The 65,421-nt window shown below is 39.7% G+C and overlaps 1 protein-coding gene across 3 annotated transcripts; it reads right to left on the reverse strand.

Moving 5' to 3' along the window:
• Nucleotides 1–506: 506 nt before the first annotated feature.
• On the reverse strand, nucleotides 507–46,696 carry VAChT (Vesicular acetylcholine transporter). 3 transcript variants are annotated; one of them, XM_090389633.1, is made up of 2 exons: nucleotides 46,588–46,696; nucleotides 507–2,980 (listed from the first exon to the last, which is right to left on the reverse strand). In XM_090389633.1, the coding sequence occupies exon 2, from the start codon at nucleotides 2,674–2,676 to the stop codon at nucleotides 847–849; it is 1,830 nt and encodes a 609-aa protein (XP_090245759.1). In that variant the 5' UTR covers nucleotides 2,677–2,980; nucleotides 46,588–46,696; the 3' UTR covers nucleotides 507–846. The 3 variants fall into 3 exon arrangements, with proteins under 3 accessions (XP_090245759.1, XP_090245761.1, XP_090245760.1); XM_090389635.1 differs by lacking the exon at nucleotides 46,588–46,696 and adding an exon at nucleotides 21,836–21,867; XM_090389634.1 differs by lacking the exon at nucleotides 46,588–46,696 and adding an exon at nucleotides 20,589–21,275.
• Between the last annotated feature and the right edge of the window lie 18,725 nt (nucleotides 46,697–65,421).

Consider the following 65,421-nt stretch of genomic DNA (forward strand, 5'->3'; position numbering starts at 1 on the left):
TTAATATCCCGGCATTCTTTGCGTGTTGTGTAGTTTTAATTTCCTAAAAAGAAGTTGTGTGTGTGATTTAAATGACTATATAAGAATGAGTCGGGAGATTGACAGACCAAAGAAAAGAATATATTTCAGTAAGAACTGAGATGCTTCATTTACACAACCAAATCCATGAATATGCATCTAATTTTCTGAGGAACATTTTGATAATTTCTAAGTAGAAGAAAAATGCTATTTTTATACACAGCACGAGAGTCCAGCGGTGAGGTTGGTTCTAAAATCAGCCTGCTCGGGTAGAGATCATTAATGTACAACATGTACATTGATATGTATTGAATTCCGTAAAGACACCAATAACAGGTCTTCTACGCACCACAAATAGAGATGTATTATTGCACGAGAGATTACGTCACGCATCTTCGGCGTGGTGTTTTATCCGAAGGGCAGAAAATAAAACAAAACAAAACAAAACTAAAAAAAATCCATCCTTCACATTTTTCTTCAGTGTGCAGTTCGCATCAAAAACACTTTTTTATTTTTTATTATTATTTTTTGATTAGTTCAGGTTCATCCGCCATTTTCCAAATAACAAGCGTACGGTTATTTTGAGCGAACGACATGTCCTTCGTGCTTCGAAGCCATCCACGATGCCGTTGCCAATATACAAGAGGTATTTTACAGTTACGTACTCATCCACAAACACTGTCTGCGCATAAATGCACCGACTCTAAACACAGATTGTCCTCAGCTACAAATAAAGAAACACCCATTTTTATACACATCTACAATATTATTGCATGGCGGGGAACTCTTTCTTCTCCCCTCTGAGAAAGTCCCTAAGTAGCCGCCAGGTTACTCCATTTCGTCTTCTGAACTGGTGATGATTCGCTCCATATCGGATGACTTGTAACCTTTTCCTCGGATATGTTTCCGCGTCACAGTCCTCTGACCTTTACCCGATGAGGGAGCCGGTACTGATATTGCGGGGGGAGGAAGAGGAGCGGGATTTTGCTGGGGTGGTCGTTGCGGCTGCTGCTGCTGCTGTTGCTGTTGCGGTACTCCGGGCGTCTGCGCGCGAAAAGGATTGGTTTCGTGAAATTTCCCATCTTTGGGGTTGCTGGGGGAAGTCTGCTGGGTCTGCGGGTTCTCGATGAAGGTCGTTTGCTGTTGGGCCCCTTCCGCCGTCGTGTAGTTCGTCTGCTGCATTTCGATGCTCGTCGCCACCCCGTCTTGCATTACGTACGTCTGATACTGCTTCGGTGGAGGATCATCCATGAGGACGTTCGCCTCGTTCTCGAACGGCTTGTAGTCGTAAATATTTCGGAGAAAGTACAAGACAGGGACGTAAGCGAGGTTGGTCAAGGCGATGAGGATGTTCAGTGCCAGGAACCCAATCGACTCCACTATCCCGCCCGCTATGATGGGACCAATGGCGTAAGCGAGAGAGTAAGAGATGTCGGCGATGGCGTAGATCGACCCGTACACGGACACGTAACGGACGTCCACCAGATATCCGAGCATGGGGAGCAGCGAAGTGTCTACCTGGGCGATGCCGAAACAGATTCCGGACAGAGGCAGGATCAGGAACCAGAAGGAACGGGCGAACGGGACGAAGAAGCTGCTTAACCCTTCGAGTGCCAATCCGGTTGCGGCAATGAGCCACTGGTAGTGAGGATACGTCTTGCACAGGCGGACAGTCGTGTACACGCCGATCACGTGAGGAAAGAAAGCTGGCAGCCAAATAAGTCCCATCTGCCACTCGTCCACGTCCATCGTGTTCTTCATCCAGAGGGAGATGGTCGGCTCCAGGAACGCCAGTGACACATTCGCCATCACCAACGTCCCGGCACACACCGCTATGTAAGGGTCAATGAACAAACGCCAGATCGGAGTGGCATTTGGCCTCTCAACTCCCGCCTCCTTCATCGCCTGCTTCACCGGCCTCATCACGAATAACAGAAAGATGCCGTCCAGCAGCGATACCAGCGACAAGATGATGAAGGGGACTTCCTTTCCCGCGAACTCGTACAGAAGACCACCGAAAGGGGGTGCCACGAGGCTGCCGAACGAGATGAACGCCTGTGCTATCCCTATAGCCTTACTCCTTTCGGACTCCTCCGTAAAGCGATCGGCGATCATAGCTAGCCCGCCCGTATCCGCAAACGCCGAACCGACGCCCTGCAGACTCCGAGCGAAGAACAGCACCCCGTAGCTCTGACCGCAGGCAAACATCGCCGTCGAGAAGAACATGATCGTGAGACCGATCATCATCGGAATGTCGTAGCCGATCCTATCGATGACAGCACCTGAGAAAGGGTTGATCATGAGCTGGATGATGGCTTTCGAGGCGAACAGCAACCCTACCGCCGACTCCTCACCCTCGTAAACCACGTGCGGGGGTAGCCGCTTCCAGAACGATACGTTCGCCGCGGTGTTATTTCCAACGGAGGTGTTGTAGGGCACCTGACCTCCGTCTTCCATGTGGGTCTTCCAAGCACCGATATAGCGCAGGTAGTCGGGGATGATGGGCACGATGACCATGTACAGCATGTTGTCCAGCAGCAGGGCCACGCACACGATCACCAGAATCAGCTTCCGCTGACTTTTCGGCTCCTCCAGCTTGTCGTTGATGCGACGCCATATTTGCGACGTGTCCAGGTTCACGATGGGAATAACGGGCATCCTGTTTAACGGTCGTCACAATCGGCTTTCAAGGCTCATTGCCGTTGCTGTCGTTCGTTCGGCGACGAGTCGGAAGTGGGGGGAAGAGAAGAGTTGGGGTTTTAGCGTCCGTTGTTCCGTGGCGATGCTCCTACGGAAAAATCACAAAGACATAACGTCGAGTTGTCTCCGCTTACACGGTGTCGGGCCTGAGAAGATTAGAGGGGAAGAGAGGATGCCTTAGCTGGTTCCCCTCGCTCCTTCGAGTCCACGGCTGGTGAAGTGAAGTGGCAGCAGACCTCCCATCAGCCCCTGCGACCTGGCCCTTGAAAACAGAAAAAAAAATTGGTTACCGACTGACTTTGAGAGCTTTTTTTTGTGTTCAGTATTAAATCAACAGAAAAAATTGTTAATGAAGCCAGTTACATGACCTCTAAGTTATAATACCGCGACGGCAAGGGCGCAGGGGTCGGAGAAAGAATGCCACAAACATCTGAAACAGAAGGTCTCAAAATACCACTTTAAATGGTCTTCAGCAGAAATAAAACTTTACTTGTAGAGGGCAGTACAGTTAGTAACATAAAAAGCGCATCACACTTACCGAAAGTAGCCTGAAAGAAAACAGAATGACGTAATAATTGATACTCTCCATCTCAGTGAGCACCAAGGAACAACAGGCGCATTCATATTCTATTCTATTGAGCAAATGAACGAGTTTTACAAAGGTAGCCTTTTTTTGCCTCTGTGTGTACACTTCCATATCGCAGTCCAGATGGACAAATTCTTCATTTATTTCCGTTATCTATTAGTAGTTTGCATAAAACCCATGAGCGCCCGATACATATGGTTCTTACAAGAAAGTCTTGGGTCTTTCCATATTTTGGGGTCGATGATTTATTGAAACTCCATCGATAATTAACTCTTGCGAAAATCAATCTTAGTGTTTAAGTCTTAAATTTTTTCAGGATAAAAAAAATCTGAAAAAAACGCGAATACTTATTAATCAATACGCCAATACTCGCTAATTTCGACAATTGGTAGACAGTTGATGGCCGAATTAAGCGGCATACCATGGTGGAAAATCTAATGTCATCTGTAACAATTTTGGACTCTTCCCACGAATAAAATCTATTTCAATGCTCGATCTCTCTCTCTTAGTTAACCTGACTGAGCAGAATAAATAATGCACAGTTACATTGACGTATTTAGGAGGAGGAATTACAAGCTAAATTATCTCAATGGAATCTTAGTGATTTGACTGCTTCCTTTATTTGAACCCATAATGAAGGATTTCTTATTAACTTTTTACCGTTTATAGTCCTTCGAATATTCAGTCTCCTTAAATTATGTTAAAACCTCTCTTTAATAATTTCTAGATACACGGCCATGTCTAAACGATTTGATCCAAAGAGAGAAACCCAATTCCATTTAGCAGCACTTTGCAGACAACTTATTTACAAAAGAAGCTGTTAAGGTTTTAGTATTTTTATTAAATACGTCACGTGATGGCCTTTATTGGCATGTAGGCCAAAAGGGTTCGTGTAATTCGACATACCTCCAATTTGTTAGTTTAACTCGATATGATTCTGCAACTCCATATCTTTGAAATGAATATCGATCCACAGCTTAAGACTGTCAGCGTGATATATACTCCTTTGTCTTATTGACCACACGGTCCGATTATCAGGAAAGATAAAATGCGCGATATGTAGTGTGTATACGTACGTTTCAGGTGAATAATAAACCTTACTATTCAGCCTATAACGAGTAGCATGTTAGATAAGTGGTGGGGGTGCCAAAAACCAACTGTCCGCGTTCTACACATCTCGACAAAATTAACAGAACACGTAGAAAATGTGGTGTAACCAGAGCAGCTTGCGTTGAAGCCTTACAAAAAAATTGGTATGGTATACTGTAGAATAACGATGAAATGAGGAGACGGCGAAAAACTTCGGACAGCTATAAGGGACATTTTAGGGGTTGTACAAGAATTACCAAAAAAGGACACATTACAGAAGTCGATACAAGTTGCTCAAAAATATGATCACATGACATTAGTATGGCATATGATCTCTTCTAACGGTTAAACAGGCCTGACAGCAGTGAACTATGCTCGATAATAACGGTGTCTATAAGATTCTGTGCCAACAAATCCCATTCTTTCACCAGTGCGTATCTTAGCTCACAAAGTCACAGAGGAGCTGGCTGTCGGCGTGCAAGGCAACACCCAAAGCAACGTCCCACACACGTTCGATCAGATTTAAGTCCAGTGATCGACAGTCGTTGGATATCTTCGTTTTCAAGATATTCCTCCACCACTCTTGAGCTCTTTGTGTAGTGGCATTGTCATGCATGAAAGAAAATCCGGGCCAATCGCACCCCTAAAAAAGTCGAACATAGGGTTCGAGGACCTGTTCTCGGTGTCTCTGAGCAGTTACGGTACCCCTATCAAAAACATGAAGAGGGATGCGGCCGTTGATCATTATTCCGCCTCACACGAGGACACCGCCTCCACTGTAAGTGTCCTTTTCTCTGATGTTGGAGGAATGGTACCGCATTTCTCGTTGTCTCCAGATGAAATAATCTCTAGAATCCGTTTGTAGGCTAAAATGGGACTCATCAGAGAACAGAACTGTATCCCATTTTTCAGGCTCCGTTCATGGCACCAGTTTCGACGGCTCTGCGGTGGTTTGGGGGTTAATGAAATACAAAACACTGGCTTCCCTGCGTAGAGCTCACTTGAATTCAGCCTTCTTAACACATTCCGACTGGAAATGTTCTCATCTGTGTCCGCAGCAGCCTCAAGAAGACAGTCGATAACAGGACTCATAGGGTGCCGTCTTGCTGTTAGAGCCAGATAGTGGTCTGTTCTGGTTGACATAGCCCTCGAGTGACCTTGGCCAGCTCCTCTTGTAATGGTTCCTGTCTCCTGGAAATGCTTCGACGACACTACGTGACACATTAAGCCAACGTGCCACCTCTGCCTGCGACTGCCCGGCTTCAAGTCGTCCACTCCCCCCCCCCCCATCTCATCTAAAGCCGTCATGTAAACGGCGATTTGTCATCCTGAGTACTGTAGATGTGGCTATCCCACTGAGCAAGCCAAAAAAACGGGAATGAAGTGATGGGATTGCAAACTGTGTTTTTATTGGCATGAATAATTGGCATAATGTGCGGCTGTGTAAGGTGGTAGATCGTTTTCTATTGGATAATTGGAATTCGCATGCCAGGATGCCTATTATATCAAATATTCGCCTTCGGCAACACTGTTCACAATAAAATATTCATGAAAAGCATTTTCTTCTGATAATGTTTTCGAGCAGTGTAGTTAAATTCCAGATTCATGATAACAAAATACAAAAATATATTAATCTTCAAGCACGATGACCTGATTATTTCGCCCTCTCTGTGTTGCAGATTCTGGCAAAAAGAAAAGAAACTTTTCCAGTTCGATGGAATTTTGAAGAGGGGACCTTTGCACCCTTGCCAAAAACCCTTCCTTTGCTTAAGTATATTTTGACTGCATGTTTGTCGTGTTACTTAAAAGTTACGCAAGGTCACAAAATACATGATAGGGTGAACTCTGGTATGCGCTTGTTCCTTAGAATAAATAGGTTTGCTCCAAAAATGTCTTTAGAAACGGTTTAAGAATCTCATCGGGTTTAAGAACTTTATACCTGTCTTCTGATCCACCTCCGCTGGTATTGCCTCATACGAGCAGTTTAGTCGGGTCATTAATGTTTTATTTTGCAATGTGTTCCTTCCAAGACTGACGTTTTATCTTATTTAAGAAAGCGGATGTGTTTTTACGGGTGCAATGTAGCCACTGGACTCTTCACACTTCTCTGGTGAAGAACAGATTTCCTTGGTGCTATGATGCTGAGTTAATAAAAGCTCAATTGAATGGTTGTGGAAAGCGCATTCGTTACTAATTGGTTTGTCTTTGCTACTATCAAAATATTTAGAATAAGAAGGGGGAGAAATAGCAGAACTAGAAGTGCACGTGATCCCATTTGTTGTTGTATAGTTTTAGACGTATCAGCGACTTAGACTATAGAATATAATGTCTTTAGAAGTATGTGCTCACGCGCAGAATTACATCTTGTGTGAGCTAAGATCGGCAACTACAGCCACAATTGAAACGGACTTTCCAGGTCCCGCCGGTCATATGTGGGAATTGAATCCAGACCTCACCAAAGAGTAACAAGTGGCGAATTCGCTATACTGTCACGGAGGATACATGATTCCATAGCAACATCGGTTTAATAAGGAATCCAGAAACATAGCCTTGTTGATCTGGCACAAAGGCCTAATTCCACAGAATTTCAGAGAGTAGATATCACATAATAATTGTCCAAAATGTCAATAAATGACATGGTATACTGAGGATTTTCGGTGCTAAGACCAACGATCCCGGTCCAGGAACCATGAAAAGGAGCCTCAGTACCAGCGACCTCAATGCATCTTTCTTCTAACTTCATTCTTAGTTCGGTCTTCATTGCACAAATAGCATTTCGTAAGCATTCTTCAAGTCTATACTCGACCACCAGACCTGAGCATTTTGCAGAGCTATTTGTCCTTCCGCAGGACCTCCTTATATTGTTCCAAAATCAATCCACGAACATTGAGCAATGCATCATTTCAAATGACAATTGATGTCCGTTGATGTTTGAAGTAGCAATTATGCCAGCGTGTTTAGCAGCAGAATATAACAACCACTTGAAGACAGTAGTCGATCTAATGATTAGAACAAGGGAATGTGCATTTCTTAAAAAATGAAGTAAGATTTGCACCTGTCAGAGTAGCTTTACACGAGTAGAAGAATTATGCTGACACGGTTGTTTTGTTGCATAATCCTCTGAAGAATGAAGGTCTTCTATTTGGTAAAATCGTCCTTCATTGGGATTACGCCCCTACGCGAAAATAATTGTAAAAATATGTTTTTAGAAAATATTTACAAAATGCAGGTAAAACAAATGTTACAGTTGCTTTAAAAGTACATCTACAATCACAAGAGAACCCTTTCTTGTCCGTAAATCTCTCCATTATTTCATTAAAAATAGTTTCGTTATAGCAATAAAGCAAAATATGTTACTGACCCCCAGTCTGCCCTATTCTAGATTGACAACGGTCAATTGAAATCAAATGGTTGCGCATGAATTTTTACATTTTCTCACAAATGTAAAAAGTATTTGTATACATTTTATTATATATACTGTATTCGGGAGAAATATTATCCTAGAATTAGAACTCTTTTGATGTTCATCGTCGATTATCCATTCGCTGAAAGTTATTTGGTTGAATTTAAACAACATAATTTCACCAAATACCCAGTCGTAGTGGGCACTCCTAAATCCTCCCATAGTCGACAGGACTCGAACTCAGATCTTTTCAACCCGGTGTGAGGTGGACGGCGATCCTGCCAACTGTACTACCCATGAGGGCTTTGATTTCTTTACTTTTAGTAGACAATCCATTTATTGGATAAATAACGGATATAACACCAACAAACACTAATGGAGCATGATGGATGGACTGGAGAATTATAAACATCATATTTTTGAGACAACCCATTGCGAATTTGAAAGGCAAAATAATTGAATAATACCTAATTGCAAATACCTTCATGTGTGCATGAATAATAGAAACAGTATATACTAATGATGTGGCAGGCATTTAACAATAAATAGTCGTAAAACTGCTTTATTTATACGCCATATTCAGATTATTTGACTTTTGGCATCATCCTTACAAGAAAACCGCTTCTATCTTGTATCTATGCTTTTTCACCACAAGCATGAGGCATACAACGAATTATTATAGAAAACCGCAGGACGCGAATAACAATATCTATTGTGGAATCTACTAATCAAGAGGTAGAAATTTGAAATAAATTTTGTCTTTTCTTGTAACATCTTACTGGAAAACCCCTTTTTGATTCCTGTCAAGCAGATCAGGTAGAAGGATACGTTCTGAAATCACTTCTTCGGTCATTTTCAGAATACATAACAGCCAAGGATACCGAATAAATACCGCTTGCCCTTTCAGTACTGGAAGGAACCTTTGGATAATAGGATGCCGGACAATTTGGGTTCTTTTATTTTTAGAAAAATATGCTCTTTATGATCCTAAATTAAGGTAAAGAATGTGTATTGAATGGTTATTGAACAAGTTTAAAGAGTAAGTGTATTTATTAAGGTCTCCAACAAAGAAATAATGCTTTGTGTGGAATATGTAAAAATCAAAATATGGATGTAATTTTGTCATCCAACAGTATAAGGACATTAAAAGTGGCGATGCATCTTTTAGTCTGTATTGTATAGACATTAACTGCGTGTGTTAATGGGATGTGCATAAAACAAATACAGGATGATTTTTTATTCATCCGAAGAACATAAAATATTGTTTAGAAACAGAAATTAACCTTTGAGCCATATTTCGCAGTGTTGAGAAATTCATGCCACGACATGTTGCGAAGAACATGCTCCAACGATTCCTCCAACATAGAAAAAATTATCTTCACCGCCTTATTCAGCTTAGGAATAGTTCGTGGATTATTCCGAAACACTCCATTTTTGAGATAACTCTAGAGATAAAAAATTACACGAGTTTAAATCATTGGAGGCCACGCAAGTTCTTTGCCATACACTTCAGGAGAGTGGTTTGAAACCAACTTGCTATTAAAATTCCATCCAGGAACTCCAGGACTGATTAGATGAAAAGATTAGATTTTTGGAAAGCTGTTGCGGGTTTCCAGTTGTCTGTGTGCCCATAGAGTCCAGTTGTCATGCAACGAGGAAAATTGTTCATTATGTGACCCGCTGCAACTGAGGCTTGCTTTTCGATCATCCTGGAAGCAAGCCTTTTATTACAGAACGCCAAACGTCCCCATTTATTTTAAAGTGCGCGTTCCAAAGTGAGGCCTTTTTTCGGATTTCTGGGTCTGTGAAGTTTTGTTGGTACAAAGTAATCATCGAATGATCATTGCAGAAGGAAGTTTTGTTGTCCAATTTTGCGTAGGTGTTTCTACTTTCTGATGAATGTTTCAATAAGTTTATATGCTAAAAGTCATTAGAAGAAGGTTTTCTTTAAAGAATGTATTTTTAAACGCAATGATCATGTTTCCTCTTCTTTGTTACTGCCCTTAGCAAGAATAAATAAATAATATTCCTAGTTCAGGTTTTATGCAAAGTGCTCACGTCTCCACGTCACACCAAGATCCACAACCCAATTCAAACTGGCTACATATTTTATTAAACGTATAAATACTAAATATTTGCATATTATAGGGACTCTCTCACCACACGTCTCACTTTTACATATGATGCACACGTTTCTGCGCACACTCTTACAAGTATCACAAAATTTTATGGTTATTAATATCCGGTGGAGGGTGCTTGGTAGCGGACGATAATTTAACTACGTTCCATTCTTAATTTTTTATATGGATTTATTTGCAATAAAAGAGTTGTTTGCATTTTCTATCAGCTTATTCTTTCTGTTTCCTGCTTTGTATATACAGCTTCCGCATCGATTGCGAACAACAAGGGTTCTGGAAATGAAGCATTGACAACATTTTGCACCGGTTAATTCAAAAAAATCCTAAGTTTTCACCAAATTTATTACGTTAGTGAGAGTAGGAGACTCATCTCGTGAGTATCACAGCTGGTATAATCACCCATCTTCCTACACAGGGTACGAAAGAGCTCAGTTCGAATCCCCTCAATGACACCGTGAATTTTTTTATGGATCTTTTTCACAACTTGGCTGAGTTAGTTGATCTCAGACGAAGATAGCGTGGTTTTTTATCCCAGAAACTTGGATTTTTCGCCCAGCATATCGACCACAGAACACACGAAATGTACAGACATATTATATATTGTGCAATATGGTTTAAAATTGCTGAGCTCCTTAACCAAACAACAAAGATAGGCTTTTTAAATTTTCGTGGCCAGACTATAAAAGGGTAGCGATACAGTTTTAAAAAAGTCTGTACTAAATATATAGTACTTCAAATAGTAACCCACCAAATTTCATGCAGTTTCAATAAAGTCTTTTTTTAATTACAAGTCCTGAAGTTAACAATAAGGAAATATGACAAAAATCAGTCACCGTGCAGTTCATCCAATAATTGAGGAAAAGGACTAGCGCCAAAAGCAATTCATGAGCATATGATTGCAACATTAGGGAAGGATGCCTCTTCCTATTCCATGGTTAAGGAGTGGGCAGTAAAATTTAAACGAGATAGAGAGGGAAATCCTAGAAGATGACCCATGCTGTGAAAGACCTGCAATGTCCATCACTCAGACAGTGTGCATGATCTCATGATGAGCGATCGAGGAGAACCCGTTCGTTACATTGACAGCGTCCTGGGTACCTCATCTGAACGTGTGTTCCACATGAAAAGAGCAGTTTCCGCTTTGAAAAAAAGTGTCAGCACGATGGGTCCCAAATTTCTTGACAGTACAGCGAAATTGAACAAGAGCTATAAAGTCAGGTGAACATTTGTATCGTTTTCAAGCAGATCCAGAAAATTTCCTTGCAAGGTTTATGGCCATAAAGGAGACGTGGGCCATCTTGCATCACTTTCAGGCAGAAGAATAGTCCTTCGTTCTTGGGTACACGAAGATGTATCAACCTGATGCATCAGTATAGACCGAGTCTCTTTATAAATACTTTGGTAGAAGTTTAATGCTGTCTGTAATTCTGTCGCAATCTTCTAATAATTGAGCAAACGTACAGTATTCGATCACAGAAGAAGAGATGATGGAGATGACATATTACGATTTAATTATTTGTCATCATAGTGCAAATGCATATAGTGTATTGAACAACGGTCTTAAGGTCTTTTACACTTAAATACTGTATCAGGTATAATCAAAACCAAACACAGGTAGTTCCTTCCCCCTTGGAAATATTTGTTTCTTTATCTTAGGCTCTTAGTAATTCAAAAGACGCATGCTTGTAGGTTGACATGTCGGTAATTTATCGGTGCGTTCTACAGGAGACTAAGAGAACCTTCTGAAAACAGTGGTGGATGTTGTTAATAGCAATTGATGATACAACAGTTAATCCATGACTCCATTGGTCAAGAAAATGGTAGATAGGGCTCAGCTAACCATTTTATATTAAGAAAATAAAACGTGGTGCAATCAAATAATGATTTTTGAAAATTAAAACAATATTATATCACATTGAAAGGATAATTGCAAAGTATAACCAGGAATCCTGAAAGGGGTGCCAACTGCCATCTGCATACAGGCAAATATTTAAATGAAAAAAATTGAAATTTTTTATTTTCATTTTACAGAAATAAATAAATCAGCAAGCAGAAGCCCACGCTCACCCAGAGAAGCAGAGCGGCTCAGTCTCCTCTTCAAGACACCTACTAAAGAAGGGGAGGGGTGAACAGTTTAGGGGAACTGCAGTGACTATTTCTGCAACAGGCATCGGTCCTGTTGAAATTTCCAGAACATTCGCATGCTAGTCATGGCTTGCTTACCTCCAAAGACGTCGCGGGGCGTCTTACATCTAAACTGAAAGCTAAAATATTGCCGACTGCTCAATCGACATGCAATTTAAATTTTAGCTTTTAGTATGCTTGTTTTCTAGTTATTGGGATAACCATAATTAAGATGTATCTTTTGATGAAAGCGTCATCGCTTTCATTGGGAAGTCCATGGCTATTTTGCTGTTAGTAAGCCATGTTAGAAATGCGAGTGTTTGGAAATTTCCTTTCTTTCTTTTTAGTTTTTTTTTTCTTCTTCTTTAGTGGGTGTCTGCATTTGATTGTGTTCATCCCATATTCTTTGCGTGAACTTTCTACCTCTAATCTTTACCGAATCTGCTTAAGTAGCTGCTTGGAAATTGTTATTTATCTGTTGTTATTAAAGTCCTTTTGATTTCTACAAGGTTCTCTTTTAAGCCCATTTTGTTTATACTACTCGGCTTTTGTCCATGTTCCAGTCTGCTAACAACGAGCAGCAGTCGGTCTTTGTAGAATTTTAGGCGCATCAGCAACTTAGGAGACATTGCGCCGTATATAACAAGTACGTAAATTTCATGGGTTCTTTGGTCGATTTGCTGTTTGCTGGACTAAAAACCCGGATTTCTGGGAGAAAAAACATTTAACCCTCGCCTGAGACTGACTCAGTCGCTTGTGAAAAAGACCCCAAAATTCCTTGCCTCATTCACGGGATTCGAATTCAGATCTTTTCCACCCAGTGTTGGGAGGATGGTGATTATACCAACCCACAATTTTAACCGATGGCCTGAAGCTTTACAAAGTTAGTCATTCGTTTTCTGACAACGCAGAATCTTCTTTCTCTCGGTAATGAAAACAAGATATTTTCCAGTCCTTCAAAGTTCTCTCTCAAATTAATAAAAGAACCAGTAGACTATAACACAAACGTATAGTTAACCGTAATGTTGCATTTTCCACTTGAAATCCTACAACCGTTTCCATGACGCCATTACTGGTAAAATACACATGATAAAACCAACTAAAATTGATAAGTATTAAAATAGGAATAAATTCAACTTGTTTTAATGAAATGGCAACATAATAGACCTTTATTTGTAGTATAGCAATAACGAGAAAAAAAGTTGACTAATTTGCATTACATTTCAGGCGCCTTCGATTTTTTCTTAAATTAATTAAAATTTCTTTTTCTTTTTCTCTGATCAACAGAAGTGAAAAGTAAATATAGTTATCTTCTTATCAATTAATTACTAAGATTACTTTACAGAACACTTAAAACTCTACAGTTTTTATGTTCTCCAAACTTATTGGTCCAATTTAATTAAAACTATTATATTTATTACTCTCCTCCCCTCCCGTATACTCAAAGCATTAATATGCGTAAGTTTTAATGTATTCTGCACTAAAACTAGATTTAATCTTTGAATTCCTTTTTTCTATACAAACTGTATGGAAAAAAGAAATAATAATTACCGGATTTCTATTTGTCTGATTTCAATGAAATTTGAGCTAAAAAAAATACTTTTAATAAATACAAAATTTCATAAAAATCCGTCCACTGGGAGTTCCTCTATTACATGCAGATGGGGCGCCTCCGTAGCCAGGCGTGCAGGAGCAGCAGTGCGTAGCACATACTTCTTGATTAGACTGGGGTTCGAGCCCCTGACCACCAAATACGGAGGATGCAGAAAGGTCAGGGAATGACCACCACATATCCCCGGAGCAATGTGGCCTTAGTTGCTCAGTGCTCCTAAAAACCAAATAACTACAACAACAACAACAACATGCAGATGGACAGACATCGTGAAGGCAACAGGCGCTTTCATTATATACACTGAGTGATCACTGAATTACGACCACCTACCTAATACTTCGTAGGATAGCTGCTGTACTGAGTACAGCAGCTATCCAACGTGGCATTGATTCAACAAGATCTCGGAAGCGTTCGGGATGTATGGCCAACCAAGCTGTGTGTAATTCGGTCAGCAATGCAGGTATGGAGGCGATTGGTATATCCAGACGCCTGATATGCCCTTCCATAGTGTCCCACAAGTGCTCTATGGGATTGATATCGCGTGAGTTCGGAGGCCAATGGATATGCTGGAAGTCAGAACTGTGTTCCTCAAATCATTTCTGCACAATAAGTGTCCGATGGTTCGGCGCATTGTCATCTTGGAAGACACCATCGCCATTCGGGAAAAAGTGTAACATAGCGGAGTGTACACAGTCAACAAGCAGTTGAGGATTGATACGTTGTTCCACATGCACCAGGGGTCCAAATTCCTGCCAGTGAAACATGCCCCACACCACCGGCCGGCAGATTTGATACCATGCATGATGGATCAAGAGCCTGGTATGGAGTAAATAACGTGACTCATTCGACCAGCACACCTTTTTCCAGTCTTCTAACGTCCAACTTGCATGCTTTTTGCACCAAGCGAGTCTTTTACGCCAATGAACCTTGGTTAGGTGAGGATGCCGTAGGGGTCGTCTGCTGGTATAGCCCACACGTGCGACGCATGGTCATGCTGCATATTGTTCCGGGTTGGCCCATGTTGTATTGGGTAGTCAACTCTTCAACAGTGCTGGGCCTGTTCACCCGTACGAGTCGTTGGACCCGGCGCTCACCTCTATCATTAACCTTTCGCTGACCTTTGCAGTTTTGTCGTCGGGTCGTTGTTTGACCATTTTGACGCCAGTCCTTGTACACTTTAACTACGGCGGCTCTCGCACACCCAACCAGTTCAGCCGTTTGGGAAATCGAGGCACCAGCTCGTCGAGCACCCATAATCTGTCCTTTATCAAAGTCCGATAAATCTTTCATTTTACCCATCACGCTCGCAATTTTACTACCTACTGAACCACTGACACCTTATCTATGCTTACGTAGTCGACTAACTCGGCACTCTCGTACCTCACGTGGTCAACGGATCGCATTCAGTTTTTATAGGGGTGGTCATAATTCAGTGATCACTCAATGTATATGCGAACGCGTCTAAAAACAAAATTTTACTTTTATTAAGTCCATATTGCGGGATACTAAATCTACAGCACACAAAATTTGAAATTGTGAGCAAAATTCTTTCGTCCCATAGTTCACTTCATTATCGCGCATTGGTCAGACATCAGATATAATAACAAGAGAAGGCGAGAAATTTTAAGCATTACAATTGACCTCAGTCTTCCCTGCTATCTCCGGTCCTAGTATTAAGAATCAAACAAACCAGGAATCCAGTGTCTTCCACTAATAATTGTATTTTGGCTATATACGTACGAGTTATCGATTATATATACAATGGGATAAGGAAACCATATTAAGGGTTGTTTAAAAAAATTTCGAGTCACTTAACTGAAAAAAAATTTGAATTAACTGTAGTCTCACCTATCAACTGTGATCACTTTCATGAACTACTGCAGTGCTCAAAGTGGCTCCACTGAGAGAGGTAAGTCCAAATGGGTCAGGTCTGATGAACATGCGAGTCACATTATTTTTCCCAGATTAAATACAACGTTGCTGAATTGAATCTGCGGTGGTCGTGACATCTGCTTACCTATAGATCAAAGTGTGGGCACGTCCCATCATATGTAGGAGTATGGCTATCGGGACATTTTTCAGAAACTTAAGCAGGTGTCGCTTATCTGTAAAGGACGCAGCACGTAAAGCTCGATCAGATGATCATCAGGAGCCAATACATTCGTGGATAATTACTATTCTTGAAGGATTTTCCTCTTCAGTGCAGGATTCCAATTCTTTGAAACATGTTTCGTCCAGGTTCATGCAGATCATAGAAGAAGGGATGAGTGCCAAACACAAAGCAGCAACTGGCAGGAAACTTGCCAAAGGAGATTGTCAGTTGGCAACAATTCCTGTTCTTTGCACATGTCAGGCATACATGCAAGATCGGCCATACACAGGTAGTAGCGTCCACACCCAAGTTGGGCACTATTACTTGGCACGCGCTTCTGGTTGAATCGTTGTGTATTCCGTTTGGGATCCGCTCTGAAGCCGTGTGCTGAATTCTCAATTCATTCGCACTGAAAAATGTGAGTAAATTAAGTGCACGTCCAGTGGAATCCTGCTATGCCAGCTGCCGGACAGTTTCGACCGTACTGAGTAACACTGAAGAAAGACAATAAGTACGTTAACATACTTTCACGACCTGCTGTGCTACTCTTCAAGATCTACTGCAAGATCTATTTTCCAATGTTTTGTATTTCCTTTGAATCGGAGTTAATTTTTTAATTTCATTATTTCTTTACCATCAGTTTATCGTTTAAAAATGGTGTAAGTTGATTACGCCAATGATATCAGTACGTATAATTACAGCCTTTCTAGTAAGTACGCAAATAAAATTCTGTCCACCTAATAATAATCAATCTTAAACACTTTACCATCGACAAATGCGCTCCACTCCGGTTTTAAAAGCTCGAGACTAATCTTAACGGTTAAAAAGAGTGCGGTATTTACCTTCTAAATTTCACAGATCCAATTACACCGGAAGAATTTTCTTAACTAAGAGATGTTTGGACTTTGATGAAGTGTCCGTCAACATGAAGCCTTTTAATTACGGATTTCCTCACTACAAAATGATTGGCAATCCAAACCAACCACTTTTAAAAAAGCTTATTAATGGAAAAGAAGGACAGAGTAGAAGGGAGAGTAATGGAAGATTTTTCAGAGTCAATAGTTGGTGTAGAGGATCGTAAGAATTATTAACTGGCTCTCCTGAAACGATCTGCTCTGCAATGAGTTTTCCTCATTTGTTTGTACATCCACAGCAATATGTGGTTACACGACTTGCTTATAATTATAGTGAACAGAACTTACTAACTGATTTTATTATTTCACGAAGGAGATCTTAATTTGTTTTATTTTATTTAATTCTTCTGTCATAGAGCAAGACCTGTAGCATCTTATATAAAAGAAGTACGTTAAATTATATAAACATCTTAAAAATAATCATAATACAACGAATATCTTAAAACTTTCAGTGATAAGAAGATTAATGTTTATCTTTGCAGCAATGAATTTATCCATCTGAAAATCTGTGAAGTGCATTTTTAAATTATTTTTATTTATTGTAAATTATTGGTATTATATTTTTGAATGCGAAACCAAACTGGAGATGATAGTCCAAGCACGACAGAACCAGTCGCACAAATAGTTTTAAATAATGAAGACCAAAAGAGTAATGCAGGCTTCTGGAGAACGCCATAAGTGACATTTTCATGATGGATAACTACACTGCTCGACAGAATTAACAGAACAAAATGTTTCTTTCATAAATATTTTATTGTGAACAGTCTCGCCGATGGCGAATATTTCATTTAATAAGCATCCTGGCATGTAAATTCCGAGTATCCAATAGAAATCGATCCACCACCTTACAGCGCCGCACATTATGCAAATTAATGATGCCTATAAAAACACGGATTGCAACCAAATCACGTCATACCTTTTTTTTTCGCTTTCTCAGTGGGAGACAGTCACACCTCCAGTAGTCAGGATGGCAAATCATCGTCGTTTTGATGATTCTTTGAAATGGTGGTCCATTGGACGATCTGAAGCCAGATCGTCTCAGCCAGAGGTGGCGTTTTGGCTTAATGTGTCACGCAGTATCGTCTCGGCACTATGGAAGCATTTTCAAGAGATAGGAACCATTACAAGAAGAGCTGGCCAAGGTCGCCCGAGGGCTACATCAACCAGAACAGACCGCTATCCAACAGTAAGACAAACCCTACAAGTCCTGTCATCGACTTTCTCTTGAGATTGTTGCAGCCACAGGTGAAAATCTTTCCAACTGGACTGTGTTCAGAAGGCTGAATTCAAGTGGATTCTACACAATGAAGCCATTGGATTGTATCCCATTAACGCCAAACCACGGTAGAGCTCGTCGAAACTGGTGCCATAAATATGTGACTTAGAGTTCTGACAAATGGGGTATCGTTCTGTTCTCTGATGAGTCCGTTTGCCTACAACTGGGATGGTGAGCCTACAAATATAATAGACGTTAGTTTAACTGGAGACAACGAGGAATGCGGTACCATCCCTCCAACATCAGAGAAAGGGACACTTACGGTTGGGGAGGTGCTCTCGTGTGGGACGGAATAATGATCAACGGCCGAATCCCTCTTCATGTTTTTGATAGGGGTACCATAACTGCGCAGCGGTATCGAGAACAGATCCTCAAACCCTATGTGCGACTTTTTAGGGGTGCCGTTGTCCCAGATTTTCTCCTCATGCACGACAACGCCACTGTACATAGAGCTCAAGTGGTCGAGGAATATCTTGAAAATGAAGATATGATCGAACATATACTTGTTCGATCGTATGGGACGCCCTTGCGCATTGTATTGCGCGCCGAAAGCCAACTCCTCGGTCACTTGTTGAGCTAAGGTCTGCGCTGGTGGAAGAATGGGATTTGTTGCCACAAGATCTGGCACCCTTATATCGAGCATGTTTCACCGCTTTCAGGCCTGTTTAGCCGTTGGAAGGAATCATGCGCCATACTGATGTCACGTGACCATATTTTTGAGCACCTTGTATTGACTTCTGTAATGTGACCTTTTTGGTAATTCTTATACAACCCCTAAAATGTCTCTTATAACTGTCCAAAGTTTCTTGCTGTCTCCTCATTTTATCGTTACGCTGTGATACACCACCATACCAAATTTTGTTCCGCTTCATCTCAAGCTGCACGAGTTACACCACGTTTTCTACGTGTTCTGTTAATTTTGTTGGGCAGTGTGGATCTATTTTAAGCATTGAAAATTGGACCAAAATCTTTGAAAAATACTCTAGACAAAAAAAGCAAACGATTTAATTAATTCTTTGATATCAAAGAATGGTAAAAAATAAGTGTGCCGAATTTAAAAGTATAAGCGTATACCATTAAAATTATTTCTGTTGAAAACATCGGACAAGTTTTTAAGATAAAAAATGAAGGACCTAGGGACCCTTACCTCAAAACTTGCTGTAAAATCATGAGAGGTAAGCCAAATACTAGAATTCAATTTGTTTCAGCTGGAGATAGCTACGTACACAAGGCAGCGACGGATTGCGAGGAGACTAATCGAATACCTTGACCATAAGCGAATATGTAAGCAAATACCTTTAGCAAATCGAATTCATAAGCGAAACGCATAAAGAGCACAATCGAAAACTGACCTACGGTCGCGAAAGTCATGCTGTTCAGGCATTAATAAATATATATATAAATGATCTATATGACTTCCTCATATTTTATATTCCCTATATTTTATAGTGTAATGAGTTAAAAGTAATTGGCTTCCTCATATTATAGTTTTATATCGTCAATGGGTTATGAGGTTCATAAAGTTTATATTGGTGAGCACACGTCGGTGTAACCTTCACAACGAAATAGCTGCAAGGGTATTTATAAAAGACAATGGTATATCCACTGTTTTGGCCACACCGGTTCGAATGTTAGTAGATGCGATATTTTTTTTTTAACGTTTATTGACTCTGAAAAATTGTGTGTTCAAGGGCCGATTGGAATCTTGTGGAAACTGTTTCACCTGAGATCGGCTAATCACAGCCTCATTTGAAGTGGCCTTTAAGAATTCGTCCAGTTTCCGATCGAACGCGGACTTCTTCAATGAGTGAAAAACAGGAAGCCACCTGTAACGGAAGGATTCTTGAAAGATAACGTCTTTTATTCTTAGTGCAATGCTGAGGCAACTTGTGAAAAAATATCGAAACGTGAGAGGAAAAACGTCTTTACCTTCGCTTCTTTGTCTTTTCTAAGGATCAATTGTCCCCTTCAGCAAATGGAGGGAAGTATTAGTAATAGTAAAGCGATGATGTCCTTCCCTTAGAACGTTACCTTTCCTAATGCGCATTGAATACATTCTTATCAAGTTATAATGACTTATACCCAGCATATCTCTAATTAGACAAAACGAAGGCCTCTTTTTGGGGAAACATCACCCCAAACTAAGGTGACTAAGTCCTCGCGGAGAGTAGTGCCACTTTAGGTTGCAGCAGCATATATTTCTAACATATAAACCACTGCAGCGAACAATCCAAATGAATCCAAGCTAAATCCAAAAGCTAACTTTGCTCCACGTCTTTCTTACAACTACTCACGTCATATTTATTATTATTTATAAATACACCTCTTAACCCAACTGATCGGTAAAAGCATTGACAACAGGAACAGCGCAGCTCCACCTGTTAAAAGACATCAAAGCTGTGTTACTTTAATGTACCATTACATCTGCAACAGCAACTGTCATGTCTGAACGGTGGAAACTACAAAGTCACAAGGGATCTCGTAAAATACTGGTAGTGCTGGAAGGACCATTAGAGGCAACAACGTTTATGATCGTACACTAAAGATTAAAAACCACGGTTTACATTTCTAAAGAGCACTCATACCAATCACACCAATACAGATGTACTCCAACATCTCAGAAATTATCAACTAACCTCATAATCACCTCAGGTGGACGAAATGGAGTCCGCTGTGATGGTGGCATCGTAACGCTGAACGCTTAGAGTGCCATCTTCATCTCCCCTCGCACCCAGTTTTACAGAAAAGCTGACACCAGAATAAACCGCATTACTTTGCGTCCTGAACGCAACAAGTGGTAGTACGACATTACGTAATTAATGATCACGTGAAGGAATGACGTCACGACGAAGGGGAGCATTGGTACCGGGGACGCTCAGGAGATGAAGGAAATTTCCTCCCGTGATTTGTAGCTAATTGGAGAGCGAGTGAAAGTTGCTGCGAATCGTCGGCTATTCGAACGAGGGTTATGGACGCAGAAAAGGAAATAGCGTTCCGTGTAGCGCTCTCCCGTACACAACATCGACACTTGGGAATTGCTTTATTCTGTTACTGCATCCCAGAAGGATCCGAAGCAATACACACGAGATCGCACAATCCCACAGTCATTTTTCGTTAGCCTCTCTGTAGTTAGGCACGCGTACGTGTCTCAAGTATTCTCCTCCAGCGAGCTCATTCGCCAGTCCCACCATCTCAGCTGCTTCCTTTATCTTGGAAATAACCTTTCAGCTAATTGAAAGCATTTCCACGGTGAGCAAGAGGACAGAGATAATTTCAAAGAATTGACATCTTCATTGAAGGATGCGGAAAATCGAAATTTAAAGGATTTCTGTCCCCTGGAAAGAACAGCAAGAAGGGGCAGAACGAATTCCAAAACCTTTGGTAGAATCAGACGAGATAGATAAACGGATGAAAACGAAATTAGCCTCTATAGAAAAGCCAAAATAAGAGAGAGAGAGAGAGAACTGCACAACCGGATGAAGAAATGAGGAGAAGCAATTTTCTTTCCTAAGATGTCCAGAGTTGATGCTGGGATGACTGGGTTCGAGTTTGATAGCTTTAAGTACACCAACAAGCGTTATCTTTCTCTTGCGATAAGTATCGATTCACACGATGCTACTCCCGTCTTCGTTGCCCCACTTCCCCACGAAACCGGTCCCTTTGTTCCACATTTCCTAGTGAACCATGTGGGTTTGACACGCAATTGAAGACACAACGAAAAAGCGGACGAGAACACCTTCCGCCGGCGGAGGTATTCGTCAGTTACACTCTAGCACATTATATCTAGGCCGGCATACAGTAGGGGGAAGGGGAAAAAACACTGATTCACAGAAAAGGGGGCAGCGACCCCTCTTCTGTCATATAATCGCAGTGCGGTACTTACGTTGGTGCAGATAGCGAAGCAGAAATGTCCCGATGGCTGCGATAAAGTGCATAATGGAGATCGCGTTTACACATACGGAACACGGACAGGCAAGAAGGCGTATCTGCTATTGTCACGTGGTCGCGCGTGCGCTCGGAGATGATATTTCTCTATCCATAAAACTGCGCGAGAATAACTTTATGACTAAATAGGTGGCTCGGCAAATTGAATTTGCGATCTTTTTTCTCTCCCCTCGCGTGTGAATCTCGGATGTCTTCTCTCGATGCGACAGGCAGGTCTGATGAAATTAAGGAAGTGCACGAGCCGTGATCAGAATGCGAGGTTCATCGTTCATCGACACTCCGCTGATCAGGCAATCTGCTTCGTAAGACTTTCTTATCATCTTCTGACATTTTATCTTTGCATCTTTCAGTTGAATAACATTTCTTTAGTGATCAAAAGAGTACATAAATTTGCTGGCTGAAAAGCGCATTCAACACCATAAGATCGTATTTCACTTTGCATCAGATAAAAACTGGGAGAAAACATGAAAGGCAACCTCACAGAATGATTAGAAACTCCAATATTAGAATTTTGCAATAAATGATGTAGAGTTGTTTGCGTTTATGTTATTCAAATAGAAGTATTTTCTTTTATTTATGTTGAGTTAGCTTAAAGAAGAATAATGAACTAGGAAACGGAATATTTCAAAGATGATGGAATTGGGGGAACGATTTGTAATCAGAGGGGGAAGGAAGGAAAGAAGGTGAAGAATAAGTATCTATATCATACTTCATGAGACCCGACGTAGTTGTGAAACTCAACTACCTCGGGTCTATTATTTATGAAGAGAGAAGAACAGAAGAGATAACATTTAAATCAACAATGACCGGAATATCTATTGAGAATGTTGCATCCAGAATAATGGAGTCAAAGTATTTTAACGAAGAATTAAAACAAATCATTGAATGATGATGCAGAGACATGGAAAGTAGCTGAGAAGCTTGAGAACAAACTAGAAAGAAGTTGAAATGATTTTTTGGTGAAGATGCTTCCGAAAATCAGGTCGTTTTAAAATGAGGTAATTTTAAAAGAGATGGAACTGGAAGAAGTGGATACAAGAACTGAAGATAAAAGTTTGCGCTGGTGTGGATATGTTAGAGGGATAGCGAAAGAGAGATGGACCAAGGGAAAATGGAAATCAGTGGGGAGAAGGAAAAGAGGGAGACAGAAGACAGACAGAGGAATATTGAAAATGCAGCGAAGTAGTGGAATACCGAAGAGGATGAAGACAAACTGTAGTATTTCTAGAAGAGGGAAAATTTTGGTTTTAACTTCCACAGTGCACGGTTATTTATCAATATAATGATCGTTATAAATTATAATATGATGTATTTGTTCATTATAATTGTTTATTTTTTGGTACTGTTTGGTAATTATTAGAAAAACACGTATACAACACATCATGACGTGTCTAATTTGGTCTTGGAATCATCATACACAATTCACCTCATTCAAGGGGTCACTCGAAAGCTGAATTCAAAAGAAATATCCAAGGTACTGATTACGATAAGAGAACAGAGTTTCTATCAAGGCGCAGTTACGTTTTCCGAACGAAGTTACGTTTTACAGTTTCACTTCTCAATGATCTCAATGATCATTGAGAAGTGAAACCACCGCTTGACTGAGCATTCATACAAGAAATAAACCTCCAATACATTCATAATCAATCTGTTCGATTTATTATACGCAGAGTAGTTTGAAGATTATTATTATTTACTAACATACGCAATCAGAAATCGAACACACGCTTTTTTAAGTTTTCATATTTATTTTACTTCTATTTTTATCTAAACACTGCAGCAGTATTAATAGAGACCAAAAATGCAAGGAAATCAGGTGTTTGTTACATACATCCGCTTTCTCGCCATACACCCTATTTCTACTATTATTATACTCTTCTCATCTCCAGAAGATGCTGACGCAGTTGTCCAGTGAATTTCGCCAGACTATCGACTTCGACAACCCAAGAAGGCAGTTCATTCCTGTGATCACCCACACGACCAATTGTAAACCTCTTAGGGTCCAGTCTATTAGTTTTCCTCAATATTCCTCTGATTTTTGTCTATCCCTTTTTAATATGAAATTCCACACTCATTCATTTAGTTGCCCTCCAGTGCCCGATACATCTCAAGTTCACTTCCCAGAAATGCGAAATTCCTAAGCTCTGTAACCCACCCTCGGAGTTTCTCCTCATAGACGTCCCTTTTCTATTCTTAACATAATTACCATCTTTGGGTTTTTTTCGACGAGTTAAATATCTTTCTTTAGATGTGGTCTCCAGACATGAACGCAAGAACCTGCCATCGACTTCCATAATGTGACCATAATCCCCTTCTTCCTGAATTCAAAGGTACGGCTGACCACTGCAAAGATACTTTGCACCTTCCTGGCTATCTGCTTACATCACATGGTAAGTTCCATGTCTGACTGTCTAAAACGTTTAAACTTTTGAAAAAATGGCTGCCTTCCATAATAATCTTTGAATCTGAAAGTATTCCAGTAGTTTGTAGCAAAAATATGACAACCGAACAAGATACTGACGCAGTATCTTGTTCGGTTGTCACTTTGCTTTTTTTCACTCCGTGCTGAGTTAGTCGGTCTCAGGCGAAGGTAGTAAGGTTTTTTCGCCATAAAACTCGGGTTTTTCGTCGAGTGAAACAGGCCGACCAGAGAGCACACTAAGTTTATCGACATTATACACGTGGGTGTATAAGATTGTTCTTTGGTAATCCTAATATTACAATATTCGTCACTAGGGACAAAGGCGGGTCTATACCCTATTAATTGGCATGTTCGTGTTTTTTCAAACGTGAAGGTATCCGAATATTTTGATAGGGCAGTGCATTTTTTATATGACAACTTCCGAAGACCACATTGCCACTAGAATCGTAGGATCACTCGATTAAGAAACGGTGTGCGACCACAAATGAGTATAACAATATCTTATGCAGTTGTGTGACAGCTTAGATACCTCCTAAGAGGTTCCGGTTAGTCTTCTTAGTAACTCCTGTCGTGAATTTTTGACAATGGCCCCCACAGTTCTTTTATATGGACTCGCTGTTGTATCAAAATAAACAGCATAATGATCTTCGTTTTGCCATTCGCATACTTAATGAAATAGAGATCAATAGATAATTGCATCGTATTTGCAACTGATGGCGAGATAAATGAATCCCAAGGACAGGTAGTTGAGCATTTATCGGTCTTTATTAAGCTTTGCCACCGGATTTTACGCAGTTAGATACTTTGTAGTGATCAGGACTCCTTTATGGTAGGTGACACATCTTCCGTTTCTGTCTATCTTTTGTTAAGCGTTATTCAAAGGATTCTACAAATATTAATAGCATTCCTTTATCTCTGTCCAAAGTCTTCATTCTTCACGAATGCAGGTCCACGATATAAATCATCTTCAATACACAGCGCAGAAGGAGAATAACCTTCGTAATTAATTTCCCCTCAGCAGTACTCACAAAAGAAAGAGAAGAAAACTCAATACAATCCCAAGACCTTTTTAGAATTTCTTTCAAAGAAATTTTAAAAAGGCCTCGGGATTGCGTACTCATCGACATTTAAAAAAAAATTCCAGAACATTTATTTCGAAGGTTTCATCAAACTCTTGTTTTTAATCATAAACTAAATAGGAATGTGTATATTAAATTAAATACAAATATTAGAAACAAGGCTCCTTTAATGAACTCAACGCGTTATATTTCAGGGCGCGTTAGATTTTTATTTCTTAAAATAATTGATTTTTTTCTTTTTCTACGATTAATAGAAGCGAGAAGTAACTAATTATCTTGTAACTAAGTAACTGAAATCTAAGTAATAAAACAAAATAAAATAATTAATTTTTTATTACTTACTAATTGATTTACTAATAATATATCAAAGTAATTATTTTCACTTCTCTGCACATACTTCCTAATACGTAATGTTCCCCGTAATATTTTGTAATCAACAGCACGTATTTCAGGCGCTGTGATTTAATAAATTAAACGATCGTAATATAGGCCAACGCTTTCGTAATGCAGATTATTTACATCCTGGATTTTAATTAAAATATAACACGTATTTCACGTTTCTGTTGTGATTATTATAATAAACAAATTGCAATAATTCATGATGTATGCATTTAGTAAACTGATAACAAAAACGAGCAAAGAGAAGGCACAGAACCGAGAATATATTTACTTTCTGCGCGTCCACCATATTTCCCATTCATCCTTCCAGGCATTCCACAGTAAAAACATAATATACGGTATATGGATAACCCTGTGATAAGTAAGAAATCCCTCGTGGGTAATTGGTAGACTCGATGGTTGGTAGACTGGAAAAGGCCCGGATTCGAGTCCCATCAATGAGGAAAGGAATTTTTATGGGCCTTTTTCACACGTGGCTGAGTTAATCGGTCTCAGGAATGAATTTTTCTGATTTTAAATTTGAATCATCAAAATGAAATAATGAATCTTTTATTTTTATGTATTTATTTATTTATTTGACAAACAGAATGAGAAAGATGCGTAATTCCTCGATTCAAATGAAAGAAAAATGTCTATCCGTTTGTTGCAGTTCACAAACGGAACTCGAGCTTGAATGTCAAGTGATGCGATGCCTCCCTCGAAGCACGCGCTGTCCTAAAAATGAATTTCCCTTCTTGTGTGTGCTGCATCCAAAATTTAAACGCATTTAACTGTTCAAGGATGCGTAACAGTGAGGTGTCACGTGGACACAATTCATTCGCGCGGCACACACACACAAGAAAGTCACCATGTAGCAGCAGTCCTCATCAACCATTCAGTTGTGCATAATTAAAGAGTGTTGATTTTGTTAACAGGTCATTCAAAGAGAACTCTAGCGCTTGCCGGATGAAAAATCTTCCTGCTCTGCATACATAGCCGAAAATACTACGCACGTAAACGCACCAATCCACCCCCACACACGTATCTTGACATTAATGAACACTTCAGCAAGCAAGTTAATAACGAAATGGATAGCAGTAGCTACGACCTTTGTGCAAAGACAATGGAACGATCCTAACATGCTTGGTTGACGTCATCAAGAGGAGGGCAGGAGTTAGTTCCGCTACCGTTAAAGTTACTTCTAAATTCGCAATCAACTCAATAAATGCATCCAAGAATATCCAAATTTCCAACGCTGCTTTTATCACCATTTGTGTGCCCAGTTAATGCGAAATGAGATTCCTCAAACTTCTGCTGGGAGCATTGCCTTTCTTTAACATAAACACAAAACATAAAAAGAGTAAGGTGGAAAAGAACAGCAGTTTGAGCTCAAGCTGGAAAGGATCAGAGGTTTGAGAATCCAAGGGGAATGGTTTATTTTGTGAGACAGCGCTGAACTAGATTAAATCTAAGTTTAATCTAGTTCAGCTTTTAGCATTTTTAAAAACAAATTGAAAATACGCTTAAAGATCACAATTACCAACCTCTGGTTGCTCAATGAACTGGTTTCATGTCGAGTAACGAGGTAATATGTTAGATTTTACGAGAATGATTCCTGCTTTTTATTTAAATAAAAAAAACGGTATATTTTGTCTCATACGAAAGCATGAAAGCGCTTTGAGCAGTTAGAAGTACTCAATGAATGTTTGGATCGTCTTAGTCTCGGACTCTTTCCACAGTGCTAACAACACCGCGTTGGTTGCCAATTTTCAAACGTGCTTAGACGGTTGCCAGATATGGCTGCTGTCAATATATATACAAAGCAGTAGATAATACCGAGGCAACAAAGGTGAAGAGGCATCAGTATATCATGTTTTTAAACTTCATGTATTATATGTGCACTGTCCTCCTTTGGACATTCTTCCGTTGATAGTTGGCCACTTCCTACCCTAGCAGCACGTGTCAGACATATCTCTAAATATGCTCATAGGCCTTCGAGGAGACGATAGTACAAATCTGAACGCAAGACGCCACGATCGACGGAGTCATTAACACACTTCCACGGGGGAATGATAACAGGGTGAAACCGCCACGAAATGACGAAAAATCTCCGAAGATAATGGAACGTGACTGGAGAGCCGACAAAGAATCGTCCGCTCGGAAAGCAAGTCGTCGTTGTCGCAGCGCACGCACACACGCACAGCCTCTCAGTGAGACGATTGGGACACATATCGCACCAGTAAGTGCGCAGGACGCTGCATGATTAGGTTACCAAGGTCATGCAGCTGTCCACAAACCACTAATCACCCTGACTAAGGCCAGATGTCATCTACCTTGGTGTAAGGCCCACTATTCTTGGACTTCAGACCAATGTAAAGCTGTGCTTTGGTGTTAAGAGTAACGGTGCAGGGTCTACCAATCTGACAGTCGTGCCTGGGTGTAGTGGATTCCGGGATTCTACCTGCTGGACTGTATTGTTTCGACAATGAATTTTGACAGAGGCAGCATGATGGTTCGGGCCCTATTTTTAATGATTTGGCTTTGGACCATTCGGTGGACAAAACCATGAATGCCAAGGTGTATGTAGACGTCCTGGATAATAATGCGTTACCTATGTTGTGGCAACACGTCTTGGAAGGCCCATACCTGTACAGCAGGACCGCTCCATGTCATACTACTCGCGTTGTGACTGACTGGTTTGAGGACTTGCGCTTCGATAAGTTGGACTGGCCAGCCCAAATCTCTGATATGAATGTTGTAGAGAACCACTGGAATGAATTTGTCGGGTGCGTGTGAGGAAAGCCTGCCCAGAAAATAGCTGATTTGGTAGCCGCTTTAAAGGCCGAATGGAGGATGATCTCGGAGGATATTTACAATGGAGAGCGTTTCTCGGAGAATAGAGACCATCATAAATACTAAATGTTTCAGCACACCTTATTATTTTTCCTGTAAAAGAAAAATTGTTGTGGATATTAATAGTACGGCAGTGTGGTCACATGTATTTTCCTGAATGAAAAGTGTGAAACTGGCTCCAACACCTAATTCGAAGGCGAAATGAAAAAGAAAACCCAAAAGAGTTCTTTCTGTCGAAACGGGATTGGATTCGATCCAAGCCTTCAACGTAGTTCTTCCACATACAATGGAAGAACTGCGATCGAAGCTATTGTGTCAGAAGAGAGAACACTGTGGTGAAGTAATGTTTTCTAACAAAGAGTCCACTAAATGTTATTATCTTCCACATTCTTAATAATAAAAGTGTTCCAGGGATCCGAAAATTTACAAATTGGAAATTTATACCTAAGTTTAAAATAAGCTCAATCGTAATAATAATTACTTAGCCTCGTCTCACTTCGAAGACAACGACTCAAATTGAATACCCTAACTGAGTTGTAACTAATGAGAAATCAATGAATGAGTAATCCAGTTCGCATATTCCTCAATGACTTATAGTGCAATAGGTACTCATCTCCTTTCTGAAAAGCCCTCGTGGGTTGCACAGTTTGTAGGATTGCCGTCCTCCCCAACGGGTAGGGGAAAGATTTGAGTTCGAATCCCGTCGATGACGGGGGAATTTTTATGGGCCTTTTTTACAACATGGATGAGTTATTCGGTCTCAGGCGAGGTTAGCATGGTTTTTCCTCACTGAAACTCGGGTTTTTCGTCCAACAAACAAAAAAATCGACCTTAGAACACATGCAATTTACAGATAATATACACGGAGCAATATGGCCTTAGTCGCAGATGCTCCTAAAACACAATAACAACAACCAATCTGAAAAGGCAGAGTTCGATTCGATCTCCAGACTGGATAGTGTATTCAATTCCTCTCGGTAAGAGCAAAAATTCTACAGTTTTTGAAACATACCGTTTGGTCATACAAGTGTGTAGGCTTCTTCTAGTCGAGCTTTACAGGGATTTTTCATCCCACAAGCAGGTTTGTTGTTGGTTGATTTGGTAGTTGTTGGCGCATCGGCTTCTGTGGCCATATTGCACCTCCCAAGGTTTTTGCAGTACTTTGATCCAAGCCCGAGGCGAGAATCGAACCCGCGACCTTTGGGTTGCCGGGCAGGTACTTTACCCACTCGGCTAGCCCGGTCGGCCAGGTTTGTTGTTGTTTGATTTTTAGGCGCATCAGCGGTTTAGAACACGTTGCTCCGTTATGCCTGTACACACGTGTGTTGTGTTCACAGACCGATTTGCATGTTGTTGTACGAGCTGAAAAACCAGGAATAACTTACGGGGACGAATCCTACTCCCTCCGATGATATTGGCTAACTACAACCCTGATTGAAGAGACCTTTACAGAAAGTCCTCCAGTCATCAACGAGATTAGACTCCATACTTCCCAAATGGGTAACAGGTGGCAAAAGCACTTATCACGGACGTCTCATAAACAGGCAAACCCGAAAACGCACACACGATAAACAGACACCTAAGACATTCTAAGAAAATGTCGCAACTTCGAGATCCCGGAGCATTAGAGAAATCATTATTTTAGTACCAAACTTGAATTGTGAAGCCATAAACACTGTTGTAGAATAAATATGGCATTTAAACTTTATTCCTTATTGGAAGCAATGTCGAATGAATACAATTATCAATAATTTTGAATTGTTATTGGCTGCCCTGGTGTGATTGTAGTTAAGGTAAACTGGGAAGATAAGATTTTATCTTCCAAATATACCGAATCCGCAAGGATTTCGTCCTACATTGGGCTGCTTCCAGTTTCTGATTCATGTTTGTGCATTACTAAACTCGAAGTTTTGAAGATACTTAAGTTTCTGCAGTAATTGTTTCAATTGTGATTACTGACCAATCCGGAATAATTAGCCTTTGTCAGGCTAATTAAATCTGTCAGTATGTATCTGATCGATGATTGCTGCCTCACGATCTTCACCAATAAATTACGCGGATCTCAGTTATTGTTACTAATAAACTTTGACCTACTGACAGATTCATTATCGCAGAAACTCAATAAGAAAGTCGTCAATTTGTGGATGAAGTGAAATGATTCACTTTGCATTTCAGTGCATCCGATAAGTAGTTCACCTTCCTCCAACCCAGTCGCTGAAATTCGTTATCTAAACGGCGATCTCCAAGACTGTAATGTCTTTTTAAAGGATTAGATTACGATAAAAGTATGCTTAGCGCCAAAGCAACTAAGGTTACGAGGCTTCAGTATATTGTGGGTGTGTAACTGCGTGTATTATCGGTCGGTTTGCTGTTTGTTGAACGACAAAAGCGAGTTTCCAGGAGAAAAAAAATCATGCAGCCGACTAACGCAGCCACTCTAAATGTCCTCGATGTATTCTTATCCTCACTTCCAAGGACAAAAAACATTGATCCTCTAGATTTTAAACTAATTAATTGAGCAACACTCACATCTTGGACAAAGGCAGCAAAAGAAGGAAAACACCATTTTAGTTCTGCTGCACTTGAGAAAGCATGACGTAAGGCACCAAATACAATTAATAAGTCCTATGTTCAAGGTTCTTTTCTTAGATACTTCATTGTGTTGACAACAACGGGAGACTTTCTGCTGTCACTGAAGACCGAGTGCTGGACGAAGGCTTGGGACTCTGAGACAAATACTGTTATCCACGGTTCTGCCTAAGTTGCTTTGTTTTTTTAAAGAATATTTAAAACTTTTACTGAGTAGAGCAAACGCCTGTTACCTGGTGATCCCTTCGTTCATTTTATTAAAATCTTAAAAGAAAAAATGTCATTTATTAATTTAAATTTAATAAACGAGCAGCATTAGTTGTTCTTCATTTATCTGATCAGCTACAATGGATCGGGAGTTTTTAACATCTAGATGGTGGTCTAAGGGTATGAGGACTAAGAGATTCCCAGGAAAATATTCCCTATACCAAAACACTGCCGCAAGAAATTAGATAGGGTAAAAGCATACAAAATGGTTATTGTTTATTCAAATGGAATTTTTACTTCCATACACTGCTTGGTTTGTTCAGAGTTCGGCATAAGTTCGCTAATAGGGGCTATCCATCAGATGATGAGAAACCAGTAAGTTTCGAAGCAGCTGTCCTAGCAGTGTCTCAGATTTGCAAGATGATATACAATTTAAAAAGATATAACAACTTAGGTAGAACCGGTGATGGCGGCATTTGTCTCTAAATTGAACATAAGCCCAAGGCCGAGCTCTCAGCCCTTGGTATTTAGTATACCAAGATTGTATACCTTGCATCGTAGAACTATACAATGCTCTCTGCAGGGTTCCTTTCTTGGACACATTGATTTGGTATGGATATAGAGACATGCTTCCATATGTTAACGTCAATGATTTCGAAGCCCATGGCTCATAGAATATTTTTCTGTCTCCACACTCTACTGTAGTTATTTTGTCGTATATACAAGAGGTGTTATAAAAATAATACGACTAATAATCCTCAAAAGAAATTACTAATTTGACAGGAAACTTTCCTTTATAAGTCTTCAAGGTAGCTTCCCTCCGACTGAATAAATCGTTCCTAACAGTCAGTCCATCTTTCTGATCTCCTCTTAAGAAAGTTTCCTAACTGTGTTTTAAGCTCCACATCCGATCTAAATTGCCATTTGCGTTGAACTAGCCTCATCTGGCGAATAGCACGGAGCTACATCAATTCATCGCTTATTTGTTCAGTGGTATCCTGAGCAGTCTGCGAGCGATGGACAAGGGCTACACCACCCTGATTTGATACAACTGCAATGTTCAGCCTATAGATAACTGGTTATTTACAACAGACCTTAATTATTTTGGACCATTTTCTGTTGAAATAATCCTGAGTGGACGTTGGAAGCCTTCCGGCTTTTATATCATTCAGAAATCCATTTGTGCCAGCCGAAAACTTGAATCCGCGATGGATAATCTTCTTTTAAAAGCGGCTCATGTCTCGTTATATGTTTCAATTTGTGGTTTTCGCAAGAGAATGCAAAATTTATGACAGCTTGTTGATTGCAAACAAATCTTTTGCTCTTTAAATCTCTGTTGTAAACATGAACATCCGAAGGCAACTTTCTCAGAGACCAACTGAGCTAAGGAGAGGATCAATTTAGAGCAAGAATACCTTTGGACGGGCGAGTGGCATCACTCAACTTTTCTGTTGTTCTTCCAACATAGCGTCCTCTACGCTCCTGCCCCGTAATTTTATTCTATTGAATTTTGAAAACTAGAAGTGAACGAAAATAAAGTTCAGTCTTTGCAGGGTGAGAAAAATCGGATGGCTACGAAATCCTGACTTTTGTAAACTTCATCACGTCCGAAGTGGGTTCTACTAAGGAGAGAGATCAGGAGAACTTGAGGACTAGTGAAACACGAGCGTTTTACGAAGTTACTCTCGGATTATTTGTGCAATTTATGGGCATAAATTGCACAAATAATCGTTTTAGGTTGGGGCGCACTATACCATTATGCGCAATACCTCGAGTTTTCTATGATATTTATGAAACTACTCGAATCTCTCCTTCTAGAATATAAGGTCCCTCACAATGCGGTGCCCGCCAACCTTCTGCTATCGCAAGGTGGTATCAACATAACTCTGGGTACTATGGCTGTTAAAAGATATCATTCCATGAAGACCAACTGCCTCGGCCAGCCTTGGGCAACTTATTCCAACGTTTCGCACTATGCTGCCTGAAGATAAAACTTCACAAGATCTAGTCCACTGTTTCTTCCTATTATTTTATAGCGCCTAAGCGCGTACTACTCACACAAGGCAGAAAGGGCAGGATTTGAATCCAATCAATGACTCGAGGAACTTTTATGGGCTTTTTTCACTCTCTGTCTGAGTTAGTCATTCTCAAGCGAAGAGAGTAAGGGTTTTTCATCCGGAAAATGGGTTTTTTTTCCAGAAAAACAGGCAAACCAAATATACAAACGCACAATTTACAGATGATAATACACACGGGTAGATGAGGTAACTATATTAGCCCTAATATGATAAATTTTAAGGTTTTATAGTTCCATTTCATCGACGGGAATTGTACCTGGGCATTTTCCAACCGGTATGGGGAATGTCGATGATTATAACCACTATTCGAGGGCGAAAAGGCATTCATTATCTAATTTTATGCCTTCTTTTTATGAATAAACGAAATCAAAAGGCAGTTTATTAACAAATAGTAATTATCAATAATATAAACCTATAGTTGCGATCCAAACAACTTTGCTGTCTTTCATATATGAAACTCATTAATCGTATTATCATCGATATTAATATTTATTAAAACTTAAAAAATTTAAGACTGAAATTACTAGTACGTAATAGCAATGCAAGGGAAGAAAATGAAATAATTAAAATAAATTTAAAAAAATTGTCGAGGGGGCATAGTCGGCTTCACTAATGATTAAATCTTTTTAAGTAAATTTTTCTGGTGTTTTTTTTTTTTTTTTTGAGAGAGACGTGGAGACGTTAAGTGTTATGTAGGGCGACCCCTAAACGTTAGTTCAACTCCGCCTTGTAACAAATGAATATGTTTCCTTTAAGATGTAAACTTTCCACTGCTGTCCCTTCTTGGCACCTTCTCTAGAAGATTTATAGACTGTGCTGCCACTTTATTAGGTACACCCCTGCTGTGCACACAAATGGTTTGTCCCACAACGTTGCAAGTCACATGACCACAGTTGTGGATATAAATTCAGCGGAACAACCTTTCTAGTATCAGTTAAGCGTACAAACCGTAGCAAGAATGGGGAAAAGGAGTGATCTAACGGACTTCGAACGTGGCATGGTAGTAAGTGCAAGACGTGCTGGACAAAGCATCTCTGAAACGGCAGTTCTCCTGAACTTTTCACGCACCACAGTTTCAAGGGTGTATCGAGAATGGTGCAACGAACAGAAAACATCCTCTCAATGACACTCCTGTGGAAGAAAATCGCTTGTTGATGAGAGAAGTCAGAGAAGGATGGCTAGAATTGTGCAAGCAAACAGACGGGACCACAATGTCGCACATCATAATACAACCTTGGTGCGCAGAACAAAATATCACAACGGACCACTAGTCGCACTTTGTCGCGAATGAGCTACAACAACCGAAGGCCACATCGCGTACCTTTGTTATCTATGAAGAACAATAGCATGCCTCTGTGGGCACAGTAATACCCGCACTGGAAAACAGTTGCTTGGTCTGACGAGTCGAAGTTCGTGGTGCATCATATTGATGGAAGGCTCAGAATTTGGCGAAAACAACATGAATCCATGGACCTGTCATGTCTGACGACTACTGTGCAAGGTGGTGGGGGCAGTGTTATGCTGTGGGGAATGTTTCCTTGGCACACGTTAAGTCCATTGATACCCATATATTCATGTCTGAATGCCACATCGTACCTAAACATCGTTGCTGACCAAGTGCATCCGTTCATGTTGAGAGTTTATCCTCAGTCAGATGGTTACTTCCAGCAGGATAATGGCCGGTGCACAATGCCCGAACCACTATGTAATGGTTCCAGGAACATGGCAATGTCTTTTGTTTGCTGCAGTGGTCCGCTCAGTCCGCGGATCTCAATCCTATTGAACAACTTTGGAATGAGCTGGAAAGGGTTGTTCGCTGCAGGCCTACACCTCCGTCGAATCTCAAGGAAATGCGTGACACACTCATGTCTGCATGTTACTTCATTCCTGCACAACGTTTTCAGCATCTTGTTCAATCCATGCCTAGACGAATTCAGGCTGATTTTAAAGGCTAAAGGAGGTTTAACACGCTAGGTAGGTGTACCTAATAAAGTGGCAGCACAGTGTATATTTCTTTAGATGTGGCCTCCAAACCTGGATGTCTTCGCTGGTAGCACAGTGCATATAAGCACTGTCCTCTAGGTAGAAAAAGACCTGAGCTCGAATCCCAGCGATGACGCCAGGAACTTTTATGGGCTTTTTCATAACGTAGCTGAGTAGTAGGTCTCAGGCGAGGCTAGCATGGCTTTTTTTCCCCCTGAAACTCGGGTTTTTCTTCCAATTAACATGCAAATTGAACAGAACAGACGCGGATAACGATTTATCTCTCTCTCTCTCTCTCTCTCTCTCTCTCTCTCTCTCTCCCCCAGCAGAATCTCGATAAATTATCGAACACAACACTGTGCCCTTCTTGCCGCCTGCTTACACTGATTTTAATTCCTCCTCCTCCTCTCTAGTCTATAAACTACTCCTCCTGTTTCTCTTCCCCAAGCGCAACACCTTGCATTTGGTAGCATTAAACTTTAGCTGCCATTCTTACAATTTGGCCAAAACTTTCGAAGCAAAATAGCCTAGCTCTGAATTTCACAACCTTTATGTCTTTAGCAAGCTCTGGCAACTTTCCCTCTATTCCTTCATCAAAATCACTTAGGAAGAGGAGTCGGAGCACTGATCCCCGAGGGACCCCACTTGTTATTATTCCAGTAGTTAACTCTGAGAAATACCCATTTATGACTGCTCTCTGTCTTCAATCAATCCAATCAGCCTCTACTCCACCGATGGATCTTCCCTGTTTTCCCGACATTCTCTAATTTATACAATAACCTCTTATAAGTACGAAAATAAATAATTACATTCGTATATATAACGTTAAAGTTATTTTATATATACAACTACTTAATAACATCGTCATAATACTCGTAATTCCAGATTTACCAGTAAAAACCATGCCGATACCCATTCACAATATAATTATTGTCCAGATGGTCCGATATTACGTCTTTAACCATAATCTTACCAACCAAGGCAGTTAGACTCACTGTTCTATAATTGTCCAATACTTCTTTAGCCTTCTCCCTTATGGATTTGCGATATTTCTTGGCGATTATTTCTTGGACCCATCCAATCCAGGGAATAATCCCTTGTTTCCTCTTTAGGCTTATTGGTAATGAGGTACGCGCACTTTTAACTGTAATAAATTTCCAAGGTTGCCTTCATTTATAGTAACTCAGTACATAACGCTGTACAGTGAACTATGTATAAATTATCGTTCGCGATACATTAAACTACTGGTACAGCCATAAACATCAGGTATTATTGTTCGAAAAATAATTTATTGCTGGAATAATAAAACGATGCTGCTTTGTTATGGGGTGACTTCTTACGTTGATGCTGCTAATTATAAAATGCTAAACTTGGAAAGTGCATTACCTTTTGTATTAACGATGAGTTTCTGCTGAACGCAAAGAGAAACAGAAAGGGCGTATTAACTTTCAGACCGGATATTGCTCGTATGTAATGTGACTCACCGTGACGATTATTGTTAAATATCATTTGTATATTTTCCAGGAGAGCTGGATACCAATGAAAAATCGCTTAAAGAGTATTATTGTTAATACTGGAAAATTTGTTCAATTTGTTCCCTCCAAAACATTTTCCTGTGTTTAAAGATTTTGGTCCCATCATATCGTATACATAACAGTGTACAGTCTTTAAGATTTTCTAATGTTTTGCCACCGATTGTCCAGTTTACTACACTTCAGAAGTCGCCGTCATGGGTAGTACAGTTGGTGTAATCACTGTCCTCCCTGCACCGGGTGGAAAAAGGCCCGAGTTCGAATCCCGTCAAGGACTCCTCAATTTTTGTGGGCCTTTTTCACAACGTGGCCGAGTTAGTCGGTCTCAGGGGAAGGTATCATGAGTTTTTTCTTCCGGAAACTCTAGTTTCTCTTCCAGTAAACTGGAAAATCGACACAGAATACGCGCAATTTACAAACAATATATACGGTGCAATATGGGCTGAGTCGCTGATGTGCCTGAAAAAAAAATAAAACTAAAACCCTGCGGAGAAATGTGGTCTTAGTTGCTGATGCTCCTAACCCTACAACAACCACCATCTACTATTCTTTGTGCCCTATTCCTGAAGTTGTTTAGGCACTCATTCGAGATTGCTGCATTTTTTCTGTGGCATGATGTGAAAAATTATATGCCACAATCTATCGCTGAAGGTTTAAAATCCAGCTGCATATGTCACAAATTATGAGAGTGACAATGCAAATACAAGTTAGTTGCTATTTGCTTGTTTGTACCTCCGGTTGACAACTTTCATCACTGTATTATAACCGACCAGACTTCTAAATGTGTGATAAGCGGAAATAAATCTTTGAAAACAAATTGGAATCATTTGGTTCGCTCTTACAGGACGAAAAATCCGTGCTTCTGGAAGGAAAACTATGCAACCTCATCTGAGACCGACCAACTCAGCCACATTACGAAAACAAAAGCCCATAAAAATTCATAGCATCATTGACGAGATTAGATCTCAAGCCATTTCCACCCGGGCTGGGATGGAAGTGATTATAATTACTGCACCACCAGCGAGAGTTTCTTGCTACGGAAAACTGATAATAAAGCTAACGATGTTCGGCATCAGTAATCCAGTCCCAAAATAATATACCATTTAGGTGGTACGCTGGTATCAGTCAGTGAATAACAGACAACCCTGGCTACTTCTCAGTGGTGTGTGCGGTAACGTGGGGTCCCACGACCAAATTCCAGGCACAACAACAGGACCCAACACAACACTTACATAAGCAACACAAAACATTTGTCCTGGCATTTCACAGTAGTACTGTTTGTCACCACCGTGTACTTACTGCGCAGAAGTGGGGAACCACCGGAGGCACTACCCCCTAACACTATATACGCTATGCACACTATGCTACCCAATATGATAAAAACGAAAACCTTGGATTAATCGTACAGACCGACACGAAGTTCTCTGAGCATTGCAGATGGGCTGCCAGGATAGCTCACGGGATTTTTGAATTGATTGAATGATTGAATTTTCCAAGCAGGGACAAGGAGGTGATAACCCCGTTGTAGAAGGAAATGGGCAGACCGCATCTTGAGGATTGAATACAGGTCTGGAAGCCTCATAAGAAGGATATGGATCTGATGGAACGGGTGCAGAGAAGAGCAACAAGATTGGTTAGGGAAAGAAGAGGGTACTCTTACCAAGAAAGGCTTCAATTCTGCAAATTGCAGTGTCTGGATGCAGGCACCTGAGACGATTGAAGTGTTTAAAGCTTTTAATGGATCGAGTAAATTAAATGTTGACAGCATCCTTTTTGAACACACATGAGTAACCTGAAAAAAGGGTGATTGCGCGAGAGAGCGCAGAAGCACATGCGTTTGAGTGGACGGTGGTTTAAGCCCGCGTGACTTCTGAATACCGTATTCATTCTTCTGATTGTCGAAATGATTTATCGTAAGATCGTGCTGGAGCATAAAAATAAATAAATATAGATGTGGGAAAATTGCTTTCAACCAATTGATCGTTAAAATAAGCTTCCATCTGGCATTGTACAAATGGGGATGGTTTGAATAACTTTAAGAAAGAATTAGATAAATTATTACAGGAGTTAGACAAATGATGTCTACCTCCTGTGTGGGTGGTGTTTACATCCTGCACCATTCTGTATAAATTTACTTCCTTGTATCATTTGCCATCAATAATAGTTAAAGTATTTAGTTAATAGTTAATAACAGTTAATAGTCAATTTCTTTTGCCACTAATAATAGTTATACTATTAATAATGAAAAGAAATAAAAACCTTTAGAAGACAATGACCAGCATGTATAACAAAGTTGGCAAACAGACGTGTGCAGAAAAGAACTCAAACACAGTAAATCTTCAATTTTAACAAAATTTGACTGGCAGCAGATTACCACTATAAGGTCACGGTAAAACTAAAAAAGGTAAACTTGAACCGTCACCAATCCACTACAGGATGGAAGCCTCCTCACCGATTCATGTTGAGGAAAATGGACCATAATCTACCACCCTGGTCTAGTGCAGGCTGACAGATCGACCGTATTTAGGGGCTTGAACCCCGGTCTATTCAAAGAGCATATGCTCCTGCACTTGGCCACTCGACTACGAAGGCCTCTATGGTCACTGTAAATTATCTTTAATTAATTATATGCTATATATCAACCAGTGAAGTCAGGATAAATAAGATTTTATTATTAACTCTAAGCGTTTCTAAAATATACATATACAGAGTTAATTATAATAGTAGGGTTTAAGGCGTATCAGCAACTTGAACTATATTGCGCCTATGTATTATATCTGTTGTTTTAGTGTGGTCGATTTGCCTGTTACTGAGCGAAAAATTAGAGTTTCCGCGAGAGAAAACCTTGCTATTCTCGCTTGAGTCCGACTAATTCAGCCACATTGTGAAAAAGACCCAAGAAAATTCCAGGCGTCATTGAAGGGATTGAAACTCAGGTGTTTTCCACCCGGTTTAGGTAGGGCAGTGATTATACCAGCTGTGCTACCCACGAGGGCGTATACAGCGTCACTGATTAAATTTTCAATTATGTGGGAGTACAAATCAAATTTTCTCAAAAAAAGAAAAAAAAGTCTTTAAATTTAACAGACATTCTGCGATAATGGACACATGCCAGTCCATAAAATTCAGTGTTTGCTGTAATTCTGTTGAATCCAATTTAACTGTATATCAGATTCGATACCTCACTCGTTCGGAAAGGTCTACGGTGTTCGAATCGCTTCGGATAAAGGAAGAATTTTTACGAATCTTTAATCGGGCAGTACTTATGTACTACCTCAAACGGACGACGTGGGGTTAATCCTGAGTAATATTAATAGTATTCAGGAGTTTTTCTATACAATATGCAAATCAACCTGTGAACACACACTCGTGCACATCTAATGCACTGAAACAAAGAAACAAACTCAAAACCACGAATACCAAATCTGTTACAATATGCAAATTATACAACCAGATAAAGACAATGTTTTTCAAGCACCTCTGTTTTGCCTTTATCGCTCGCGCTATCCATTTCGCGATAGCCACCTTTGCGAAAACCTCATGAAATCCCTCTCTTTGTATGATTCCTTGAGGTAGATAGCAACAGAAGGAATTTTTCCACTGTTGATTATCTAGATGATCCCATGAAAGCCGTTTGGTTTTAAGTCAGACGACTGGTGTCCACAGCACATTGGCCACAAAGTCGAAGTCCAGAGGATATTGGCATTATGTTCGAGAAAGTTTTAGCCTTCTTTTCTTAAATTTTCTTCAATTTTGATAGTCACCCATTCCTGAAAAACAGAAGCGACCCTATATCGTGATGGAACCACCATCGTGCTTGACTGTATGCACTAAACAACGTTCCACCAGTTTTAAATCAGTCGACTCTCGCATAAATTCTACACTTGGATACAAACATTTCATATTTGTATTCATCAGTCCACAATACATTTTTCCACTTTTAAATTGTCCAACGTTGATGGGTCTTAGCCCAACCCAACAGTTTCTTTCTCGGATTTCAAGCATCGATTACGTTTAGAAATCAGTGTTGTGGTCTTATTCTTGTGCTTTCGTTGTTACGCGCGGTCGTCTTGATCGTGGTTTGTCCTTTAAACTGCCAGTCTCCTAAGCGTCGAATGGTAGTTTGTGCGCCTTCAAATGAAACACCTAGTTAGTTTTTTGTCGATACTTCTCAATGAATAACTTTCTCTTCTTTATACAGAGTTATAATAGCACTTTTTTTTCAACGCTCACTTCCTTATTTCTTGCCAAGTTTATCAAAACCTTTCTAAATGTTGGGTGTTCGATTTTATAAGTTACAGCGTTTACTTCTCAATTTATATTATTGCAAGGAAGGTAGTAGAGTTTTAGGAGAATCAGCGACTAAGGCCATATTGCTCCGCGTATATTGTCTGTAAATTACGTCTGTTCTGAGTTCGATTTTCTGTTTGCTGGACGAAAAATCCGAGTTTCCGGGAGAAAAAACCGTGTTATCCTCGCCTGAGACCAACTAACTCAGTCACGTTGTGAAAACGACCCATAAAAATTCCTCATGTCATCGACAGGACTCGAACTCAGGTCTTTTCCACCCGGACGGCGATTCTACCAACTGTGCTATCCACGAGGGCATGTTATTGCAAAGCACTCTAGAATCATCTGCTGCAAATCGTCATTGCAAAGCACTCTAGAATCATCTATAATATAAAATAATATCTAAACAATACTCCCACTTTCTACATCTGCATATTTCTACGTCTGCATCCTTTCTACAGCACTCAGGAATCTTCTACAATGTACTACTGCACATTCAGAAATCTTCTACATCTTTCTGGAATATGCTCGAATATTTAAGAAATTTCTTAAATATCATTTAAGTTTTTTTGATTTTTTTACATAATAGAAAATTTGTAAAAAAGTTGGTCCTATTTTAATAAAAACCTTGAAAATTAAGAAAAATTAAACGTGATTGCAAACTTTTACGCTGGAATGTATCTATTAAAGACCTGTCTGAGGATATCTTCTTGTCACCTGCGCAAAAGATCTGAATTTAAATGTGCGGCATTAGTTACTGAGAATCCGCAGCACAGTAACTTATTTCAGAATGTGTTCATTCTACAGGAAGATTATATCAAAACATACACACTACGGAGGATTTAATGAGGGAAGTCTTTAGGCAGCTGATTTGTTCAAACTATTTCATGACACAGGCTTTTCTGTGCATAGGATAAAGAGAAAACAGACTACTCTGTTTCCTTCACCCAAATACGCAAAAGAGCCCAGTTGAACTGTCGAGCACAGTAGGACCATTGGATCCAGGAGCAATACACCATCGTGCTCTTCAATTATGAGTCGAAATTCATTCTTTGATGCACTTTTAAGTTGAAGGGAAACCAGATTCTAACCTCCGACATTACAGAAGAAGATATGTTTGAAAGAACTGGTTGAATAGTGGGGACAGAATCGCTGTCAACAGTCGTACAGATTTCCATGTACTGCTATGAGTGACTGTCATGGTTGGAAGGTATCTTATCGAGATAAGATCTTATTCTTATGGTCACCCCTTTTTCCGATGAAATTGGTCCGAACTTCCATTTAATGGATGACAATGCACAGGCATGCATTATCATCCGTTTGTGGTTGTTCTCCTAGCGAATCTTCACATTTAGAGGGAAAACAGAATCTGAATGGAAATGATGCATGTTTTGGAAGCTCTTGGAAAGGTGAAAAGGTGTTAGTCACAGCCATCTCCCAAAATCTCACTAAGCTTGCGTCAGCTCTTATGCAATACGAGAAAGATTGACACTAACAGTTCTAATTGACACTCTCATTCACGAGTTCACACGTCTTGTTAAGGTAATTCCATGAATTACCGTTCATTAAATTAGTCATCCAGGATGCTAAGAAACATCCTTTGCAACAATCCAAACAATAGCAGCTACGTTGAGACATTTCATCCCACCTTCAAATTTCATACTTCTTGATTCGGACGAAGTACTGTATTGAGACGATATGAAAGTTTAATTAATAAAATACAGAAAATTTCACAAATAAAATAATAATAAAGTGCATTTTCTTATCTTCGATACTTATTGCACAGGAAAGGCGCGTTATATTTGTAAAATAGTTCTTTCACATGGTAGGGAAAAGTTGCAACAGTATCTCCAAGCAGAATCATGTAGGCGGAAAAATATTAATTTTATTTTAATTTAAGAAGGTTTTGGTAAAGCGTGTTGTTGCGTACTACACATATTTTGTTAATTCCAGACAGATGTCCATCTGGCCATTATGAGGAAGGAGAAGGGCATCATATTAATGTTCTGACCATTCTCAGACCTGCGTGGGTTTACATCACATGAACTATTAAATGGTTTGAATCGATTTAAATGCGAATCTTTTAATTACAGTGTATGGGCAAAAACAAGGATTCTGAGAAAGCTCGTTTTCCTAAAGGTCATTACTCCCTCAAGCGTTTTCTTTGCCAAAATTTATTGACATCTTTAATGATGAACCCAAGAGCGTAGCTGGATATCTTCCAACGCTACTAGAAAATGTTGCTAAAAGCTGAAACCTTTTTAATGGAAAAAATTGCGTTGCTACGCTTTGTATTTTTGGAGTCCTTTTTATTTCCAAAACAAAATATTAGGATGGAATTTGTTTCGTTGGAAAAGAAATATGACGATTTTATCTGTAAGAATATTACTTAGAAGACCAGGTATTACTGTTAAATCTTATTTACTACAAATTTCGAAATCAGCATAAATAGTTTCCTCTCTTAAACCCTCACCTACATCAGTTTACCTCTCTTTTAGGCGCAACCACTCTGATCTGGGGATGATGTTTGATGTCAAGTTACGATCTGTTCTCTACACTCAGAGAGAGAGGATCAGATGCATACACCGAAAGATAAAACAGCACTTTCTTCATACTTGAGATCAGACTAACACTAGAAAATGCGTCAATAAAGGGTCTTTGTCGCAATCCTGTACTGCATCAGTCACCTCAACTGCCAGCAGACGGATCTACGCTGCTAAATTCTGCGCATATCGGAGGATCGCATATAAACATCTCTTTCCATTGCTTTCACCAAACAAAAAAAAAACAAATTATCACTGCAGTTTAAAAGCATTCTTTATATCCCGCTTAATTCTTTAAATATGTTCCTCTGTTATAATAGAAGCATTGTACTTGCCAGAGATTTCGTTTGTAGATTGAAACGTTTGTTGAGATTCATCCTTTACTTTCGGTACCGAAATTTTATAGCTAATCATTTATTTTTATAGATTAATACGCAATAATTTTTAAATGCGCCCTAATCTGAGAAAACGTACAGGTAAATTGCATCCAAACCGTGCGTTCTCTTTTTAAAATTGCTTCTGTACGAGGATTTTGTTTTTGCGAGTAGCTTATCACATATTTTATTTATATCGACTGGATGAGGGCTGATTTAGATACCCGAAATTAACAAATACAGTACTTCCCATCAGTAGAGAAGAGAGAAGGACTACTATGGGATTTTTTACGCCTTAACTGAGTTAAGGCGTAAAAAATTAAGGCGTCTCGAGAGTTGCATGCTTTTTCTATCTGAAACTCCAACTTTTCATCCTGATAAACCAACAGACAAACAAACAAAAAAAAAAAAAAAAAAAAAAACACGCAAATCGCAAACACAGCATGTAACACCTCGTGGCCATTAAAGCCTCAGTTACAATTGTAAACAACCGAAATCCTTCCTACATTTTACTTCCCGGTATTTGGCATATTCAATTATATTACAAAGACGTGGAACATCATTATCAATGTTTCCTCTCTTTCTCAGAATTAGGAATATTCCTCTGCTTTCATCTTTTTAATCTTAGATATCTCATTTTAAGAGACCATATACTTTCTGCCATAGTGTGACGTAATGTCAAAAGGTATACTCTCTCTCTCTCTCTCTCAGAATGGGGTTTCGTGTGCGTTCTTACATTTCGTTTCTCCATTGAGGTTATTTCCTCCTCCTGAATTTTAAAAGGCATTATATCTTGCGTTATCTCATGCTTTTAATATACACATCCTGGCTATATATTTGGGTGCTTCTCCCAAAGAATAATTCTCACCACCCTCTTCCATGTACCGTGTAAAAAAGAAGAGTGGAGTAAGATTACATCAAGGAAACAATACTCCATTATTGTACATCCTCTACGCATGATGATCGGAGTTAGAGTTAAATGTGCAAATCCAATCCAATCATCTTCTCCCAACCACTTTCGGTTACTTCAACTCAATGATGTCCCGTATTGGCACGTTATCGAAACCATTTTCTCCGAATCTAAACCAAGGTAACAAAGTTAGAGTTTTGTTTCCCTTTCCAAAGCAACTGCAAACAGAAGGTTACCAAACTCTTCCGTACTAAGAATCATAAAATATTCATAGAGAAAATCCAGGCCGAGCCGCTCGTTACGTGAGGATGACGGCAGGCGTTGTTTATTTATTATTAACAGCTTTTGCTTCTCTTTCTGAAATTGTCTGAGTCAAAAAATATCCCGCATGAATCACTGAAAATACCAGGATCGTTGCAACTTAAAGTAGGTTGGGGCCATTTTTATTTTTCGGGTTGAATTTTTTTACGAGACTTTTAAACACGGATATTTTACTCAAAACACAAAAAAAATAGTATTTAAATATTTTAACTAGTTACAAAATAACTCAGTGAACGTGCTTCTTACAATATTACATAACTAAAATGCGTTGGAGAAGTTTCTAAAGTTTTAATTCAAATTTCAAAATATTCGAAAAAAATAGTATTACCACATACAGTAAGAAGAGTCTCGTGGTTTACAGTAAGAAGAGTCTCGTGGCTTTCTTTAAGCGCTGAAATTAAGTGTAACTTGATTTCAAAGATTTGAATTTAAATGATAAATATTTAATTTTTACAAAATGCAGATGCACTGAATTTCCAGATGCATTACAATTTATCCAGATGCTCTACAATTCTCAAATCAATATACACAAACAAAAATAAAATATTAACTAAAAGAAAATCTCTATAAGGGAGCTGAGAAATTAAATATCTCTAGTTTTTTTTCCTCTTTCGCGTTTTACTTTTGATGAAAGGGAGAAAATAATATTCAAAGAAAGCTTGCTTATTCATTTTCACAATGCTTATTAATACTTAATCATTCAATATAAATGGCTCCGCACATTTAAGACATGGAGTTGTCTGCTCGGTTATGATGATCTTCAAATTTAGTGATAATATTTTCAATCTCTTATAGATAATCACATAACACCGCCAGATGTGTGGAGAATGTCTTCGCAGCTGACAATTAAGATGAGATTTATTTATTTCAGCATATTTCATTCGAAATGATGTGAGATAAATGTAATCAGATTGGAACAACATTAGAACAGTTTCGATTGATTGTTTTGCGTGTGGGTTTAAAACTGCTTGTGCTCAAACTTATTTAAACTTTGTGGAGGTAGCTTCACTGCGTACATGCGTGTATTGCGGTGAAGCTACATATACAGGGTATAGATAACGCTATCTCTACACGCTGTACCCACTGCGCTATCAAGAACTTTCCTAATAGGATCTTTAATTGCTGCCTTACCTGTGTTCGAAGCAGTTAACGCAGTGCGGATCCGCAGGAACGACGGTCAACCGACACTGGCGAACGGCGGGTGACAGGACTACTCTCAGCTGCGCGAGGCTGGCTCAGCACGACCCAGAAATCGACATTCCTGCAATTCTTACCTTAGGAAACGAGGAACTCACTGGCTGGTTGCTCTTGGAAACCACGCCCTTCAGGAGGAGCGCCGTTTTGACGTCAGAGTTAACTTGTAGTAAAAACACCTCCAACTATTCCTTATTTATCGAGCCGTGATATTAATATCTGACTCAAGAAACAATGGGAAGCCAGGAGATGGCAATGGGGCAACCTCTCTGTCCTTGAGAAGAACCTTTTTTCAAGTGGTGGATCGAGATTCCGTCATATTTAGAGATTGTGTAAGTGTGCGCCCACTTTTGAAACTTCTGGCACGTATTAATACAGAATGACAGCTGGATTTGGAAAACCAGTGGATATACGCCGTTGTGGGAACAAATTGCGAAGCTGAATCGATGTATTTAATTAAGTGAAAACGCGACTTAATATTTACAGAATGGATTAAACTGATTTCCTTAAAATTCCTTAAAAGAGGTAGAAAGTTTGAGAAGAATTATTTTTCCTTGTAGCTGATTTTTAAAATATGAAAATTGCGAGTGGAAAATATTGTATTATTCATGTCTGTAAATTTATTTACTATTAGTTGACAGATAATGAGGTTGCCTTTTGTGAGAGCCGTTGAGTGCAGTGAAAATTTCTCTATAGAATCACAAATGCTAGTGATGTTTGAAAACTTACAACTGGACACTTTATATGCAGCATTTGAAATGATTATTGCAGGGTTTCTTTTGAAATCTGCCCTGCAGACTGGGGTTGTAGTTTTTTAGTTGATCATCGCATACTAATTAGCAGGCATGCGCCGTAATAAAAATTACGAATTGACTTTCATTTTATTCTATACTGTACTTTGGTTTACTCTTTGCATTTGAAGTAGGAGTGAATATTTTAACATAAACGCGAGTGCTGATAGAATAATTAAAGCTAATTTAACCGATAATAAATAATCTGAAAAATGTTATTTTTGTTGACATTTGATGTTATTCGATTGAATTTAAATTTGTGTTATTTGAAGTATGGTAGTTTAACTGGAATTGCTCAAAATAACGGATAAAATTACTTAAATATGTTCAGAGAATACAAAACACCATCTTTACATGAACTTTGCATAACTTGTAAGCCTAATCAAATATTTCTCGAGATATATATTAAATATGAACAACTTATTCTTCCGTTGAGACGCATCTAAAATATATCTACTTCGTGAATTAGCTAACACGTGTAGCACTGGCTGTACTGTAAAAAGTTTCGGATTTTATACCAATATACTGTCTTAAACTTGCCTTTAACTTAAGTAATGCCTAGTGCATAACATGCAGGGAGAAAAGCTCCTGGATTTGTAATCCAAACACTTCTTACTGCATAGATTGGTAAGTTCAAAACAAGACACGAATGGTTAAGCAGATATTTAGCATACAGATTGAATTACATTTTAAGCAGATAAGTAGAATGTCTTAGTTTCGATTGTCAAATTAACAATTATCCTCAGAGTGTGTTTTGTCAGTTCTTCGAATCAGCCCAGATAAAGTTTTATTCTCTTTTGTTTCTTTCGTGACCATTTCGCTTATAGATAAATGGCTGAGAACAAATTTTTAATAGAAATTGTACTCTACAGGAAAATGTAAGGTCGACCTGACCAAACACAAACTAGCAGGATTGTGCTGGATTCATTTCTTGTAATAATTTTTCGGAGAATACGTAGTCATCACTTCACTCGGAATAGTGTTTATTTCCATAAATTGCAAAAAAATACAATTAAGGGCATACATAATCTCTGGGAGTGGTTAATGAGATTTTCTTTATCTTTCCAATTATTCCTCTCGATATTCAATTTATGTCAAGTCTGAGTTTATGTAAATGGATTTCATTAAGTAGAACATGGAAAGTTTAAATAGTAGAAATCATACATTTCGAAGCCAGAGCGATTCTGAAAATAGACAATTTATTTTATAATGTATTTGCTATCAGAAATAAGAACCTTTCCATCTCTCTCTCTCTGGAGTGCAATAGGGAAGACTAATGTAGAATTCCGATTAAAATATGTGAAATATTTCTTCGCATTATCAACTCGGGTAAGTTGTTCATATGGAGAATTTCCTTTAATGGATAAATTCTACTGTTGCAGTCTCCGGCTGAAACTCATTACGTTCAATTATCAAGAGATGGACAGTTACCTCAAAAGCAATATGTAGAAAACGTTGTCTTCATCACGTTTTCTGCGCATTGCAATATTTTATATTTTGCGATTAAATACTACTTTATTACAGATTCTAATCCAAATCCTTTTATTACTCATATATATCAAGCGAACGTAGCATTTGAATAGTTATTGTTGCACTAAAATCAGGCCATATTCATCCTATTCATGATAAATATTTATTTAGCTTTTCTTTGGCTTCCGTGATAGAGTTGGACAGGCTCCATGTGGCTGTCATAGAGTAGGCTGGAAATGGCAATTTATTCTTAATTTGTCATCCTTATTATTTATTATCTCCACTTTATTCTTTAGATGAAGTTGTTGCTTATTTGGCCACCAAACGTTTCATAAATATTAATGATTACACAGAAAACAAACGCGACTGAACCATCAATTTGATTTCTGGAAATTGTTGAACGTTAATACATTTATGCTTTTATTCGTTATGTCTTCTTTTTTTCGAAAAAGAATTCCAGATGATTTATTTGTTTCTTTAAAAAATTGCCTAACCCTTCCAATAAAGAAAACAGAATAAAATATTGCTCATTTTTAATGAAAATTCAGAGAAAAAAGTAGGTACAGCAGAGAGAATTTAAGTTGATGAACAGTATTATTTCACAGTTGATATTTGTTGAGAATAATTTTATATTTAATATCACTCTTCTTTCAAATTATGGAAAATTTAATAACAGAAGAGAACAGATAAGTGTTTAGTGTGTAGTAAAGGCCAGAGCAACTAAGAGTATGAGAAGTCAATGTAATGTTTTCTGTAATTGTTAATATTCTGAATTCTGCTGAAATTCATTAGGAAACTGAACTGCTGGAAATATTATTAAACGTTATTAAAAAGAAACAGAGCGGGAGATCTTCTTCCATCTCGCTGGAAGCAGAGAAAGAGGAAAGCCCTCCTTCTCTTTAACGACTATAAAACAACATATTTGACCAAAATTGAATCTTTGGTTCCAAAAGAATGGTGCACGAAAGCATTTTGATGTCAGTGTCCTTGGATTTGTTAAAATAGACTTCGTAAAAACTGGATCGACGATCTCAAGTTCATCATCCTTGTTCTTCGTCTAGAAACGAAGAAGTCGAAGGCAAAAACAAAACAGTCTGTCAGACGGTCTGAAATGCATCAGTTAAAGTAACCAACTTAAGGTAGTTGAAGAAGAAAAAAATTATAGATAAAAAATGATAGCATCTGTAGTATAGGCAGTGTGCCAGGAAACGCTCATGGAGTTCTATCAATGATGTTCAACAACTTTTACAGCGAAAACAAGTCATTATTTTAATCCAAACCATTCAACGAACCACTTTTGATAAAAAAAAAAAAAAAAAAAATTGAATTGTATGATGAAAACGAAATACCTTGTTTCTTGTCATAACTGCTGTTGTTGTCGTAGGGTTCTGTGGTCTTTTATTTTCTCAGGGCGTTTTCCCCCGGTGTGGGGGAGGACAGCGATTCTACCAACTGTGCTACCCACGAGGGCTTTATCATAACAACAAATTTCATTTAATGCAAACTCTGATTGTCTTTGCATTGACTTAATTTACGAGTAGTCTGCGCGGTAGCACAGTGGTATCGTCCCCGTTCTCCCCACACCGGGTGGAAAAGGCCCAGGTTCGAATCCTGTCTATGATGCGAGGAACTTAGTGGGAATTTTTCACTCCATGGCTGAGTTAGTCGTCTCAGGTGTAGACAGCAAGGTTTTCCCCTTGGAACCCTGGTTTTTACGTCCAGCAAAGCAGGCAAATTGACCAGAGATCACACGCAATTTACAGACACAATACACCTGGGTAGATGAAATTACTTTCTGGGTGACCCTAATGAATAGTTTTTTTTTTTTTTAATTTATGCGTGTCCACTACAATTATAGATACTCGGATGACTTTTTTCGATTTCTGGATTCGATTTCTGGGAATCACCGGAGAAACTTCTAAGGTCCTCTTCAATTTCTAAAGTCTCCTGTCTATACAGTGGGAGGTCATCTTTTGTTAGCTGACCTCAGTGGGAGGATGGGAGGATGTAATGAGTTATTCTGGGATGTTCATTTCCCCATGAGTTGTTCTGCGATGTTCAGCCTGCACAACATGCAAATTTGCCTATGACTTCTACAGACATGATAAAAAGGATGCAGATACGCAAAGCGTGAGGCGAATTCGCAAATTGTAGTTTGTCGTTTTGGTCTTTGGGTCAAAGTCTTCGTGATCTTTTTTTGTTTTGAAGCCAACTCTAAACATGGCGTTCTGTGTATATTTTCTAATTTTAAAGAAATTTTGGATGGCTCGACAAATATTTCTAATGAACTTAAGCGTTTTCATGAAAACCCGTCCAGTGGGAGTCGAAATGTTACATGTGGAAGGAGGGACAGATGGATGGATGGACATGGTGAAAACAATAAACGCTTATGCGCGTACGAAGACTGAATGAGTTATAGTTTTTGTTATTAGGTGCGAGTTTGAAAAATATTGAAAATTTTTATATTTCCACGATATCCTCTAAGACTAATTAGAAGCATAAATATTATGAGGGTTTTGTGACATCACCTTTCCAAATTCCGTTTGCAAATATTTGACTGGACAACAGTTTTTCTCTTTTTGGTTTATCGGTTCTTTTAATGTGCAGCAACCTGAAAACTTTCTTCATATACGGTACATGTACCCAATATGAATACAGGTACTGCACATGAAGAAAATCGTTATATGTTGTGTGCTTAGTGAGGAAAATGACAGATGACAATAACAATATTTGGAGAGCACGCTAACTGTGTTTATAAAATTGGATTCAACTGCATTGCCAAATGGCTGTGTCAGTAGCAATCTTTTGTTCAAAAACAATCATTTTGACCGTGCGTGTATCTAATTTCAAGAAGGGTTGCAGTAAAAAGCAAATGACTTAATTTGACCGTAAGCATTTTGAAAGATTTACTCTATTTTATTGGTGTAACTAGCTTTTTGATTGCATTCTATTTAAACTAATTTACTGGGCAAAGTGCTTCGCAAGCCCAAAAGTCTATAATAGGGCCCACATTAGCCATATTGGAAACTGCAGTTATTTTGATAGAACTTTAACGCTTTTCCGATTTCTCTTTGGAAACGTTGTGAAAAGTTAAAACAAAGGAGGAATATTAACGTACAGAATTGTTCAAAAAGTCATATCGGACCGGTACCAATCAGGTACCCTCAACATTCCAACTGTCCACAAGACTCCAAGAAAACATTTCAATTCTGGCTATGTTTGCTGAGAGGATGTGCAACTGCATATGAGAATTTGTAATGGTTGGCTAAATACGTCCACGATGCGTGGATTTAACCAAGGACGATAAAGAACTGTTCCTCTGCCCGAGGAATTTTGAACAGAAAGTTTTTTTACAAAAAAAAAAAAATGTAAGTTCTGTTCATTAACTTTATTTACTTATTTGTATTTAGGCACGAAATTAGACATTAAAGTTTATTAAGTTTATGAATTATATTAGTAGGACCAAGGACGCAAGGAAGCGGACGTTTTCTGCATCATCCATTCCTACCTTCCTATTAACTGGTAAGCCCACCTTTAGCCCGGATAAGGGCTGTCACACGGCGAGGCATTGAGTCCGCTAGTTCACGAAAGCGTTCCACAAGCATTTCCATCCACCCTTGCTGCACCGCTGTCCATAATTCCTTCGCATTCCTGGGGGAAGGATCCAAAGCTCGAATGGACCTTTCCACAGCATCCCAAAGATGCTCCACAGGGTTCATGTTCGGGAACGGGAAGGCTATTCCATGGCGGTAAAATCTGCGAAATGCTCTTCGAACCATGTTCTAGTCACCACGGCTCTGTGTGGAGGCGCATCGTCCTTTCTAGAAGAGTCCATTGCACTGTGGGTGCACGATGACCATGAAGGGATGCAGATGGATGCCTTCAAGGATGGATATGTAGCGTGGACCGTTCAGAGATGCGTTTAGACGTACCAGAGGTCCCAAAGTGTGCCAGTTGAACACGCTCCAGACCATTACCGACCATCCACCTGCCTGAACAGTTCCAGTTCCTTGTTTTCATGACGGATGCACAGCTTCGTGCGGTTTCCGCCATATACGCACCTCCCATCCGCTCAAAATAACTGGAAACGGGACTCATCGGACAAGAAGACCCGTCTCCAATCATCCAAGGTCTAGTGCTGATGTTCTTTCGCCCAGTTGAGGCGTAGAGTCCTGTGTCGTGGTGTTAGTAATGGGACTCTTGTGGGTCGGCGGCTCCCGTAACCTATTTCGGCTAATGGTCGCCTGATGGTCTTGGTGGAGACGTTTCTGGCACCTCCCTCGTTGAAGCCGGCAGTGATTTGTGCCACTGTGGTTCTCCAGTTGGCCGAAATAATGCGAGACAGAGGTCGACGGCCACGTTCATCCACCACCTTTCTCCGCCCACAGCGCTCTCCACGATGAGATGTTATTCCGGAAATGACGCATTCCCGATACACTCTTGATACTGTCAAACGGAGATAGTACAATTTCTGTACTACCTCTGCGATAGAGTGACCCATGCTGTGATAGAGTGACCGATAGAGTGACCCATGATATAGGCCGCCGTAGCCTAGTGGTCAGGCGCGCGGGTGCATAAGTACACGTGCCTTGAGTGACTGGGGTTCAAGCCCGTGACTACTGAATACGGTGCTGTTTCTTGTATTCTATCTATCTTGTGAACTCTTCTGACCGTTTGGTCGTCCCGGAGTATAAACAGAAAATTTATTTATTTATTTATGCTCATGACCCAATTAACCCCTGATGGTCTTGGTGAAGACGTTTCTGGCACTACCATGCAATGTCCATGCGTCGGACACCCACTGTCATCCCCCTTTTAAAGTCTGTTAACTCACGACCCTTATCCATATTGCGTCGAATTTCCATCCACGTGAATGCAGTGATGCAATGTACCTATATACCTGCCAAGCAGCGGGTTCGTCTACTAGCGAGAGGGATGACAGCGTCGCGTTGCCCAACAACCAGGTGTCCCATGAATTCTGTCCTTTCAGTGTATTATGAATAATACTTTCTTTATTTTTTTCTGTTAAATAATAAATTTGTATGGAAAACGGTTTTATGTGATTATTTATAACTTACTGTAAAGAAATTTAAAAAATTTTAAGAAGTTTATATATTGTGAACAATTTTTTGATGAATGAATTGTATTGTATTGTATTAATAATGAATCTATAAAATAAAATAATAACAACATAAAACAAAGTATTGATAATATTTCCATTCAGAAGGAGACAACTGGCTAATTGAGATTTAAACTTCTCCCACGTTGGGAGGCAAACTCATTCCAGTATTGTAAAACCCTCTGCCCACAGGTTAATTTCATGAGATCCGGTCCTATATTATTGCCTGAGATCTTGTGCTTGTGTCCCTTCATTCTTTTCTCGCTTTCAAGGGAGAACAGTCTGTTTGTTTCTGTTTGTAAGGTTTTAGACGCATCAGCGATTTAGGCCAGATTGTGCTGTAGATGATATGTCTGTCAATTGCGTGTGTTTGGTAGTGTCGATTTGCTGTTTGCTGGAAGAAAAACTCCAGTTTCCAGGAGGAAAAACAACTATACTACCCTCGCCTGAGACTCACTAATACAGCCATTGAGAAAAGCCCTCGTGGGTAGCACAGTTCGTTGGACCGCCGTCCTCCCCACACCGGCTGGAAAAGATGAGTTCCAGTCCCGTCGATGAGGAATTTTCATAAGTTTTTTTCACAAGGGGCTGAGATAGTCGGTCTCAGGCGAGGGTAGCATGTTTTTTTTTTCCTCTAACTCGGATTTTTCGTTCAACAAACAGAAAATCGACCTTTGAACCCACGAAATTTACAGACATCATACAGGAGCAATATATGGCCTTAGTTGCTGGTGCTCCTAAAACTATACTACAACAATCATTGTGAAAAAGATTCAAAATTTTTCACTTCGTCGACGGGACTCGAACTCAGGTCTTTTCCACCCCATTCGGAAAGGATAGCGATTCTTCAAAACAAGGTTTTCTTCCAGCAAAACAGGTTACCCCGCACAGTTAATTATAACACTGCGAGTTATAGTTAACTATAACACAGTGACGCATAACTTTGATTCTTGTTATAGATCTATAGTTTTCGATGTGTTCCTGAAAATTTCAAACTTGGTGGTTACTATTGAATTTGAACGCTATGGGGATTGTGAGGGTCTAAGTTGACTAATTTGTGAGATATCTTTATGTTCCGTTTATAGTTTACTGTTTTTTTTCCCTTTAATGGTCAAGTTTAGTACGTTGATTAAGGAGTATCTGATAATTTTAGTATGGTTTCAGTTTTTGTTTTATGTTTTCAGTGTTCAAACAATTGATTATTGGCTGATAAGCTATACGCAGGATGGATGCAAGAAAGATGTTTGTTGCGGTTTGGTAAAATTCAAAAATCTGGGTGTAGGAAACATATGAAGTTTTTGAGGCATTAAAAAGAGTTTAATAAAATGAATGCTGAGATTGTCTCTTTATTCGGTCTCTTTTTCAAGCAACGTAATGTCCAGAACATAGTTAAAATTAAGAAAGAAAGAATTTCCCGCATCATGGGATTCGAATCCAGGTCTTTTCCACACAAGGGCAAAATGGACACAATGCTCGAAAAGGAAAACAAAATGAAATGAGCTTATGAGAATGAATTAGTATTAGCCATACAGTGCAAAGAAGCTACAGGTTTTTGCTGTTCCAGTCAAAAATAAATCATACAGAGCTCGCCCGAGATTATTTCTCAGTTTCAGTCAACCAACGCGAGAATCGAACCTCAGGTCTTTTCAACACAGGGTAAGAGAAGATCGAAGCTACCCACTGCTACTTGCCAGGAGACCAGCATTGCTGTTAATATAACAAGGCAACCACAACTTGCAGTAATTGCGTTATTAATTCTGTTGACCCGAAGGTAGGTGAAGGTTCACACGATGAGTTGAAGAATTTCTGTGAAAACAGAGAGAGAATTTCGAAGAGGAATCTACACGAAACCAGTTAAAGAAGCCGAGTAATTTGTATAAAGTGAGTAATTTAACAGTTCTGGAAGTCTAAAATAGGCTTATGCATCTCCATACAGCATAGGTAGTCTCCATCCTCAATAATCCTTAAATATTACTACAGCCATTAACTGGAGCAAACATCAGTCAATTCGAAAGCCATTGAAAACCTGCACTGTTCCAAAATGTTCCTACTCATTTATACTCTCCACTTTCTAATGCACAAAGAGTAGCAGAAAATAAGAAATCGCCAATAAATAAATGGCACTGAGAGCTTCTTACTGCAGAATATTTCTCTCCAACTGCGACTAGACGGATGTCTTAAAACAGTCGGATGTAATCCGGTGCCTCGCAAAATTTGATTTCTCCGAGATCACGTTGGAAGAACAGAACGTGCCTGTGCTGTAGCGTGCCTCGCTCTCGTTGCCCCCGCTGCCTGCGTCCAATAGGTAACCGCGTGCACACAGACAAGAGGACGGCGCTTTCAGCGGAAAGATGTTCGGTGGTACTCTCATTACGAAACAGACCTGCCGGTCAGGTTAATGAATCTCATGACAATCGGCAAGAACCCCACGAGGCGATTGTGTAGCTGGCAGGGTGATTTCGTGTACGTGCCGTGCCGTGCTCCCGCTACCGAAGCACGCAAGGACTCGCAACGCCACCAGCTGAAACTTCGATCGGTGGCCCTTCTGAAAACTCCCCTGGCGTTTGAATATTTCATGAAGCCTCATTAGCTTGAATTTGCACACGACACCAGGAACAAGTAAACGGCTGCCTGCAACGGTCTCTTCTGCGTTTTCTGTTTTCCGATCTATAATCCTATTTCTCCTCCTCCTTCTCTTTTGCTCGATTGCCATTTCATTTCGCTTTAACTCTTCTACAAACACTTCTTATTCGCCTGCTTTGCCACATCCTCCTTGATTTTTCTCCTCCTCATCGCAGGAAAGAATATCAATTCCTCCGTCTCTCTCTCTCTCTCTTTCATCCTCTCGTTTTATCTTTTTCGTTTTCTCATTCTCCCTTTCATGTCTTGTTCTTTCTTTTCTTTCATCTCTAATATTAATTATGCTAGTGTGCTTGGATGGTTTTGTCTATACAAGCGTGTGTTCATGGGCAGACATTCAAGAAGTCTAGCGGGTAAGAAAAAATCACAGTGGGAAACCCTCCTCCCTCCCTCTGCCTCAGATCAATCAACTAAATCTCAATTGAAGAGGCTTTTAAGAGTTTCTTAAGTCTCCAATAAGGTTCGAATCCAGACCTCTCCAAATGAGAAACAAAGTCGAAACTACTGTAGCCATGACGGCCATCTCATTCTTTCATTTTATCTTAGAATTTCTCTTTCCATTATTGCTCTCTCTCTCTCTCTCTCTCTCGTTCCTTGTTATTTATTTTCCTTCTCAGTTCCTTATCTGTAATCCTTTTCTTTTGTATTTTCCTACGTATCTTCGAAATCACCTGCCTTTGTAATCTTCTTTAGCTTTATGTGGATTCAGACTGTGTCCCAATAAAGGACAGATGTAAATCCCTCGCTGGAACACAAAATGAAAGATACGCGCACTCCACCAGGATTTGTGTCGACTTAGTTACAATACATTTCAATCAGGAATGTGTACAGAATTTTCAATGTGAAACGACATCGTAACAATCCTTCGTGAGGAGGTGAGCGTAAGGGAACGAACACATTAGAGTGACAATTAATGAAGAAACTAATTACTCGAGCTATAATTACAGAAGTACTTCCAATGCAATCAAGATTCTGCACATCATTAGATATTTCTTAAGCTATCTGAATTAGAAAGGGAAGCTTATTATCGATGGATAGAATGCAATACACTGTTTTCTTCGATATAAATATTGTTGTTTTTGTTGTAGGGTTTTAGGAGTATCAACGACTAAGGCCATATTGCTCAGTGCACACTGACGCTTGCGTTCTGCGGTCGATTTTCAGTTTGTTGGATAAAAAACCCGAATTTTCGGGAGAGAAAAAAGTATGCTACCCTTGCCCGAGACCGACTAAATGGGCCACGTTGTGAAAAATGCCCAAAAGGTCTCAAATTCAGCCATTTTCCACCCGGTGTGGAGAGGACGGCGATCCTACTAACTCGTGCTACTCACGAAAGCAATATAAATGTTGACAATGGACTGATGAACATCCACTGGCATATTGATGGCATAAATAATGTTCTCGTCACAATACACAATAGCAGAACTCAGGGTGTGTGTATGTGCGTCCATGCAGAGTCCAGCGAACGTAAACACCCGTTCGTTGCGTTATGGCATCGTATAAAAGTTCAGTTAGCCACACGCCAAGGACCTAAAGTAACGGACAACAATATCTGTTGCACACGGACCGCATACAAATGTTCAAGACAGAACGTGTTGGCACAGGACAGTATACATTATACAAAAAGTGAAAGACGAACTTAAGAATTGTTACCACTATACATTATATGGACGCTTAGAATACACAAAAAGAATATCGCGAAAGAAAATAAAGAAGCGTCTTGTGGGGAAGAAAATAGCACTAAAAGGAAATCGAATTTTGTAAGACGAAGTGTTCTACTCTAAGTATTGTACGTGGGATACATGTTAACCATTCTCACATTCGGCCAACCTCCTGCCTTTTGTTCTGCTCGTGGAATACTACTTATGCACGTGCAGTTACAGTTCAGTTTTATTTTTTCTTTTCTTTTAAACCGGTAATGATGAGCATTGCGTGCATATCTGTTACGATGGAGAATGAATAGTTAAAAAATATATATTTTTAAGGAATAGATCGCATAAATTAACAGCATATTGACCGATCTTTGATCATAATGACAACTTTAATGTTTCGTGGAAGACCTTCTAGATATTTTGTGCCATTCCTCTTTAAAATAGCCATAAGCTCACTAACGAAGACAGCCGTCTCGACTTCAACCTGGTCCGCGCGAGCAGCAAAGTAGTTATAATCACAGTGTTCCCCACACCAGGTGGAAAAGGTCCGGGTTCGAATTCACTCAATACCGTCAGGAACTTTAATGGGTATGTTTATTCCGTGGCTGATTTGGTTTGTCTCAGGCGTGGACAGCAAAGTCTCTCTCTCTCTTCCTCCAGGAACTCGGTTTTTTCATCCAGAAAAACAGGCAAATCGATCAGAGAACACACGCAGTTTATGGACATAATACACACTGGTAGATGAATTAATTTTCGGTTGTCCCTAATAATGACTTTGCCTCATTTTGCGTTCTTCCAGTTTATTCCGAAGGTGCTGAAATTAGTTACTGTCGACACTCTGCGCTAGCCATTGCAATATTCCGATGTTCTTTTCAAACCACGTGTTCATGATCCTTACTTTGTGACATGAAACATTATTGTACTGAACGGTGTATGGGCCACTTCCATAAATCGACACAAAATAGTTCACAGAGAATCCTTCAGAATGTCAGCGTAAGGCGCAGCATCCATAATTCCGTACACTGCGACCAATGTGCCTTGTCCATGCCAGGAGGAAAACCTTCAAACCATTCCTCTTTCTCCTCTTTCCACTTCACAGTTGCGATAATACTCTAAAGCAGTAAGTGTTCTCCATACCAAAACACGTCCATTGGACTGAAAGATGGTGCTGTTATTGTTGTTGTTGCTACCCACAAAGACATAAAAGAGGGTGTGGTGTGACTCTTCGCTCCACAAGACCGAATGGCATTAATCTAAATCCAGATTCAGTAGGCTGTGCAATTCTGTTTTCCTGTCCTACTTCACCAGGTCTGATGATTGATTAGATCAATTTCAACCTTGAAAAATAGCCCATATTGTATTAAGTTAGACATCGAGATGGTCAATTTTTAAATTGTAGTACAATAAATACCTAAACTACACTGGTGTGCAAAACTTAAGGGCCAACACTACTTCTAAAGGCTACAACCACAAAATCTTTACTTAAGGTATTATTTACTGATGAGAGTAGATTCAGTCCCAGCAGCGGTTCTGGATGTCAGCTAATCTGGCGAAAGGTTGGCACACGGTACCACCCCGCAAACATTACTGAAAGGGATCGGTATGACGGTCGAGGTGTTCTCGTCTGGGGAGGCGTCATCTTGGATGGACGTACACAACTCCCGATACTGTAAGACGGTACTATAACCGGTGCACGCTACTGTACTGAGGTAATCCTTCCGTATATGCGTCTATTCCGAGGTGCCATTGGCCCCAAGTTCGTGTTTTATGGATGATAACGCCACACCCCATCGCACTGCAGCTGTTGATATGCTTTTGGAAAGTGAGGACATTGTTCGTATGGATTGGCCTGCCCGTTCCGCCAATCTAAATCCCATCGAACACATATGGGACGCTCTGGGGAGACGCCTAGCGGCAAGTCACACCCATCAGAAAATGTTCACCAGCTGAAGTTGGCACTGACAGAGGAATGGACGATGTTACCGCAAGAACTTATCAACAACATTGTTCTAAGTATGGACAGGCGATGCAAAGCCTGCATCGACATTAGGGGTGGCCATATCTCCTGCTGAGGACCACCTCTAGCCTTTGTTCCAGCTTTGGCAGTGATGCATCTGTATCATGGCAGCCAGTGCTATGTTGCCATTTTTGAATAAAGTCCCTCTGTACCGTTTTGTTTCCGTTGTTGTGTCGGTGTTGTTTCCTCCGACATTTCTGTATCTTACGAGGTTCCTTTGGTATGCTTTTCCCATATCTAGGCCACACCTATGAGAAGCAGCTACAGGTGAAAACCTGACTGGTCCTTAAATTTTGCATACCAGTGTAACACCACGTGGTATAAGAGTGCTTCTTTCATCAGTCTAATTTTCATAATTATGAACCCCGTATAGTCCCTTTTCATTAATTCTGGCATTATTTTTAACTCTCTTGTTATAATAAAGAAGTAAATTTTCCAATTTCTTCCCAATCCACTGGTGCATTACGTAATTTCTCATAACGGCTGTTACTGCTTTGACTAGTTTTAACGTCTGCAATGCCTCTGTCAGCATATAACGAGTTCTACTGTCCCCTTTCTAAGTTTCCCGAATTTTCTTTTATTACAAAAAGAGTTACCGGCCATTCAACGTAATGTGGCAGAATCGCTATTTTTTTCTAGTTCCACCCCACTGGGGTTCGAATTACATGCATTAACTCCATTTTGGACAGGTGAAATAGTCCTGTTGTTCGTAGGACTATTTCACCTGTCCTTCGGTCACACGGTGACGTCACTTAAAAACCCTTCAGCAGATGGACCTCTATAACTCTATTCATTCTGATTAAGAGAATCCGAAACGTCAATGCAGTGTGTCGATTATTAACTGTTATCGAAAATGATCTATAGGATTCTGTGGATATTGGGTTTAGAAATTAATGTACTTTTTGCAGTTATTAAAAAGATCGTTGTTTTTAATATATGACCACTATCCAACCTCATGCCTGAAGCAGTTCAATCAAATGTGCATCCTAGCCTCTGTGCTTCTTTCAGATGATCGATGGGTAGGTAAATCTTCATTTCACAAACAAAATACTGTTCATTGTCCCCCATTCTAACAGCGAATTCTTGTACTCGTAAACAGTTATTATTGTATAAACAGATGCCTTGTGATTCGCCACTCTGCCAAATTAAATTGAAAAAATATATTTTTTATTATTATTTTATCAGCATTCTAGTGTGCGCCTCTGGTACTTCCGTCCTCTTGTGCTCATGTTTATCGTGTGCACTTCCGGCACACTCGGGAAGAGAATCAATACTGTTTCAGTAGAACTATTTATATCTTGTTTCAGTAGAACTATTTCACTTCTTTCAGTTCGTGCTTCCAGCGCATCTCGCTGATCGATATCTTTTATTCTCCGTTTCCTTCCACAATCTCTTCTACAGCATTTGTACCATCTCGGATTGAGTTCTTCAGAAGTGGAAATCCTTCTTCACTCCTTGCTTCTGTAGTTGCAATGCTACATTTGAAATACGCTGTGCGCAATGTGTGGGCAGGTGTTAAGCACCAAAGTAACGAAGGCAGCAGTATATTGTGTCTTTAAACTGCGTGTAATCTGTGGTCGATCGGCCTGTTTACTGGATGAAAAATCAGAGTTTCCGGGAGGAAAAAAACATGCACTCCTCGCCTGAGACAGAGTAACTTAGTCACGTTGAAACCCCCCCCCCCCACAAATTCCTCATTATTGAGGAGATTCAAACCCAGGCATTTCTCACCCGGTGTGGGAAGGGCAGTGGTTGTATCCACCGTGTTACTCGCGAGGGCTGTGTATAGTGGGGCACAAAATATTGTCTCATATTCTTCTATATCCGTCAGAGTTGAAGTGACCATTTTTTCTTATGTCATTTACAGTGTCTCGCTCATCTGATAAATGGGTTGTTTGGGGAAAGCGCCAACGCAACTCAGGGCGTGAGGCGCGTCCTATCTGTAAATTGCGTGTGTTCTAAAGGCTCGTAATTTCGTTTGTGAGATTTAAAATCCAAGCAAATTCCAACCTCTGCGTGAACGTGAAGAAACCGAACTCTATTTTCAGAGTCCTCAATGTATTCTCTGCACCATTGATGCCATTCCAATCCAGTCCATTCCAAATAGGTGTCAAAGAACTTAGTAGTCTCAAAGATGCTTATTTTCAAGAGACTTTTTGGTAATGGTAAGTACATTTTATTTTCAAAATGCTCAGCGCTTCAACAACTGGTTTCGCATTCCCTTACATATGCACTATCTTTCTTGGTGTGTTCTTGGATGCGATGTGCTCGTCTTTCTGTCCTTTGTCGGGAAGCTTTGGTTCGTTTATTTCACATAAACTGTTTGAGCAATTCATTTGATGTGACTTCTCTCTGTCTCCGTCCCAGTGGGGACTTCGCCGCATTCTCCCACGCCTTTGCCTTTCAGTGTTTGTGAGGGTTTTCCCCGAAGTCCCGATGCACACTAATAGTGTTTGTTGTCTTTCTCTCTTCTTCTGCCGCTACCAGCAGTAAGGTATGCTGTGGTATCGTTACGACTTTCCTTTTTCACGCTGCGTCGACACGTACAAGTTGTACAACTGATCAGACATCCCAGCGGGAGGGGAAGAAGGTTGTCTTTCAATGCCGATCCCCAGATAAGCAAACATTTTGTTAGAATGAAATGAATGGAAACTCTGTGGTACAAACTGTAAAAGTCACGATGAATGGAAGGCAGTCGTGTGCGAAGCAGCAGGATGAGAATCCTTCATCAGATAGAAGTAGCGAAAGGATGCGGTATGCACAGAAAGCTACGAACCATATTATCAGCAAACAGTAAAAGTTCGGTTTGTTTTCATCCCGCAACATAGACGACTCATTGCTAACGATGCCTTGGCGCTGACCAAAAGAACCCAACCCCGCAGTCGAATTATTTCTATTAAATATGCATTCACTCACTAATGAATGAATGAAAGAAATAACGAAACTGTAAAGAGAAAAAAAAATAAAAGGAGGAAAAGAAAAAAAATAAACGGATGTTAAATTCCAGAGGAAAAAATGGAAAGAAGGACGGAAAATTTAGCACACACGGCGTAGTTAATATGCCAAAGAAGGAAACACAAAACATGTGGTCGATGAGAGAAAACGCGGACGAAACAGCGAACAACATTGAAAACTTATGACAGTCCGCAGTGCCTGCGAAACATCCCTCTGGAAATTAATCTAATGAAGTAAGATGAGGAGGCGATAATTAAATTTTGTTTTGAACTGCGAAGGGGTGTCTCTTATTTCTCTTTTCAAGAACTATAAATCTCCTTCGAGATGCAGCGGACTAATATTTATTAAAGGTTTTATTTGTAACGTGTGTTTTAATAAAACGAATATTTATTTATTGCTCAGAGCCATATGTATGAATAACAGATGTGGTATTGCCCATACAGCAGCCAACGACCATGTTGGGACAAAATAAAAAGCCACCCACGTGAACACGTGGATGAGAATATACCAGAAGTCTTTCTGTAACCTATCGTCGCTTTCAACAACGGATCGTCTTATCGTCTTCGGAAGGTCATATTAGAATACCCGTTGTAAAATCTGGGACAGTACCTTTGCTGATCTTTACCTTCGTGTGGACCAAGGAGTTGCCATCTTTGTCTTCATCCCGTTTTTCTGATATAGGGCATGATATGTTTCGCAAGATTTTACCTAGGGTATTTTCTTAAATTACTGGATTTTTTATCTTGATTGGAGTGAGCCTCTGTCCACCATCTACCATCTATAAGCGAGATTCCAGATTTCCAATGGTTGAAAATTATCATCTTGTTATTTTGCTTAATTCTCTTGCAAAAAACTTCGATTCTCTTGTAATCGATCTTCTCCGTATGTTAGCTCTTCTTCACGACTTTCGACCACTTGAGGGTCATGGTAATAAAGGGCATTTATAAATCGCGAACCCATACAATTGCATTTACAATACACTTGAGGGAACAATGTATAATTCGGTTGACGTATAAACCTGTTACATAAGGTCACAGTGAGTTATGTTGGAAATACCGGACATTCCGTGCTAAACCCGCTGGGACACGATGAGTGTGTTCAATGATAAAGAATGTCCTCGAATTAGTATTAGTATGGCTAAATGACACAAGAATCCGGACTTTTTCTGCATCTTCCAAAAAAAAGAAAAAAAATCTAGTCAGTCTTATTTTCTCATCATCTAAAAGTGATTACTCAATTCTCATTTTAACTTGCCGAGTCTCTTCTCCTCGGCCACCTATGCTGGTATGTGTTCCAAATAAACTACAAAACTCTGTCCAGCCCTTTTAATCCCGAACCACGTTTTGCCTCTGTTCCTCTAGCTTTTAAGTAATTGCTGGATTACTAGCATTACACTTCAGTTGTAATGTCATTTAGTAAGATTAGAAATAAGAAGGGATCCCAATACGGAAACTCGAGGGACTTCACTTGCTATACAGATCCACATTGAAAAATGTTCATTTATGACTGTCTTCTGTCTTATATGTTTTGCCCATTGATCCAACAAAGGATTTCTTCAGTAATATTACTCCAACTGAGTATGCATTGTTCACAGATGCCTGCTGTTTAAGATAACACCTACAGAAAAAGATCAGGAAAAGTAAGGTTTGAAATCTTAGCTGTTGGTTTTCCTTACAGATTACACAATGTTCCAACACAAGCGTGTGTGTATGTGTGTATGTGCGCGCGCGCGCGCATATATTAGTACAGTACAGTACAGTATGGTATTAATATTAGCCATATAGTGCAAGAAAGCCACAGGTTTTTGCTGTACTGACAATAAATAAATAATAACTTACACGAAACTCCAGAAAGCTGTGATCCTGTAGGATAGCAAGAGAGTTCCTCGACCAACAGTAACAACAATAATAATAATAGTAACCAGACACAACCAACCACCACATGCACTTAGTACCAGTGCCAATCACGGGATGGGAAAAAACCCATAAAAGGAGAAAAAGGATTTTTTAAATAATAATAAAATATATAAATCTATAAAAAATAAAAGAGAAAATAAACTACCTGTGTATTTCTCTCCTCATTTAATTAATTGTCCAGATGATCTTTTAGTATCCCCAAGCTGTCAGT

The sequence above is a fragment of the Mastigoproctus giganteus genome, chromosome 2, assembly GCF_048544385.1.
Source record: "Mastigoproctus giganteus isolate SK-2022 chromosome 2, ASM4854438v1, whole genome shotgun sequence".
Classification (NCBI taxonomy): domain Eukaryota; kingdom Metazoa; phylum Arthropoda; class Arachnida; order Uropygi; family Thelyphonidae; genus Mastigoproctus; species Mastigoproctus giganteus.

Bases quoted from the DNA above. Each gene is read 5' to 3' on its own strand.
- VAChT (XM_090389633.1), bottom strand. From the start codon at position 2,676: ATGCCCGTTATTCCCATCGTGAACCTGGACACGTCGCAAATATGGCGT.